A 71,362-nucleotide genomic window follows, 5' to 3' on the forward strand; every position below is an offset into this window, starting at 1 on the left:
AGAGTAACAGGGAAGTGGAGTGTGGCTGGAGCCTCGGTATTAGGACACACAGCCTGACCTGAAGCTGTCCGGTGCACAAGGAATGAAGGATGTTCTGAAAAGTCACAGAACGGTGGGCGGCCCACGGAGGCAAAGAGAAGCAGGATCCCCCAGAGATGTAATGCCTGCTGTTGTGGAAATCCTCTTGACGCCTGGACAGTTTTCATTCCCATGTCGGAAAACAAAACAGTTAACGGCACATAGAGTTAGAAGATGGGATGTCCGTCGTCCCTGCTTGAGAAGAGTGGTGAGTGTGGTGGTCCGAAGAATCCAGGAGTCGTTTCTGCATTCCTGCTCTGGAAACAGCCCGGAAGGTCCCCATCGACCCAAAGGGAGGGGCCCTGAACAGGGGTTCTTTCGAGGGTGACGAGGGCGACGCCGGGGGAGGATACTCTGAGTGGGGTCCCGCTGAGCTTGGAGGCCAAGGGGACCCTGAAAGTTGGATTTCCTGCTGCATGACGGGCGCTAAGCTGGAGAGGGAACCTTGGTTGTTGGTAGCATCTGGGGAGGGGCTGGGGTAACACGGTCAGGGTTTAGTCTACGTGGTCCCTTAGGCAGTCTGGGTGGGGTGGATGGGACGGGCCTGGAGTGGGAGCCTCAGTTTCTTATTAGGGTCATCTGGGCATCAGGAAAGGGTGACCTGGAATCTGTCAATGGAAATGAAGAGCCTGTGATGCTTTCAGGATTCCTCTTGAGCTAGAAAACCCTGAGCCTGAGCTGGCTTAAGAAGTTGCCCCTCCTTAGAAAGCCCCCTTCCCTACCTCCTCAGATGCCATCCTGAGTTCGATGCCAGAAATCTGAAGGACCAAGGACAACTGGGGTGGATGGTCTCCAAGACTCGACTTTTATTCCGAGTGGGGTCCAGAAACCTCCCAGGCAGCTGAGCTCCTGAAGTCAAAAGACAACCCCAGGATCATCATTCCTGGGTGTCCATGGGAGGATGGCTGGATTCTTTGTCTTTCATTTCATAAGCACTTATGCAGCCACTAAATTAGGAGCCCTGCATGTTTCTCTGAACGTTACAAATAGTAAACTCATGCAGTCCTCAAGGCGTGTGTTGTGGAAGATTTAACCACGCTCGTTGGGGAGAGTGAGGCGGTAGCTACTTCCTGGAGCTGGGACCAGACACCCACCACTGTGGCTCCGGAAGGCATGACGTTGTGGATACTGCTTCTGAAATACTTCCTGGGACAGTCCTTAAAAACTCCTGGGTTTTTTTTTGTTTTGTTTGGTTTGGTTTGGTTTTTCTTAGAGGGAGAGTGCGCATGGGCAGAGGGGGAGGGGCAGAGGAAGAGAATCTTAAGCAGGCTGTGCACTTGAGGGTAGAGCCCAATGCAGGGCTCAATCTCAGGACCCTAAAATCAAGACCTGAGCAGAAATCAAGAGTCGGTTGTTTAAACAACTAAGCCACCCAGGTGCCCCTCAAAGTTCCTGATTTTTTTTTAAACATGGATGAATTTTTTTTTTTTTTAAGAATTTTATTTACTTTTTTGACAGAGAGTGAGCACAAGTAGGGGGAGCAGCAAGCAGAGGGAGAGGGAGAAGCAGGCTCTCCATTGAGCAGGGAGCCCGATGTGGAACTCGATCCCAGGACCCTGGGATCATGACCTGAGCTGAAGGCAGATGCTTAACAACTAAGCCACCCAGGTGCCCCCAAATTCCTGATCTTAATGGGACTGTGTGTCTGTTTTGATTTTTTTGTCTGACCCACTCATTTTGCATCTTCAAAGTTCCATTTAGGTCCTATTGATGTTCTTGAGTTCCTTCCTGTGCTCGTGCTCTCCCACGTGCTGGACCACAGGTAGGCTATTCATAACAGCTTTTCGAAGCCCTTGTCTAGTAATTTCACCCTCTCTATAATTTCTGAGTGATTTTCCTGCTGGTAGTTAATATCATGCCTGGTGACTTTATTTTTTTTTCTTTTTTCTTCTTTAAACAGCATTTGGTAATTTTTTTTTAAGATTTTATTTATTTATTTGACAGAAGTAGGCAGAGAGGCAGGCAGAGACAGAGGGGGAAGCAGGCTCCCCGCTGAGCAGAGAGCCCGATGTGGGGCTTGATCCCAGGACCCTGGGATCATGAGCTGAGCCGAAGGCAGAGGCTCTAACCCACTGAGCCACCCAGGCGCCCCAGCATTTGGTAATTTTTTTATAATATCTTTTTTTTTATAAGACTTTGTTTATTTATTCGACAGAGAGAGAACAAGTGGGCAGAGTGCCAGGCAGAGGGAGAGGGAGAAGTAGGCTCCCTGCTGAGCAGAGAGCCTGACTACTTAGGGCTCTTTCCCAGGATCCCAGGATCATGATCTGAGCCGAAGGCAGACACCCCAACCTACTGAGCCACCCAGGCCCCCTCAGCATTTGGTAATTTTATACAGAGGTCAGCATTGGGTGTTTTACATTGTTAGGTATTGGATATTTTCTATTCCTTTAAATAATACTGGCTTTTTAATAATGCAGTTAAGTACCATGAATCAGACTGACTTGACAACTTTTGAAAAGGTTTGTATTTTTCTTTGCTTCAGAAGGTCCAAGCTCTGATTTCCAGCAAAGGGAAAGAGGAAGAGGAACTGCTGGAAAATCCACAGAAGGAAGGCCGTAAAGATGAGGATCAGATCCTGAGATTAAGAGGGAATTTAGGGGCACCTGAGTGGCTCAGCGGGTTAAGCCTCTGCCTTCGGCTCAGGTCATGATCTCAAGGTCCTGGGATCAAGCCCCCCGCATCAGGGGGGCTTCCCTCCCCCTCTTCTCTGCTTGCTGCTAGCCTACTTGTGATCTCTCTCTCTCTGTCAAATGAATAAATAAAGTCTTTAAAAAAAAAAAAAAAAGAGGGAATTTAAAACACTTCCGGAGAGGGGGGCGCCTGGGTGGCTCAGTTGGTTAAGCGTCTGCCTTCCACTCAGGTCATGATCCCAGGGTCCTAGAATCAAGCCCTGCATCAGGCTCCCTGCTCAGAGGGGAGCCTGCTTCTCCCTCTCCCACTTCCCCGCCCCCCTGCTTGTGCGTGCTCTCTCTCTCTCTCTCTGTCAAGTAAATAAATAAAATTTTAAAATATATAAATAAATAAAACACCTCTGGAGGCCAGTGTTTACCACACACTCTTGAGGAGTCACAAGATGGTCCCACCAGGCCACGTAGTCCACGGGATGGGCCCAAAGGAGGCCGTGCTCCCACGAGTATCCCTCCTGCCCCATCCACAGCAAGGTGCCTTGCCCTACCTCGGAAGCCCAGTCCACACTGACCAAGGCAACATGGTCATCAGCGAGCTCACCCAGATCCTTTCCTCCCCGAGGCAGTGTTCCCACCACCCAGACGGAGGGGCAAGAGCAGGCAGAAAAAAAGAAACCTCCAGGGGTGCCTGGTGGCTCAGTGGGTTAAAGCCTCTGCCTTCGGCTCGGGTCCTGATCCCAGGGTCTTGGGATCAAGCCCTGCATCTGGCTCTCTGCTCAGCAGGGAGCCTGCTTCCCCCTCTCTCTCTGCCTGCCTCTCTGCCTACTTGTGATCTCTGTCTGTCAAATAAATAAAGAAAGAAAGAAACCTCCAAAGTCGAACGTGAACATATTTGAAAAGAAATTGCAGCTTATGTACCCTCTGTGACCAGGACACCAGGACAAGGGACAGGACAGACCTCAGGACAGAGGGAGCTAGAGCCAGGCCAAGAGCGGGATGAAGAGGAAGAGGCAGCCCAGCTACTGGGAGAGGCCCAAAGTGGACAACGAGCCCACAGACAGACAGAGGACCTGGGTCCTGCCAGGGAGCTGATCAAGTCTGTCAAGGAGGAGTTTGCTGTGTTGCTGGCTGGAAACGCACTGGTTTCTCTGAAGAAGCTGGAGGACGAGAATAGCTGGGAGATTTCTTTTGCGTGTCCAACAGGGACTCAGCCCGTGAATCAGACAGGAAGGGTTCATGGCCATGGGCAGTGTTGAGGCAGTGGAGAATAGGAGCTGGACTGGGGCACCGGAAAGGCCCTGGAGGCTGCTGGGGCTTTGATGGGGGTGGGGGAGATCACGAGTGCATCAACACCCGTGAGGCTCTCTGCCCAAGGCTGCATTCCTGTCTGACGTCAAGATGTCTGGAGGGTGGAGAACCAGGAGCTTCAAAGAAACCGGAGGTTTCATTGCCAGTGGAGGAAGATGAAGACGGATATTGAGAGGAGGACTATAATGGAAGCCACTGGCATTGAAGTCAAAAGACCAAAATGCTCTCTCCAGTTCCAGCCCCAAGAAGAATCTCCCCAGGGATAGGTTCCTAAGGCTTTCTCTGCCATAGCCAGAATGCATACAACATTTCACTGTACAGTCATTCTGTTCCATTAAAGCTAGTTATCCTGCCCATGGAGCACTCGTCCTGAAGAACGTTTCCCCTGGGCTTTCTTAGAGTGGACATGGCCCCTGGGCGTGGCTAGGTCGTGGGCAAGGATTCAGGAGGGTGGGTGATGTCCTCATGAACTCTCTATGTGCCTTTCTCTCTCTCAAGTCTCCTAGTACAGATGCAGTTGACCTCCCAGCTCACCATTCCCTGATCCAGGCCTGGACCACCACCCACCTTCCATCTGGAGAGAGGCTTTGGGACCCCCACACATGTTAGCTATACAGAGAATCCTCAGAAACCATGACGGAAGGCCTCAAACACGAACCCTCCATGGTCAAGTCCATGCCCATTTCCTGCCTTTCATCCCTGCAGAGTCCCTAGCAGCGCAGATGGAACCCGTCTCTGATTATGACCCAGATCTGAACTTTAAGAAAATTTGAACCCAGACCCCAATTCCACTTGAGAGATAAGAGATATCCTGTGACTGGGGCTTGGGTGGGACCCTAAAACAGAGCAAGGGGCAGGGAGGGTGTTCAGCTTCCTCAGGAATCTGGGACCTGTCTTTCTACTCATCACCTCTCCCCTTTCCCTCCTGCAATGAGACTCCTTGACCACCCCGGGGCATCCTTCATGATCTGAACAAGATCCAGGTCTTACAAACAGTTTGAAGCTTGACCTTTGAGGGACAAAGGCATATCACAGTCCAATACTCATGACTCTTTCTCTTCCTCAAACTCGTCATGAAATTGAAAATTGAAACTGCGTAAGACAGACCTCCTCTCTTTCTACCTATGGGCCGGTATTGGAAGGATCCCAGAATAATGGAGACAACAGCCGAGGGACAATTTGGAACTCAGCTTCCTGGGTGACTTAGGATGTCACTCTCCTCACTCTCCTCTCCCCAACGTTCTTTCTGTACATAAGGGACACTTATAGATAAAGGAGTCTGTTGGTCACTTACAGGCATGCATGGGCTTGACACACCTTACTGAGATTGGAGTGGCCGGGTCTGGGCTCAGCTGCCCTTTTCCCTGGGAGTCATTCTCTGCGCTGACTGGGGGCTCTATGCAGTAAAGCAGATGCCCATGGGTTCCCAGGCCCTGAATATGCTCAGTCTTCTGGGTCTCTGCTCCATGAGGTGGACAGAAGAAACAGATGCCTCAGGCATTCCAAGGGATCTAGGCACTTTCCCCTTTTTGTTCCCATCTGTAGGCTGGGGGCATCCTGGGCTAGGGCCTCAAGACCCATACACTCAACCACCAGCTCCCTGTTCCCCATCTGTCCCAGGACTCCAGGGACAAGTCCATACCATATGACAGTATGGAGTATGCCAAGTGTGTCATGGGAACGTCATGGTACTATGTTCCCTTGAAGACCCAGAAGTCAAGGTTACCTCTCACTCCGTGATGCCCCAGAAACCAGTGTGAATGGCAAGGTATCCTGGGGTACAGACTTGGCCCAGGAACACCCATCGCCTGTGAGCGGCGGCATCTGGGGCTCTGCCTTCCAGAAAAAAGACTCCGAAGTTATATTATCCTTCTCTGGTGTTTGTGAACCACTATGAAGAGACCGATCATCAGATCGCTCATGATTTTGCATCATCTCAGAGCACAGGACAAAGAGCGATTTAAAACTGAGAGCAGAAACATCTCAACCTTGAATGGCCCTGACAAACAGCAGGGCCCATAGACTGCAGGCTGGTCAGGCTCACCTGGGATTGGATCAAGTCTGATGAGCGAGAGCTGACCAAATCTGTGTGGCAAGTCTGCAGGATTTTGAATAGGATTTTTTTTTAAGGTTTTATTTATTTATTTATTTGATAGAGAGTGAGAGAGAATGACAGGGGAGAAGGTCAGAGGGAGAAGCAGACTCCTCATGGAGCTGGGACTCCAATGTGGGACTCGATCCTGGGATTCCGGGATCGTGACCTGAGCCAAAGGCAGTTGCTTAATCAACTGAGCCACCCAGGCGACCCAAGTCTGCAGGATTTTGGCCCAGGTCGTGAGGTCATGAGGTCATTGGATCCTTGGATGAAGCCCAGTCGGGGTCCCCGCTCAGTGGGGATCTGCTTGAGGATTCACTCCCTCTGACCCTCCCTGCACTTGCTTGTGTGCAAACACTCCCTCTCTTTCTCAAAGTAAATAATTAAAATATTTTAAAAAAATTTTTTTAAAGTTTAGAGAGTCTCCAGGAAATTCTCCCGTATTACCACATTGTGTCGAGAAGCTAATAAAGTTTCTGTTTCACTGAATGCTGTAAGCTAATTTAGGCAGAGCCCACTGAAAATCTCTCGGTACCTCAGGGGCCATGGTTCTCAAAACTGTCTGTCTATTAGAAAGAAGCACAAAAACGTTTTTAACAAACAACCTAGATCCCACCATGTGCCAATTACTCCCAGGGCTGAAGAGTAGAATTCTAGTTTAGGCAATATTTTTTTTTTAAGGTTATTTATTTAAGAAAGAGAGAAAGCGAGCATGAGAGGGGGGAGGGTCAGAGGGAGAAGCAGACTCCCTGCAGAGCAGGGAGCCCGATGTAGGACTCAGCCTGCAACTCTGGGATCATAACCTGAGCCGAAGGCAGTTGCTTGACCAACTGTGCCACCCAGGCACCTGCTTAGGCATTTTGAAAAGCCCTCCAGGGGACTTCAGTGCACACAGCGAGAAGCAGCGTCGTTCTCACAGGGCATTTGGTTCATTCGCTGTGAGCACAAGACCCTTGGTGTCAGCAAGTTTGCAGAGGAATAGGAGAGGAGGCACCCTACACTTGTAAAGTTCTCGAAGGGGTAAAGGAGGGCAGAACACCTCGCGTGATCCGTGGGGAGTCTCAGAGTCAGCGAAGACCTCCCAGGGAGGCCGTGCATTGCTCATCAGACCTGAGAGCTGATACCAGTTAGGTGACTGGGAGCATGGGTGGAGGGGAGAGGGAAAGGCAAAGGGGGCAGAGCTATGGGCCATGAGCCAAGGTACTGCCCACCATATTGGAAATGAGCAAAGGTCAGCGTGGCTGCAGCATGTGTACTGGGCAGGATCCGGATGAGACGTGATGATGTCTAGGAAGGGGCCTGAGGAACTGGGATTGCAGGCAGCACCCAGGGTAGTCTGGATTTTATCCTTGGAGAAATGCAGGCAGAGTTATCAACTGCTGTCCTCCATCGAAGGGTCCCTGAATGCCTGGAATACGCCAATGCTGGGGAATGGAAGTAAGTCATAGGTTCCCCAGACATTGAGTAAGTGAGGTTTTAGGACTTTCTGTTTGAATGGAAGCTGCCGCTGGAGAGCCTTTGAACTTGGAATAGAACTAGTCATTGGCTCTCCCAGCTCCCCAGCTTCCTGACTGTCCCTGCATGCACATTTCAGGAGTTGCCACCCTCCACAATCACATGAGCCAGGTCTTTTTTCCTTTTTCTTTTTTTTAAAGATTTGACAGAGAGTGAGATAGAGAGCCCAAGAAGGGGGAGCTGCAGAAGGAGAAGGAGAAGCAGGCTCCCCACTGAACAGGGAGCTCAATGCAGGGCTTGATCGTACGACACTGGGATCATAACCTGAGCCAAAGGCAGGTGCTTAACTGACTGAGCCACCCACGCACCCACACGAACCAGTTCTTATAAAAATATGTTTTTATATAAATCACACACATATACACACACACTCAGAGATCTATTGGTTCTGTTTCTCTGAAGAACCCTAATAAAATCACGTTGTGCTCCTGACTTTTCCTTTACTGTCTTGAAAAAAGTGAGACTAGTATCTTTATAATTGCTGTTGAAGGCCCTCATCTACCAATTCTATCATCCATGTCTTTTCTAGAACTATTTTTACTAATTGATTAATCATAATCATATAATTGTAATTATTATTGATTAATTGATTAACATTATTTTTATTGGTTAATTTTAAACTCCTTGTGAGTTATATTTTCCTGCTTTTTTCCATCTTTTATATATATATATAAAAATATGTGTGTATATATGTATATATATATATTTTTAACTCTATGCCAGTGTCAGTTTTATGTTGTTTGTGCTGGAATTTGTTATATACCTTTAAAGATTTGAGCTCTTTTGGGTGCCTGGGTGGCTCAGTGGGTTAAAGACTCTGCCTTCAGCTCAGGTCATGATCCCAGGACCCTGGGATCGAGACCTGCATTGGGCTCTCCTCTCATCAGGGAGCCTGCTTCCTCCTCTCTCTCTGCCTGTCTCTCTGCCTACTTGTGATCTCTGTCAAATAAATAAATAAAATCTTAAAAAAAAAAGATTTGAGTTCTTTTTTGATGATGCTTGTGGGTGGCTTGGAAATCATTTGACCTTTCTAAGGCTGACTTTTCAGCTTCCGTGCTATTGTGATTTATAATAAGAAATAATACGATCTTCATCTCTATTTCTGGTGCAGAACTTCAAAAACCTAAGTGACAAGGTTTCCTAAGAGAGCCGGAAAGGTGTCTTTTGTTATGTTAATGAAGTGACTTTCTGATTCCCACCTAAGGGTGCCCCCTGGTTGCCAGGAAACCAAACCTGTGATTGGAGAGTTGGAACTCTTAGTCCCACCCCCTGATTCTGGGGGAGGGAAAAGGGGCTAGAGGTTGAATCAATCGCCAAAGGCCAACAATTTAATCAATCATGCCCATGCAACCACACGTCTATAAAAACTCAATCATTTCAGAGAGCTTCCGGTTGGTGAGCACGTGGAGATCTGGGGAGAGTGGGGCATCGAGAGAGGGCATGGAAGCTCTTTGCTCTTTCCACTGAACCTTGCTCTACACATCTCTTCCTTCTGGCTGTTCTGAGTCACATCCTTTTATAACACACTAGTGATCCAGGAAGTAAAATGTTCTGAGTTCTGTGCACCACTCTAACACCTTAATTGAACCCAAGCCAGGAGGTCACCTCTGATTTACAGCCAGCTGGTCAGAAATACAGGTTAGCAACCTGGCAGCTGAAGTCTACAGAGGGGTTGTGGGAACCTCCGATCTGCAGCTGGTCACTCAGAAGACTGTTGCTCAGAAGTAACATGGGCTTGCAACTGGCATCTGAAAGGGCAGGAAAGGCCAGTCCTATAGGACTTGGGGAATCTGATTCTATCGCCAGGTAGGTAAGTGTCCAAACTGAATTGAATTGTAGAACAACCAGGCAAACCAGTTGCAAGAACCTTTCAGTAGCCTCGGGGAAAGGTGATGGTGAGTTAGACCAGATGATCAGCCATGGAAAGACATCCAGGAAGTGTCCTGATGGCACAGGTGGGGGACATGAAAAGAAGAGGCTACCCCTTGAGCACCCAGGTGGACAGTTGAGCCCTTAGGGATACTGGGATACTGAGATTGAAGGATGGGAGCCCCCATTCTGACATCACTGTTTTGAAGCCCCAAAAGAAGGAGGACCAAAGGTTTGTGCAATGAGGTCTGGTCAGCAGTTGTTTGTGGCCAAGATCCAACATTTGCAGAAGAGGACTTCATCATTGGGGAGGTAGGGGGCTGAGGAGTTGTTTGAAGGGCCTTAGGCTGGCTCCATTCGTGGTTGCAGGGAGAGCTGGTCTTGGGCATGTGTGCCCTGGAATGACATCAGCTCAACAGGTCCAGCTTGGGCTAAGATATTAGAAATGTAGATATTAGAAATGTTTGGCGATTAGGAATTTGGAACCTGATTTAAAGGCGTACTTTTCATCCAAGTAGCAGTGTAAGTTCCAAATACACTGAAATTTGAGATAATCCAGATCTTCATCAATAGGAGTCTGGTTGAATTAACTATGGTACATCTATACAGAGCAATTCTATTCTCTGCAGCTTTATTTTTTTTTTTAAGATTTTTAAATTTATTTCAGAGAGAGAGAGAGAGAGAGCATGAGAGGGGGGAGGGTCAAAGGGAGAAGCAGAGTCCCTGCCCAGCAGGGAGCCCAGTGCGGGATTTGATCCCAGGACTCCATGACCTGAGCAGAAGGCAGTCGATTAACCAACTGAGCCACCCGGGTGCCCTCTATGCAGCTTTAAGAAAGCATAAGAAAATCTCCATAAATTCCACAATGGAGTGATGGATCCATGGAATATATTACTTTCTTGAAAAAAAGATGGAGAACAGAGTGTACTGCAATTTCATCAGAGAAAGGAGATAGAATTATATTTTATAATGTATATAAAACATATAAACATATATATCTAATTTTGCATATTTCATAAAAGAAAAGATAGACCCAACAAAAAGACAAAGTCCCAATAAAATAAAGCAGTTGTCTGGAAGACAATGGAAGAAAAATGATGGAGGGGACAGGCATACAATCTAGATATCTTCTAAGATACCTTGTCTCACAGTTTTGATGGTGGAATTATATAATTATAAAACTGGTAAGTAAAAATGAAAAAAAAAATCCCTAAAAACTGAGAGGATGATGACACAAGGGCACCTCCTCGTAGTTCTATGGGGTGGACAGCTCCTTGTGCACGCTCCCAAGTACAGCAGTGAGAACGAGTCTGGTAAACTGAGTGCTCTCAGAAAATAGGCCAGGGTCTTTCCCTCCTTCTGTGGTCAAGGGAGAAACCACAAACTTGAGTTTTGGCACCACTTTTTGGAAAATACAAGAGAGGGAGCCAGGTGAGAACCAGAGAAGACACAACAACTTAAGAATTAGGCCAGAGGGGGAGGAGTCAAGATGGCGGAGAAGTAGCAGGCTGAGACGACATCGGGTAGCAGGAGATCAGCTAGATAGCTTATCTAACCATTGTGAACACCTATAAATCCAACGGGAAATCGAAGAGAAGAAGAGCAACAATCCCAGAAACAGAAAATCGATCACTTTCTGAAAGGTAGGACCTGCGGAGAAGTGAATCCAAAGCAACGGGAAGATAGACCCCGGGGAGAGGGGCCGGCACCCGGCAAGCGGCGGAGCGACGGAGCACAAAATCGGGACTTTTAAAAGTCGGCTCCACTGGGAGACATCGCTCCAGAGGCTAAACTGGGGGGAAACCCAGGCGGGGTCAGCATAACCCCAGGACCCGCAGGGTCACAGAAGGACTGGGGATGTCTGAGTGCCGCAGAGCTCGCAGGTATTAGAGCGGGGAAGCCAGCTATAGCGACAAAGCCGAGGAGTGAGCTCTAAGCCCGGGGTTACCTTGTGCCGGTCGCAGGCTGGGTGGGCTCGGAGCGCGGCCGGAGGCCGCGGAGACAAAAGCGACCCGGCGCTTTTCTCCAGCTCCAACAATTGACTGCTTTCCTCGAGGCGCGACCGCAAGCCAGGGAGGCGGGGCTATTGGGCGCTTTGCTCTGAGAGTGCACTGAGGAGCGGAACCACAAGCTCTCGGCTCCTCCGGGCCGAGAGATTGGGAGGCCGCCATCTTCATTCCCGTCCTCCGGAACTCTACGGAAAGCGGTCAGGGAACAAAAGCTCCCGAAAGCGAACCCGAGCGGATTACTTAGCCCGGCCCCTGGCAAGGGCGGTGCAATTCCGCCTGCGGCAAAGACACTTGAGAATCACTACAACAGGCCCCTCCCCCAGAAGATCAACAAGAAACCATCCAAAACCAACTTCAGTCACCAAGAACAGCGGAACTCCACAGCAGGAGAAAGCAAATCCTACCTGGACAAAATGACAAGGCGGAAAAACTCACCTCAAAAAAAAGAACAAGAGGCCATACCGAAGGCTGGAGACCTAATCAATACAGACATAGGTAGCATGACAGATCTAGAGTTCAGAATGACAATTCTCAAGGTTCTAGCCGGGCTCGAAAAAGGCATAGAAGATATTAGAGAAACCCTCTCCGGAGAGATAAAAGCCCTTTCTGGAGAAATAAAAGAACTAAAATCTAACCAAGTTGAAATCAAAAAAGCTATTCATGAGGTGCAATCAAAAATGGAAGCTCTCACTGCCAGGATAAATGAGGCAGAAGAAAGAATTAGTGACATAGAAGACCAAATGACAGAGAATAAAGAAGCTGAGCAAAAGAGAGACAAACAACTACTGGAACACGAGGAGAGGATTCGAGAGATAAGTGACACCATAAGACGACACAACATTAGAATAATTGGGATTCCAGAAGAAGAAGAAAGAGAGAGGGGAGCAGAAGGTATATTGGAGACAATTATTGGAGAGAATTTCCCTAATATGGCAAAGGGAACAAACATCAAAATCCAGGAGATGCTAAGAACGCCCCTCAAAATCAATAAAAATAGGTCCACACCTCGTCACCTGATAGTAAAATTTACAAGTCTTAGCGACAAAGAGAAAATCCTGAAAGCAGCCCGGGAAAAGAAGTCTGTAACATACAAGGGTAAAAACATTAGATTGGCAGCGGACCTATCCACAGAGACCTGGCAGGCCAGAAAGAACTGGCATGATATATTCAGAGCACTAAACGAGAAAAACATGCAGCCAAGAATACTATATCCGGCTAGGCTATCATTGAAAATAGAAGGAGAGATAAAGAGCTTCCAGGACAAACAAAAGCTGAAAGAATTTGCAAACACCAAACCAGCTCTACAGGAAATATTGAAAGGGGTCCTCTAAGCAAAGAGAGACCCTAAAAGTAGTAGATCAGAAAGAAACAGAGACAATATATAGTAACAGTCACCTTACAGGCAATACAATGGCACTAAATTCATATCTCTCAATAGTTACCCTGAATGTTAATGGGCTAAATGCCCCAATCAAAAGACACAGGGTATCAGAATGGATAAAAAAACAAAACCCATCCATATGCTGCCTACAAGAAACTCATTTTAGACCCGAAGACACCTCCAGATTTAAAGTGAGGGGGTGGAAAACAATGTACCATGCTAATGGACATCAGAAGAAAGCTGGGGTGGCAATCCTTATATCAGATCAATTAGATTTTAAGCCAAAGACTATAATAAGAGATGAGGAAGGACACTATATCATACTCAAAGGGTCTGTCCAACAAGAAGATCTAACAATCTTAAATATCTATGCCCCTAACATGGGAGCAGCCAACTATATAAACCACTTAATAACAAAATCAAAGAAATACATCAACAGTAATACAATAATAGCAGGGGACTTTAACACTCCCCTCACTGAAATGGACAGATCATCTAAGCAAAAGATCAACAAGGAAATAAAGGCCTTAAATGACACACTGGACCAGATGGACATCACAGATCTATTCAGAACATTCCATCCCAAAGCAACAGAATATACATTCTTCTCTAGTGCACATGGAACATTCTCCAGAATAGACCACATCCTGGGTCATAAATCAGGTCTCAATCGGTACCAAAAGATCGAGATCATTCCCTGCATATTTTCAGACCACAATGCTCTGAAGCTCGAACTCAATCACAAGAGGAAATTTGGAAAGAACGCAAATACATGGAGACTAAACAGCATCCTTCTAAAAAATGAATGGGTCAACCAGGAAATTAAAGAAGAATTGAAAAAATTCATGGAAACAAATGATAATGAAAACACAACAGTTCAAAATCTGTGGGACACAACAAAGGCAGTCCTGAGAGGAAAATATATAGCAGTGCAAGCCTTTCTCAAGAAACAAGAAAGGTCTCAAATACACAACCTAACCCTACACCTAAAGGAGCTGGAGAGAGAACAACAAAGAAAGCCTAAACCCAGCAGGAGAAGAGAAATCATAAAGATCAGAGCAGAAATCAATGAAATAGAAACTAAAAAAACAATAGAACAAATCAACAAAACTAGGAGCTGGTTCTTTGAAAGAATTAATAAGATTGATAAGCCCCTGGCCAGACTTATCAAAAAGAAAAGAGAAAGGACGCAAATAAATAAAATCATGAATGAAAGAGGAGAGATCACAACCAACACCAAAGAAATACAAACAATTATAAGAACATACTACGAGCAACTCTATGGCAACAAATTTGACAACCTGGAAGAAATGGATACATTTCTAGAGATGTATAAACTACCACAACTGAACCAGGAAGAAATAGATAACCTGAACAGACCCATAACCAGTAAGGAGATTGAAACAGTCATCAAAAATCTCCAAACAAACAAAAGTCCAGGACCAGACGGCTTCCCAGGGGAATTCTACCAAACATTTAAAGAAGAATTAATTCCTATTCTCCTGAAACTGTTCCAAAAAATAGAAATGGAAGGAAAACTTCCAAACTCATTCTATGAGGCCAGCATCACCTTGATCCCAAAACCAGACAAGGATCCCACCAAAAAAGAGAATTACAGACCAATATCCTTGATGAACACAGATGCGAAAATTCTCACCAAAATACTGGCCAATAGGATCCAACAGTACATTAAAAGGATTATTCACCACGACCAAGTGGGATTTATTCCAGGGCTGCAAGGTTGGTTCAACATCCGCAAATCCATCAATGTGATACAATACATTAATAAAAGAAAGAGTAAGAACCATATGATACTCTCAATAGATGCTGAAAAAGCATTTGACAAAGTGCAGCATCCCTTCCTGATTAAAACTCTTCAAAGTGTAGGGATAGAAGGCACATACCTCAATATTATCAAAGCCATCTATGAAAAACCCACCGCAAATATCATTCTCAATGGAGAAAAACTGAAAGCTTTTCCGCTAAAGTCAGGAACACGGCAGGGATGTCCGTTATCACCACTGCTGTTCAACATAGTACTAGAAGTCCTAGCCTCAGCAATCAGACAACAAAAAGAAATTAAAGGCATCCAAATCGGCAAAGAAGAAGTCAAACTATCACTCTTTGCAGATGATATGATACTATATGTGGAAAACCCAAAAGGCTCCACTCCAAAACTGCTAGAACTTATACAGGAATTCAGTAAAGTGTCAGGATATAAAGTCAATGCACAGAAATCAGTCGCATTTCTTTACACTAACAACAAGACAGAAGAAAGAGAAATTGAGGAGTCAGTCCCATTTACAATCGTACCCAAAACCATAAGATACCTAGGAATAAATCTAACCAAAGAGGCAAAGAATCTATACTCAGAAAACTATAAAGTACTCATGAAAGAAATTGAGGAAGACACAAAGAAATGGAAAAATATTCCATGCTCATGGATTGGAAGAACAAATATTGTGAAAATGTCTATTTTACCTAAAGCAATCTACACATTTAATGCAATCCCTATCAAAATCCCATCCATTTTTTTTAAAGAAATAGAACAAATAATCCTAAAATTTATATGGAACCAGAAAAGACCTCGAATAGCCAAAGGAATATTGAAAAAGAAAGCCAAAGTCGGTGGTATCACAATTCCAGACTTCAAGCTCTATTACAAAGCTGTCATCATCAAAACAGTATGGTACTGGCACAAAAACAGACATATAGACCAATGGAACAGAATAGAGAGCCCAGAAATAGACCCTCAACTCTATGGTCAACTAATCTTCGACAAAGCAGGAAAGAATATCCAATGGAAAAAAGACAGCCTCTTCAACAAATGGTGCTGGGAAAATTGGACAGCCACATGCAGAAAAATGAAATTGGACTATTTCCTTACACCACACACGAAAATAGACTCAAAGTGGATGAAGGACCTCAATGTGCGAAAGGAATCTATCAAAATCCTTGAGGACAATGCAGGCAGCAACCTCTTTGACCTCCACCGCAGCAACTTCTTCCTAGGAACATCGCCAAAGGCAACAGAAGCAAGGGCAAAAATGAACTATTGGGATTTCATCAAGATCAAAAGCTTTTGCACAGCAAAGGAAACAGTTAACAAAACCAAAAGACAACTGACAGAATGGGAGAAGATATTTGCAAACAACATATCAGATAAAGGGCTCGTATCCAAAATCTATAAAGAGCTTATCAAACTCAATACCCAAAGAACAAATAATCCAGTCAAGAAATGGGCAGAGGACATGAACAGACATTTCTGCAAGGAAGACATCCAGATGGCCAACAGACACATGAAAAAATGCTCCACATCACTCAGCATCAGGGAAATACAAATCAAAACCACAATGAGATACCACCTCACACCAGTCAGAATGGCTAAAATTAACAAGTCAAGAAATGACAGATGCTGGCGAGGATGCGGAGAGAGGGGAACCCTCCTACACTGCTGGTGGGAATGCAAGCTGGTGCAACCACTCTGGAAAACAGTGTGGAGGTTCCTCAAAAAACTGAAAATAGAGCTACCCTACGACCCAGCAATTGCACTCCTGGGTATATATCCTAAAGATACAAACGTGGTGCTCCGAAGGGGCACGTGCACCCGAATGTTTATAGCAGCAATGTCCACAATAGCCAAACTGTGGAAAGCGCCTAGATGTCCATCAACAGATGAATGGATAAAGAAGATGTGGTATATATACACAATGGAATACTATGCAGCCATCAAAAGACATGAAATCTTGCCATTTGCGACGACGTGGATGGAACTAGAGGGTATCATGCTTAGCGAAATAAGTCAATCGGAGAAATATAACTATCATATGATCTCTTTGATATGAGGAAGTGGAGATGCAAGGTGGGGGGGTTTGGGGGGAGGTAGGAAAAGAAAAAATGAAAAGATGGGATTGGGAGGGAGACAAACCATAAAAGACTCAATCTCAAGAAACAGACTGAGGGTTGCGGGGGGGAAGGGGGACGGGAGAGGGTGGTGGGGAAATGGACATTGGGGAGGGTATGTGCTATGATGAGTGCTGTGAAATGTGTAAACCAGACGATTCACAGACCTGTACCCCTGGGGATAAAAATACATTATATGTTTATTAAAATAAAAAATTAAAAAAAAAAAAAAAAGAATTAGGCCAGAAGAAGGGGACGCCTACGTGGCTCAGTTGGTTAAGTGTCTGCCTTCGGCTCAGGTCATGATCCCAGGGTCCTGGGATTGAGTCCAACATTGGGTTACCCGCTCTGCAGGGAGCCTGATTCTCCCTCTGCTTGTGCTCACTTGCTCTTTCTCTCTCGCTCTCTGACAAGTAAATAAAAATCTTATTAGGGCCAAAAGAGGAAGCAGGAAGCCTGGAGCAAGTGTATACAAGCTAGGTTGGAGAAAACCCCACATATAACAGGATCAACAAACAGTATACCCCCATATCAAAGTCAATGGTAGAAATTTGAGAAAGCATATGCTACTTTATTTTTTTTTTTTAAAGATCTTATTTTTTCAGTTGAAAGAGAGAGACAGAGAGAGCACAAGCAGAGGCAGAGGGAGAGGGAGAACCAGTCCCCGCTGAGCTGGGAGCCCGATGCAAGGCTCCATCCCAGGACCCCAGGACCATGACGTGAGCCGAAAGCAGATGCTCAACTGACTGAGCCACCCAGGTGCCCCAAGTCTCTTATTTAAATATATATGTATCCTTGAAAACATGTAGCACAGTTGCATTTTTTTTTAAAACAGCAAAGTTGACATTGCATTACAAATCGCATTTTCTTTTTCACTCAGTGTTAAGCTCTCTGGTCTGAACTGTTATATGTAAATTTAGTTCATTGCCTTTAACTGATGTGTAGTGTATACTTGACCCTTGAACAACACAGATTTGAACTGTGTGGGTCTATTTATACATAGGCTTTTTTAAATAAAGTGCAGTACTGTAAATGTATTTTCCTTATGATTTCCTTAACATCTTTTTCTCTAGCTTACTTTACTGTAAGAATACAGTGTATAATACATGTAACATACAAAATGTGTTAATGGACTATTGACATTATCTGTAAGGCTTCCCATCCACCGTAGGCTCTGAGTAGTTAAGTTTTGTGGGAGTCAAAAGTTACACACAGATTTTCAAATGTGCAGCAGGGGTCTGCACCTCTAACCCCTGCACCATTCAAGGATCAACTGTGTACCATCTCATTTACCCACTCCCCTAGCGAGGAACATCTACATTTCCTCCCATCACTAAATGTCAAAGAGTATCCTCACACATGTTGCCTTATGGAATTAAATGGACTTCCGGTGGGCTTCTGTACTTCCGGTGGGCTTCTGTTCCACTGTTCCCATGACCACTTTCTTCTCTCCCTTTAGCCCCGCTTGTCCTATCTGCCAAGAGTCCTTCTCTTATCCTACCTAAAGATGACCCTCCTCAGTTATTCCCTCAGTCCCCAGTTGGTTTCCTTCATACATATATAAAATGTTGAAGTATTTGGGGGCACCAGGGTGGCTCTCAGTTTTGGCTCAGGTCATGATCTCAGGGTCGTGAGATCAAGCCCTGCATTGGGCTCCACACTCAGCAGGGGGTCCCCTTGAAGATTCTCTCTCCCTCTCCCTCTGCTCCTAACTCTGTTATCTCCTTCTCTCTAAAATAGTCTTTTTTAAAAAGACTTTATTTATTTGACAGACAGAGATCACAAGTAGGCAGAGAGGCAGGCAGAGAGAGAGAGGAGGAAGCAGGCTCCCTGTGGAGCAGAGAGCCTAACGTGGGGCTCGATCCCAGCACCCCGGGACCATGAACTGAGCCAAAAGGCAGGGGCATTAACCCACTGAGCCACCCAGGTGCCCTAAAATAATCTTTTTAAAAGGTTGAACTATTTTATTCTATTTTCTTTCTCTCTCCCCCACTGGAATCTAAGCTCTCCGAGGGCAAATACTTTGTCTGGTATACTTTTGTATTCTTGGCACCCAGATCAGTGTGTGGTATAAGCACATGGCATAAGAACTTGACAATTCTGAGCACCAGGGTGGTTCAGTTGTTAAATGTCTGCCTTGGGCTCAGGTCATGATCCCAGGGTCCTGAGATCCAGCCCCACATGGGGCTCCCTGTTCAGCGGGAAGCCTGCTTCTCCCTCTCCCACTCCCCCTGCTTGTGTTCCCCTCTCTCTCTGTCAAATAAATAAATATTTTTTAAAAAAAAGTAAAAAAAGAACATGACAATTCTACAGTAAAAGAAAGGGTCAACCCCAGAAGATTCGAAGACAAATATATATGACATGTTTTCATACTTTCATGTAGGCCTCTACAATGTTCAGAAGATACTCAGGAGTTAGGTAAATATATTTTCCCTGCCATGGTTTCACTGGATGGTGGGCAGCTGAGACTATTGGTAAGAGGGGGTTGAGAAAGTAACTTATTAACCTGCTCTGGAAGCCCTTTCTTTGGAGGCAGTGGAAATTCACAAGGAGATTACAGTCTATCCTTTTCCCTCCTGAACCCCTGAATTAAATCCCTTCCAGCACTCTTTGACTCCCCTCCTCACATACACGGAGCAAAGTGGTTTGTGTATCAGTGAACTCTTCTAGCACTGTCTGGTGGGACTGAATCCTGCTTATAAATCCTGTGCTGGGTGAATCCCATCACAACCAGTGTCAGGAAATGTGGGAGGAAAGGGGGATGTTATCCATCTTGGGCAGCATGGGATGCAGGTGTGTCCTTTGTAAATTGCAGTCAAACAGTTAATGAGGCCTGCTGAGGCCTTTGATGACCTGGGTGGGCTGGAGATAATGTGACCCATTGTTTCATCATAAGCAGTCCTCCATGATACATCACCATGGAGAGTAGTTTTTTTTTTTTCAAGACAGACTCCTTTGGTGTTACTGAAAGATGGGCTCGGCATATTTTCCATAAACACTAAGGAAAGTAAGTTGCTATATACTTTGTCTAGGAGTTGAAGCACGTAGCAGAATAGTTAAACACAAGTACTTTGGAGCAAGCAAGGCTAAGACTGAATCTTGGTTCTGGTATTTGTTAACTGGGACACCTAGAGCAAGTAACCAAAGTTCGATCACTTTACAGAGCTGTTTAGATTATTAAATGAGGCGACAGTGGTTAGCACATAATGGGTAGTTAATTGATAGGTAAACACAAATGAAAAATCTAATTGAACACAGATTGGTAATTATCAGGAATAGGCAACTTAAGACAGGTTATAACTCTGTAAAAGGATTGTTTATGCCTTTGTAAAGGTTTTGCTATAGAGATGATAAGGTTTGGTTAAAATTAATTTACTTGATCATTTAGACTTTTCCTCTGGAACTCTGCTCTCATAGATGACTGTTTTCTTTTTCTTTAAATTTTATTTATTTATTTGACAGAGATCACAAGCAGGCAGAGAGGCAGGCAGAGAGAGGGGGGGAAGCAGGCTCCCCCCTGAGCAGAGAGCCCACTGTGGGCTTTGATCCCAGGACGCTGGGATCATGACCTGAGCGGAAGGCAGAGGCTTAACCCTCTGAGCCACCCAGGTGCCCCAGATGACTGTTTTCTATGTCTGGAATTAAGCAAGTAGAATAACAGTGCTAGACTATACAAGAACATTCCTCTGCTTGCTCTTCAAAACTAAGATTTTCTTTTTTTAAAAAATTAATTAACTATTTTTGGGAGAGAGAGAGAGTGCCAGCATGAGTGGGGGTGGGGGGAGGAGCACAGGAAGAGCAAACTCTTCACTGAACAGGGAACCGGATGTGGGACTCCACCCGAGGACCCTCGGATCACAACCTGAGCTGAAGGCAGATGCTTAACACCCAGGTACCCGACACGTAAGATTAAATACTCCAAATGTGGGGCGCCTGGGTGGTTCAGTTGGTTAAGCAACTGCCTTCGGCTCAGGTTATGATCCTGGAGTCCTGGGATGAAGTCCCACGATGGGCTCCCTGCTTGGCAGGGAGTCTGCTTCCCCCTCTGACCTCTTTCCTCTCATGCTCTCTCTTTCTCAAATAAATAAATAAATAAATAAATAAAATCTTTTAAAAAATAAATAAATACTCCACATGACATTAAAACAAGACAGCAACAACAAAGCAGATTCTGCTATTGGGTAACACTTTTCTGTGATGTCCATAAATGCCTCTGCAGGTATCTTTCCATTTGGCTGCCTTTTTTTTTTCTTTTACGATTTAGAGAGAGAGAGAACACACAATCAGGGGGAGCGTGGAGCCCAATGTGGGGCTGGATCCCACTACCCTGAGATCATGACCGGAGCCGAAATCAAGACTTGGACCCCAAACTGTCCAAGCCTTTCACTGGGTTGCCTTGTAACGTTGTGTTGCTGTTTGAGCAGCACTGTGCATGGTCCTGACCACATTCTCTCTTTTTTTTTTTTTAAGATTTTATTTATTTGACAGAGAGAGAGAGAGATCACAATTAGAGAGGCATGCAGAGAGAGGGGGAAGCAGGCTCCCTGAGCGGAAAGCCTGAGGTGCGGCTTGATCCCAGGACCCTGAGATGGTGACCTGAGCCAAAGGCAGAGGCTTACCCCCACTGAGCCACCCAGGTGCTCCTGACCACATTGTCTTATATCCTCTTGAGACAAAAATTTCTCAGCAAAAAGAAAAAAAAAAAAGCAAGTTTTCTATGGTGCCATCTTTAATTTATGCCTCTATATAGGCAGCAAGCTGAACCCCACTTTACCTTGCAGGATGGCCCAGTCTACTCAGTTCGACACTCCATCTGATAGATGTCCCTGATGCAGTATGGGTAATTAGTTGGAGAACCAGTAAATTGCACGTTTTGGGCAAAATTGGTTGGCGAATCTTGGTGGCTCCAGGCATAAGAGTATGCTGTTTTGGGACCTCATCTCTAACTGGCGTGTAGTCAAGAGGAAGGGAATGGATCTCAGAGAGGGACTGGAAGGATGGGCAAGATTTAAAGTTTTATCTACAGAAATGTTGCCTATTCCAGACGAGAATAATATTGTCCATTTCATTCTATAGCACAAAGAATTTTCATTTTCAGTTTTCCAATTATCTTTTCAACAACACTTCTTGAAGTGTGTCATGATCTCCATGAGGACTTACATATTTTCTACTTCACGTTTTGAAGGCCTTTGGTTATCCTAAGTAGGTAGCGCAGGTTTCTAAGGATATCGGATCACGAAATTACAGGGACTTCCTTTCACCTAACAATATACAAGAGCTCAGGTCTTCAACATGCTATTGAGTTTATACCCAAACCCGTTCAACCGTGCCCTCCCAAACCTGATTTCTGGATTTCCCTTTTATTCAGTAAATCCTCATCAGAATGAATACAGAATCCCCTTGACGCTTTTCAGTACTAAGGATACCTGACCCCTTCCCAGCATTTGGCACTGCCAGCTTTTCCTTTGTTTAAGTTCTTCTCCCACCAGCTTTCTCTGACCATACTCTTGGTTCTCCTCTCCTTCTGATCATTCCTACCCAGGCTCTTTCCCTCCTTCCCTTGAAAGCGTTTCCTAGGGCTCAGACTGGTTCTCTCTTCCCTACACACAATGGAGAATCGCCTAGGGACTCTTAGAACTGCAAAATACTTTAGTTGAGCTAATAGATGCTAGCTAACTCTGCCTGGTTAAAAGAAACCCACCCAGGAGGGACGCAAAAATGGGAGCTTTGTTAGGGAAATTGTCCAGCTACCATCGGCCGGGGGAACCAGGGACCACAACGGGAAGAACCCTGTAAGGAGCCTCAGCGGAAACTTCCTCATTTTTTGTTGTGTCCTTCTGATGAGGAGCACGGGCCTCCAAAGGAGAAGCAACCTGAGCTTGTTTTCTGAGTCATCCTCTTTATTTATCTCACTCCATTTTAGACCAGAAGCTCCCAGGCGGGCCGGACTTCTCCTATCCTGTTCACTGAACTGCCCCCAGCACCAGCTCCGGGCCTGGCACAGGGCAGGTTTGGGGGCTTGGCTGTTGGCTTGTTGGGACTGAGGGAGACCGAGGGACGGCAGCCCAAAGGCCATAGTGCGGTCCACTTGAGCAGGACAGCAGGACACGCAGCCACCGCTGGCTCTGCCGAGGGGTGCCGCACTCGGCCCTACCTCAAGGAGCAGACTCATCCCACCACGTTAGGGCAGAGACCCACCTAGACGCCACCGCAGTGAAAACAACCTCAAAGGTCCCCTCCACCACCCCTCCTCCCAGGCCTCCGGGCGGGGTCGGCCCGGGCCGCGCAGCCGCAGTGTGGAGGGCGAGCCGGCCCAGCACGTCACAGAAGCCCCGCCCCTTACGCGAAGCGGCGGGAGCGCGCGAGCCTCTGTCACGCAGGCGCGTTCGCGCGGCGTAGGTGGCGCTAGAGGCCGCCGGGGGTTTGTGAGGAGACGGCGCTGCCGCCATTTTGTGGGGTGTTTGTCGCAGCGGCTGGAGAGAGACGACGGCGGTTTGGAGACGTTTCTCGGCCAGAGGGCCTTTTGCTTTTCTGGAGGTGAGGTCTTGGGTGGGTTGGGTGGGCCGTTTCCGTTCTTTTAAGTCTCGAAGCCAGGTGTCGGAGAAACGACCCAGTTCGGGGCCTTGGCGATCGGGGTTTCTTCGGAGCACAGCCCCGCTGGTGGCCTTTGAAACCTAGAGCTGCTCAGGTGCCCCGGTAGGTTTCAAGTCTTGGGGCGGCGGGGCGGCGGTTCTGTTCGCTGAGTCGTCTCTGGTGGCCCCGGCCGCTCGCACCGCGGCTCCAGGAGCCCTGGCTCGTGCCGCCGGCGAGAGCCAGGACCTGCCGGGAAGACCCTTTGAGAGCCGCCCTTGAGGGCTTGTGCAGTGGGAGATCGAGTTCTCCTCAGAGTGCCCGGTCTCTGCCCGTTGGTAGCGTTCCGGGGGTTTTCCAGAGTCAGAGCCTCTAGCCCCAGCTGCGAGTGCGCCAGAGGCCCTGGCCAGGTGCCTGGGGCGGGGTGGGGACCGACTGCGCGTCCGGGGAACTGCAAGTCTGCGAGTCCAGGTGGTGGAGCTGAGCTGTGGAGGGGTTCGTGCCTCGTGCAGCGCTGTTATCTCCCCCCACCACCCCCGCCGAAACGGAGCATAGCGTTGCTGCGCCGATCTGCATTTCCGAAACTTGGGGCTCAGGTTGTCCTTGATTACCTAAGCGCCCCCACCCCCACCCCCCAGCCTGGTCTTGCTTTATAGCCGTCCTGGTGTGACTGTGCTCCGGGCACACACTCCTCCCGGCGTCTCGTTAGCCGTTAAGTGCAGTCCTTCCGGAGCCATCTGATCGGAACTTTCCCCCATTTCCATTTTTTTTTAAGCCCTCCCTGTACATGGGGGCTTAAAAGGTTAAAGCCTCTGCTTTCGGCTCGGGTCATGATCCCAGGGTCCAGGGATCAGGTCCCGCATCGGGCTCTCTGCTCGGCAGGGAGCCTGCTTCCCCCTCTCTCTCTGCCTGCCTCTCTGCCTACTTGTGATCTCTGTCAAATAAAATAAAATAAAAAAAATAAAGCCATGTACACAGCATAAAATCGTGGGGTATGAAAGAGCAGTGAGAGAATCCATTGCTAAGTGGATCCGTTCAGTGAAGGGTGGTGATTCTCACGTCTAAGATTCTTTGCTAATTGAAGGTAGTGTAATAATTATCAATGGTGGGTTTTTTCCCCCCGTTTTGTGTGGATGTCAAGGAACTTTATCTGTAACATGTAGATCTGGGATTCTTCTCTTTGCCTCCTCAGACAGTATTTCTGAACATCAGTTAGGGGAAAACTTCATGACAGCTGGATTAAATTTAAAGTAGTGAACTTGACTAGAGAAATGGGAAAAAAAAAAAAAATCTCTGGCCCTCCCGGGGTGCTGGTTCTTATTTTAATGTTTGGGTATTGATAATTTTGGTGATTTGAGAATTCTGCATTGTTAGAGGTGAGGTGGTTTTGACAGACTGACAGAAGCGGGGGAAACACCCCACAAAGCTAAAGCAGAGATGTTTTCAAAAACAACAATCGTAATGGATAGTCATGGTAATAATCCTCGGTCATCGCATGTAATTTTGCTGGCTGTGATTTAAGAATGCCTAACCAAGCTATTCTGAAGAGTTACTAATGTGGTTAAATGACAGTTGGGGTGATGAAGGGAAGATTTGGAAGAATTCCACTAGAAATACACATTATTTTAGATGGCTTTTCTGTTGGCCTTTGCTTCAAGTGCATTTGTAGTGTCATTCACTTCAGTTTCTCATTTTGAGGGTGACTCTGTCAACTGGAATGCTCACTTAATCATACCCAGTGAGAATCCTAACACGTTTTAGAATTTTTTATTTACCTGACCAATGCCTTCTCTTTTTTTAAAGCAAAAGGTATGATACAAATATTTTCTTAGGGAATACCTCCCAAGAGAATTGCAGCTGCCTCATTTCAAGTCTGTTTTAAATGCATTTGAAATCATTTAAATTTTTACTTGAATGTGTTTGCTTGTTACTGAGTCATTTGGGCAAGCTAAAGGCAGTAAACTAAGCTGAATTTGCTCCATTTTACCTTTTTTTTTCAGCTTTTGAGTTGCAGAGCTCCCCCTTTGAGCAGTTTGGGTATCACTGTTAAAAACTTAACTGCTTTGTAAAAGAATTAAGATGGGGAGCAGCAGATAGTGATTACACTGTTAAAACACAGATCCTGAGCCTGGAAGGAACACACGCATTTGAGGTTGTAGATGGAGGCAGGAAATCAGGGACTGCTCACTATCCTCATCTGATTTCACTGACCATATGCATCCTTGTAGGTTGGTTGGTTTCTTCAGTCATCCCAGATCTACAACAGTTATGTTTTCATTTTAAGACTAATTGCAAGATGATCTGGAAAATAAACTTGTTGGATAGAGAAAATGCATTTATAAATAGATCTTTGTTTTCCTATTCAGTATCTGTGTTTGAATACTGTGTTCTACTCATGTCCTACCTTTTCCCCCAAAGCTTGGAGTCATTCTGAAATTAGAAAAAGGAACTCTAGTGCATTAAAAAAAAAAAAAAAAAGAAAGAAACTTCTGTACCTTTAAAACATCATCCCCTATATTTAGCATCCCTAAGTGTTTCTCTGATTTCAGTTGTCTGTATTACAGAATTTTGCCAAAGCCGTATGACACTTAGGATATTTCTCTTTAAAATAGTCCATAGGGGCACCTGGGTGGCTCAGTGAGTTAAAGCCTCTGCCATCGGCTCAGGTCATGATCCCAGGATCCTGGGATCAATCCCTACATCGGGCTCTCTGCTTGGTGAGGAGCCTGCTTCCTCCTCCTCTCTCTCTCTCTCTCTTTCTGCCTGTCTCTATGCCTGCTTGTGATCTCTGTCAAAGAAATAAATAAAATCTTTAATAAAATAAAATAAAATAGTCCATAAAAGTTAACGTTTTGTTTTAAAGAATTCATCTTAATAACTTGATCAGGAGATCATTTGCTATAAAAAGAAGGTAAGGGGCGCCTGGCTGGCTCAGTCAGTGGAGCGTGCGACTTCTGATTTCCGAGTTGTGAGTTCAAGCCCAACGTTGGGTATGAAGATTACTTAAAAATAGGGGCACCTGGGTGACTCAGTGGGTTAAGACTCTGCCTTCAGCTCAGGTCATGATCTCAGGGTCCTGAGATCGAGCCCCGCATCGGGCTCTCTGCTTGACAGGGAGCCTTCTTCCCCCCTCTCTCTGCCTGCCTCTCTGCCTATTTGTGATCTCTCTCTCTGTCAAATAAATAAATAAAATCTTTAAAAAAAACCTTAAAAATACAATAAAAGTGAATTAAAACACCTCCAGTTATTAATTTCTAGCTAGATATGGTCTGAATCTGAATCGTGGCTCTTTTACTATGTTTACAATAGCAGTTGGCAAAGGGTAGTTGGAGATAAACACCAAACTGAGCATTTATTGAGAAAAATTGAAAGAAAATGTATTATTTATTTATTTTAAAGATTTTATTTATTTGAGAGAGAGAAGAAAGAGAGACAGAGTGAGAGAGCATGGGAGGGAAGGTCAGAGGGAGAAGCAGACTCCCCATGGAGCCGGGAGCCTGATGTGGGACTTGATCCCTGGACTCCGGGATCATGACCCGAGCCGAAGGCAGTCGCTTAACCAACTGAGCCACCCAGGCACCCCAAGAAAATGTATTATTAAGGTCTCACAGTGTCCTGCATCATGTGGTACTAGATTTGTATGCCATTTACAGTCATCTGACATACAATGGAAATGGTGCCCCATGCCTTGGGAAATATCACCCACAAATATTTTAGAACCAGTATGAGCTCATGTGCTGAGTGTTTATATTTAAATACTGTCTAATATTTTATTTACTGAACATATCATCTATACCACTTTTCCTTTCCATTAACAGATGCGGCATTCCAAAAGAACTCACTGCCCTGATTGGGATAGCAGAGAAAGCTGGGGACATGAAAGCTACAGTGGAAGTCACAAACGGAAGAGGAGGTCCCACAGTAGTACGCAAGAAAACAGGCATTGTAAACCACATCACCAGTTTAAAGAATCTGATTGGTAAATTACTTTTGAATTAGTAGGATTTTAACACTAGTAGTTTTAATGATTTCTCATTAGCTTATGTAGCTTTATTTTGTCAGATTTATAATTCATTGAGTCAACAAATACTCAGAAAATGTTTATTGAGTTCCTGTTATAGGCTAGACACTGAACAGGTGCTGAGGCTACAGCTATGAATAAAACAATTCATACTCTTATTTATTGATGTCTGTCTGGGACTGGTGGGAAACAGTTGAGTCCCAGGTGCCAGCAGTGTAGTCAGGGCGGTGAGCCATGAACAATTTAGTCATAGTGATGATAGGATGTCCAGTGAGTGCCTTTAACTGGTATGTAGGAGGAGATATGTATTTTAGGGTGCTCATTTAGGGTTGCACAAATGAGAGATGATGAGGGGGTAGAGAGAGTTAATCCAGATGAGAAAACCAGCATGTGCTGCTTGGGAATGGTAAAGTGCGTGGGGGTTTAGTCACTTAAACTGTATTCTATAGGTCATATTTGTAGATAAGGCAGGTGGAGGTGTGTAGGATTTTTAGAAGCTTGGTTATTGTAAGGACCAGTAATTTAAGAAAGGGCCTCAGTAAAATTTTTCAATAGCATGTGTCCTGTTTAAGTATATGCTTACTGTGTAAAATTTGGAGGTGATACATTTATATAGAATTAAAGAAATTTTAAAGTTCCTAAAGGATTAAAGAAAGGCTAGGTGAGTAGCATTTCTTTCAGTCTGTCTTCCATTAACTTCCCTTTCTCATTTGTTTTGTTGGTTCTATGTTTTCTCCTTGTTTTGTACAGATGTTCCATTGAGACTGTTTGCCAGATTGCTTTCTAAATTAGCCAGCTGGGGTTACTTTAAAAAACAGTATGTAATTTTTTTCCTTCTCCATGCTAAAACAGACTTGTTCTGTGGAACAGTGAGCTTGTTGGTAGTCACTGTAGACTAATCTTTCTTCATCACATACTGTCATATGGGGAAGAGGGAGGGTTTTCACCAGGATGACAATGACCTGAGCTAATTAGTGCACTGCAGAAAAACGTCTGTACCCTTTTATTAACAAATACAAAATGCCCTGTGAAGCTTAACATCATAGTACTAATAATTGATAAGTTTGTTATTGTATATGTAGGAAGGAAGATTTGAGTGATGAACAGTTTTCATGTTCACAGTTAACTACGTAAACATGATAACTACATCAGTCCAATTAACCAGTAAGCCAAGCTGCTGCTTTGACATCGGCACTAGAGGTGTCTCTTGGTAATTGCGCTCCGTAATCTGGAATATTCTTTTTATTTATTTATTTGACAGAGAGATCACAAGTAGGCAGAGAGGCAGACAAAGGGGAGGGAAGCAGGTTCCCTGTTGAGCAGAGAGCCTGATGCGGGGCTCCATCCCAGGACCCCGAGATCATGACCTGAGCTGAAGGCAGAGGCTTATTAACCCACTGAGCCACCCAGGCGCCCCAATAATCTGGAATATTCTAATAGTCTTTTTTTGAAGATTAAGAAACTTTACAGTGATATTTTTTATAAAATAATTGCAGTTACTACAATTCTCTAACTGCAGTAAACTATAAAGAAGGTAACCTTGGCAGGTTGCTAGGCCCCCATTATTTCTAACTATTTGTTCTTAAAAAAAAATTCATTCTTTACAAGTCCTTGCCTCTGATTATTTCCTGCAAATAGGTTCTAAGAAGGGACATTTTTAAGTTAAAGGGTGTGAACTCTTATAAAGCTCTTGCTACATATTCATGTTTTATTTTTCCTAGAAAGTTTGTACCAGATTCTACAACATGTTTTCATGCTCCTACCAGTCTTGGCATTTTGAAAGGCCAAGAATAGTGGTTTTAATTTGAATTTTTAAGGTTTTAGTGAGTTTGTCCAATACATTTTTTTTCTCTTTCAGAGTATTGCACTGATTAGAAGAGCTTTTACTGTGTATCTTTTTTTTTTTTTTTAACCTTTTTTTTTTTTTCATACATATTGCAGAGTGTCTTTTCTTTCTGATTTGTCTTTTGGCGGTAGCCTCTGAATTGGTCTCCGTTGGTACAGGCTTAATTAGTTCTGTACTATATCACTAAGACTCATGTGGCTGTAAACAATGCCTTTGTATATTGTGGTAAAAGTTCTTAAGTGTCTTCTTATGTAACCTAGAGTGTCAAGTCTTAAACCAGTGATTCTCAAATTTGAGAATGAACAGAATCGCCTCAGAGGTATGTTTTAAATGCATATTACCAGATGTAGATTTAGTCATTCTGACCTGGGGCCCAGAGATCTTCATTTTTAATAATTCCATATTTAGATAATATTGAAGAAAGACCACCCTTTGAAAAGGCCATTTTAAACTCTTTAGCCTGGCATGCAAGATTCGCATGATCTGTTCCCTGCTTATTTATTTGCCTCTGTTTGTTCCCCTATGTGGAATATTGTCTTGCTGTAATTGTCTACATACTGTTTTCTGGGCAATACATAGACAACCCATCTCCTAGAACACTGTTGTGATCTGTTAATGTGAGATGGTACTAATGCCATTCTTCTCCCCTGGCATTTCTTCTACTTTCTCCTTTGTCCAGATCTTGACTTCCCTTTAAGATGCAACTCTGCTTTTTTTTATGAAGTCTTCTCTCACTATTTTAAGCGTTTTAAGTCCCATTCCCCACCCCACCCCCATGATCCTAAGCACTCATGCAGCCTTTCAGCATTTCCTGCATTGTCGAGTTTTGTTTTTATGTTAGTAATCTCAAATTGTTCATTTGTTGGCAAGGATTTTGCCTTATATATATTTTTTTATCTTCCACAGGACCTGTGTGGAAATAAAAACGAATGCCCGTAGCCTCATTAGTCTTGGCTATTTTGAAGGACCACAGTGAAATATTCACTGGACGTTCAGTGAATATTTTTAGAATTTAAATCAGTCTGTTCATCTTGTCCACTCTGTCCATACATAGCCTTTATAATTCTGTAGACTTTGTTTACATGATCTCTAAAGCGTGGTTGTTACGGATTGAAGAGGTCCCTCATCTTTCTAGTTTATCCTCATGGCTTTATTTCACCTCATGTTTGTCAATCTGTAGTTTGTTTATGGATTATCTGCAGCTTTAGTTTTATGTACTATTTCAGCTAAAGATTATTAGCATTAGTTTTTTCTGATAGGCTTTGGACTTATATGGAAGGGATGCCTTACAGAATTAAAAAGGATGCCCTTAATAGTGAGGTAATTTCTAGCCTGATGTATTGTAGATTTCTCGCTGACAGTTTGAGGCCAAGTGATCAGATCCCTGACCTAGACCCACATTCTTATTGTAATATCCTGAGTTGTTTCTCCAGTGGTTAGAACCTAAGACTAAAACTGGCAAAAGGGAGAAAAGGGGGTTCTGCATTTCCCTAGCCTGGATTTGATGCCAACCCTGTTGAGTAGGAGTTTAGAGATGCTTTCCTTTTATTTCTGCCTACACCAGCCCCCCTGGGAAAAAGAACAACAGCATATTCTGGGGAAAGAATGAGGTTGGTGAGGGCAACTAGTCAACATCTGTCACTCCATTGCTTGTCAGGATTCTTTTAGCTGATTTGTCTGACTGGGCAGGTGTCCCCTCTCTCCCTCAGTGCTCCATGTGCATCCCTCTTGAAGCTTCGCACTCTGTTGAAGAGGACACCATCCCAGGTAGAGAGGGGGACGGGAAACTGGGCCAATTGAATCTATGTCCTTTTCTTTCCATCAGATCAAGGCTACTTAAGTGGGATCTGTTGACTTCCTGGGGTCTGTGACCTCCATGAAATTCCTTGCAGAGTTTTGTTTACTCATTTGTGCATTTCTTAGGGGAGAGGGTCCGTAGCTTTCTTCAGATTTTTAAAGGGATCTGTAGATTCAGAAGTTAAGCACCATGGCACTAGATGATAAGGTTTCCCATGTAGAATTTTTGAGTATTTTGTAAGCAGGAATGACAGGAAATGAGAAACACAAAGGGAAATAGGGGTGGTGCGGGTGGGTGTTTTGTAATCCTAGGCAAGCAATTACAAGATCCTTTTCTCATTTGTGGGGAATATATTTTAATGTCTTTGGCACATGAGGCAACCTTCAAAAGCTGTGTTGTCTATTTCTCCAAAAGGAAAAACAGAAAGCTAGGAATACAGAGAGGAGAGGAGATGGGATGGGTGATAAGTGTAGTAAAATTGGCCTTTGTAATGGTTAGAATGTGCTCTACAACCACGGCAAGTCCTTTTCCTTCTAGGGATCTTAATTCAGTGATCTGTGAAATGAAAGGACTGGAATACATGTAAGATTCGTGCTAGCTCTAGTACACCTTTCATGAAAGAATTCTGTATGTGCCAGAGATAACTAAAATTCACTTAATATTAAAAGAGAAAGGAATCCTGTTTTTGCCTGCCTCTGATTGTATGTGGCTCTGTGAGGAAAGCAAGTGAGCTTAGTTACAGATGCATATATCATAAGACTGATAAATTGCAGAAGAGCAGTTTTGTGAAGTTTTCCGTTTTAACTGTCTCCAAAAGGTAAAGGGACACGTAGTAAACCCTGAGCATAATAATTTACTCAAGCTTTGTTCCTTGATATGAGGTGTTTGATAGCAGTGCATCTGATGGAGAATGTGAACCCACTTGTTGGCTAAAGCAAAATTATGTCTTAAGTTTGTGAGATAAGTATAAACTAATCCATCAATTTGAGGTTTTTTTCTTTTATTGAGTTAGCTGTTTAACCAGGAATTATTGAATGTTCTGTTTGAACTACACTGCTGCAGAATGAAGAGAATGATTTGAAATCCTTTACTGTGTTCACAGTCATTATTTAGAAGCGAGGTCCTTGAATGAGAGAGATTATCGGGACCGGAGATACGTTGATGAATACAGAAATGACTACTGCGAAGGCTATGTTCCTAGACATTATCATAGAGATGTTGAAAGCAGTTATCGAGTCCACTGCAGTAAATCTTCGGTTCGAAGCAGGAGAAGCAGTCCTAAAAGGAAGCGTAATAGACACTGTTCAAGTCATCAGTCACGTTCGGTATGATTGATTTTGTTTTTATTTGGGTGGATGTTTATTTGTGTGTAAAAGCTCTTAAGAAGCCAGTAAGTTTGAAAAAGTTTATATATACATATAATATTATTTGGATATATTATAATTGTGTTTATATTATTTGAGTCCTTAAAACATCCAGATTCTCATAGCTAATCTGTATTTATTAGGTAGCCTTCATTTTCCCACATTTACTCATTTTCTGCAGTCCAGATCATGAGTTCTTGATTTTAATATTAAAAATATTTTTAAGTTTTGTAATAAAATCTTATGAAAAGATGAAGCACCCATCTTTTCTTTCATTTTGAGCTATTTATTTATTTATTTATATTTTTTACTTTAAAAGAAGCCCTTTTCCTGAGAGTTGGAAACAAACCTAGAACATTGCACTGGCGGATACTTAACTGTTGTTACTCTCTAGGTAGGGAAGTCCCAGAGTACAGTGCATCATTGTCCGTAGCTAGTTCCATTGAAATTCTGAAATGGGTGCTGAATGGGAAATGAATTAGCCAAAAGCATGCCTCTTTTTACACTCAGACATCTTCACCTGTTTAATCAGTAAACTTTGAATAAATTATTTTCTTCCCCAAGTTTTCTTCAGTAGTGCTAGCTTTGATTATTAGATTGAATGCTGAAATTAACTAGCTTTAATTTCCCCTTTTACTTTATGTATATTTTAAAATATTGCTAAATAAACATTCCAACTAATCTTGACATTTTAAAACCTTTTCCTGACAAACTAGACCTCTCAGTTCACAGCATATGCTATTGTAGAGCAAGAGATTAGTAGATCATGACATTGCATTCTTTAAATTTCAGACTTCAATTAAATCAGTATTTTAAAGAGACAATTGTGTTGTTTTTTTCTATTGCCACTTTAAGTATCTTATCTGAAAATCTGTTCCTTGCCATGTTTTTCTTCTGTAACATAAACTGTGCCCTGTGAATTTCTGGGGACTGAATTTGAAATTGCTCCTGCCAACTGTTCGTGGCCTGGTGCTTATCTGAATGCCTGAATATCTCCCCGCTGAATGAATTGCGTATTCTGCCCTGAATTCACTCTGATATATTGATTGGCTGGACGATCTTGGTGCTGCCCACTTGCCGTTCCAGAAGAGCCACCGAAGGAAAAGATCCAGGAGTATAGAGGATGATGAGGAGGGTCACCTGATCTGTCAAAGTGGAGACGTTCTAAGAGCAAGATGTATAGAATATTTTTCAACACTTTTTTAACTTTGCAGACAGAATAATCTTTTTAAGAATAGTTTGTCAGCGGGGGGCTAAAGAACTCTTCATTGCTTTTTTGTTTTGTTTTTTGTGGGTTTGTTTGTTGTTTTGTATTTCTTCTTTTCTGTAGAATTTAAAATATTTCTACTCTAAAGTTCCAAAATAATCAATGGAATTTGAGATTAGAGCAAGAAAGATAGCTCTATCTAATTGTTTTTGTAGCAGCTGAAAATAAAATAATTTGAGTGCTGGAACCTTAGTTATGCTTTGATAGAGATCATTTGAAAATATTCCACACTTAAGTATTCATTGTTTGAATAACTAGATAATTTGATATCAGGTACTTACTCGTCTTTCTCCTCCCTTACTTTAGATGAAATCGTGGACACTTTGGGTGAAGGGGCCTTTGGCAAAGTCGTAGAGTGCATTGATCATGGCATGTAAGTTGTTTTTTCTTTTTTGCACATTCTGCTATTTCTTGGGAAGGATCCATCATTTAGATGAAATGGTATTTTAGGTATTAGCCATGGCTTTTCCTGGGTGGTGTAAATACCCAGAATTTCTTGAACTGTGTCTGTATCAAGAATGCTGACAAATTCAGGGGCGCCTAGCTGGCTTATTTGGTGGAGTGTGCGACTCTTGATCCCCAGGTTGTGAGTTTGAGCCCCAGGGCAGGTGTAAAGATTACTTAAAAATAAAATCTTGTAAACAAAAACCTGACAAATTCTATGGATGGTGTTTGTTGAAATTAAAGTTGGGTCTTCAAGTGAAGGGGTTTCCTAGAACTTGGGCCTTGACCCTTATGTGAGATTTAGAGTGCTTTGCTTTAGTTTTGAATAGCAGAGACAATAAAGCTTTTCTAATCTCAGTGGGAAACATGTATTCCCCATCTGAAAATCACGCAGTGGAAGAAATGGCCTAGCGAAAAGCAGTCTACCCTGGAGTGTCATTAAAGAGTGGAAGGGAACATCTTCTGTTGAAAAGGTTTTGGAATGGGGTGCCTGGGTGGCTCAGTGGGTTAAAGCCTCTGCCTTCGGCTCAGGTCATAATCTCAGGGTCCTGGGATTGAGCCTCGCATCAGGGAGCCTGCTTCCTTTTCTCTCTCTCTCTCTCTGTCTGCCTCTCTGCCTACTTGAGATCTCTGTCAGATAAGTAAATAAATGAATCTTTAAAAAAATAAAATAAAATTTCTTGAGATTCCAAATTGTATTTGAGATACTCCAATTAATGATACTCAGTTGAGTAAGTAGAAATCTTTGCAAATTTTGATACTTATTTGACCTAAATACAAAAGTTAATTGGAAATGTGTCTTGTATTGGGTTGGTTTGGACTTAAAAAAAAAAAAGGAGTACATGGGGGCGCCTGGGTGGCTCAGTGGTTGAGCGGCTGCCTTTGGCTAAGGTCACAGGGATCGAGCCCTGCATTGGGCTCCCTGCTGAGCGTGAAACCTGCTTCTCCCTCTTCTGCTTCCCCTGCTAGTGTTCCCTCTCTCACTGTGTCTCTCTCTATCAAATAAGTGAATAAAATCTTAAAAAAAAAAAAAAAAAGAATACGTGTATTCATAAACATACTTCAAGTGCTTAACCTAAGATGTTTCCTTTTTTGGGACTCCTAGGTGGCTCAGTGGGTTAAAGCTTAATCTGACTTCAGCTCAGGTCATGATCCCAGGGTCCTAGGATTGAGCCCCACATCAGGCTCCCTGCTCAGCAGGGAGTCTGCTTCCCCCTCTCTCTCTGCCTGCCTCTCTGCCTACTTGTGATTTCTTTCTATCAAATAAATAAATAAATAAATAATAGCTTTAAAAAAAAAAGGTGTTTCCTTTTTTTTAAAGATGACATGTAATCTGTAAGTTGAAAGTATACAAGTGTTCATTGTAATTACTGAAGTAGTGTTAGCTAACAGCTTTATTAATTTTTCATTCCTAGAGCTAAAAAGCACTGAGAACTTGGGTCATCACATAGTATCACATAGATGATACTAGGAGTTTTGTCATAGAAGTTTCATAGCAACTCTTTGAGGTCTTGAGATAAATGCGAAGTGTCATAGGGAGATTATCATGAAAATAAGTTTTTAATGATTTATCAGGGCACAGCTTCACTGGGGCTTTTTGAAAACAGTGAATTGGAAACCACCAGACTTAGTAAAAAAGTTTGCTCTCCAGCCACTAGAAAACTCAAGGTTGGTTTGTTCAGTTTACAGTCTGGGGCACATGTCTTTTTTTTTTTTTTTTTTTAAGGTTAATTTATTTATTTTGATGGAGACTGAGGGAAGGGACAGAGGGAAAGCAAGAATCTCAAGCAGACTCTGCGGTGCTCACCTAGCAAGACGTGAGGCTGGATCTCATGACCCTGAGATCATGACCTGAGCCGAAATCGAGTTGGCTGCTGAATGGGCTGTACTACCTAGGTGCCCCCTATGGCACATATCTTAATATACTAAGGGAGGTGTGAAGTTTTCTTTTCTTGTATAAAGTGGAAGGACCAGAGTTGTTTTTTTTTTTAAAAAAAAGGCTTGAGTGCTGGTTCATCTTCAGGAAGATCAGATTTAGAAAAGAAGACGAAAGCAATTTGAAGAAATCCATTTCCTCAAGAGCATGCGTGACTTGATATGTTTTAGAAAGTATTACAGATACCCTGATCTAAAGCTTGTGCCCCACACTAGCTGTTTCTCTTCACTTGAGTCAGTGAATATAGTAAACATTTTCCTGGCTTCATGACTTACTGATGGTCTCTCCTTTGTTTAAACATGTTCACTTTTCCTCCCAAATCTTACAGACTGGTAGCTGTTTTTCAGGGCTCAGTCATGTGTCAGCTTCTTCTCTGAATAAGTTTGAGCCTCTTCTAGCCCCCTAATTGTTAGGCTCACCCATCTCTTCGCTGTGTAGTAGCTCATACGAAGCACTTCTGACCTCGTAAGTTGTTCATGTGTCTGTTTTTTCCGTTAGACTGAGGAGCATAGGGACAAGCCTTATCTTCATCACTAACACCTGTGCGCCTTCCAGCACAGGGTGGGTCTGAGCATATGCTTTTAGCAGTAGCATGTTCTATTTGAGGTTTTATTTTTATCTTTTTTTTTTTAACTTTTGTATGAAGTCTAGGTAAATGTAGAATTCTGAAAACGTTAAAATTTGAGAGTATTAAGGAATTAATTGCTTTATAGAAAGTGTGTTTTGTCAGGTTGTTTTGAAAGGATGTTATATGGGATTGGATATAAGATGTCTTGAAAGACTTTAAGAACGATAACAGAGGGGCGCCTGGGTGGCTCAGTGGGTTAAAGCCTCTGCCTTCGACTCAGGTCATGATCTCAGGGTCCTGGGATCGAGCCCCGCATCAGGCTCCCGCCTGCTTCCTCCTCTCTGCCTGCCTCTCTGCCTAGTTGTGATTTCTCTCTGTCAAATAAATTAAAAAAAAAAAAAAAAAAAGGAACGATAACAGAGTAATTGATACTCAGTAAGATTATGCCTTAGAGGACGCATGTCTTCATCCTGCTCCTGTACATAAATGATTTTCATCTTAATTTTGTTTTTAAGGGATGGCATGCATGTAGCGGTGAAAATTGTAAAAAATGTAGGTCGATACCGTGAAGCAGCTCGTTCAGAAATCCAAGTATTGGAGCATTTAAATAGTACTGATCCCAATAGTGTCTTGTAAGTATAAACTTGAACTGTGATCTGTCCTATTGCTTAAAATAACCAGAATTCTGTGAACTGACTTGTTTTTATTTTGATCTGTTTTAGCCGATGTGTCCAGATGCTAGAATGGTTTGATCATCATGGTCATGTTTGTATTGTGTTTGAACTACTGGGACTTAGTACATATGATTTCATTAAAGAAAATAGCTTTCTACCATTTCAAATTGACCACATCAGGCAGATGGCATATCAGATCTGCCAGTCTATAAATTGTAAGTATACTTGATAAATTTTAAACACCAGAAAATTAACAGTTTTCATTGTATAAGCAACATGTCAAAACATTGTTACTAAAAATACACATTACAGGTAAAGATGAAACTCCTATACCCACTATTAATCTTCAGTGTCCCCCAATACAGATGAAATATGTAAGTGAAACTAATAATGTCTTTTTGTTCTCTTGTAGTTTTGCATCATAATAAGTTAACTCATACAGATCTGAAGCCTGAAAATATTTTATTTGTGAAGTCTGACTATGTAGTCAAATATAATTCTAAAATGGTAAGTTACAGATTTAATTTTGGTGGTGGTTTTAAAAATTAATTTGTTTTGGTGATCTTGGATGAGGAATTTTATTTTCACTTCTGAGGCTGGTTATATCCTGATATTTAACCAAAAAAGGATAATCCTTCTTTACCTTTCTCATGGAGTTATGTTGAAAATCAAAAAGATAATTCATGTGCATGCCTTTTGAAGTGCTGTAAAGTGCAGTGTCTTTACTGATCGATCTTCATGTTGACTCAACTGTATTTTTCTAGAAACGTGATGAACGCACATTGAAAAACACAGATATCAAAGTTGTTGACTTTGGAAGTGCAACATATGATGATGAACATCATAGTACTTTGGTATCTACACGGCATTACAGAGCTCCAGAGGTCATTCTGGGTCAGTGGACACCACCCTTCCTGATACTATAATTAAGAGATTTTTTTTTTCCTCCACATCTTTTATTAGGGGACAGGTAGGGGGATGGGTGTGATTTTCTTAGTATACAGAAAACAGATTATCTGTTCTAAGAAAAATTGTCTGGACATGGCTACAAATACTTTTGCTGAATGGGAAAAATGTGATACCATCTGTAAAGACATTCCAGGTGGTTGGTTTTTGTTGTTGCTTTTAATTTTTACTTTTTTAATTTATGTATGTGTGCATGCTCGCTCCATGCCCAGCATGGAGCCCAGTGTAGGGCTTGAACTCACATCCCTCAGATCAAGCAAGACCTGAGCTGAAATCAAGAGTTGGACGCTTAACTGAGCCACTCAGGTGCCCCCAAGTGATTTTTTTTTTTTTAAAGATTTATTTATTTATTTGACAGAGATCACAAGTAGGCAGAAAGGCAGGCAGAGAGAGAGGGAGAAGCAGGCTTCCCGCCGAGCAGAGGGCCCGATGCGGGGCTCGATGCCAGGACCTTGAGATCATGACATGAGCCAAAGGCAGAGGCTTTAACCCACTGAGCCACCCAGGTGCCCCCCAAGTGATTATTTTTTAAGCAAGTTAACCACACAAGATCATAAAAGGGCAAGTTCTAGTGACAAAGTATGTCACGGCAGTGTGAAGTGATGGGGGTACCAATTTTCACGTTACAAAAGCATGGTGCTGTAGAAATGCTAAAGGTCTGGTTGGCAGACATGTAGGTAAAGGGCAGATGGAGTTCAAGAAGAAAGAGGGGCCAATCTAAGAGGAGCAGTTTGATAATCCTTGACTTGAGAAAGATTAAAGAAGAAAATTACTTTAAGGTACCGAGTTTTTAAAAAAGAGGGAGTTCTATAAGGGAGTGCATATCTTACATATCAAAATGTCAGAGACCAGGTCTTGTTAATAGAGTAGGGAAGTGTCAGAGAGGAGATTGGGGGTTCAGAGACCATGGGAGGAAGTTCAGATCAGGTGCTCTTGAGACATGGTTACATGGAATATAGGCTTGTTAGCAAAAAGGTCCAACTGAGGTTGAATAGAACATTTTTGCAGAGTCCGTTTGTACTTTTCACCTTTTTGTGTGCAACGAGAGTTGGTAGTTCAGAATAAGAGTAGGAAAACAAACTAACAATTTTTACTTAGAGTGGAGGATTGCTAAAGGCATAAGGAAATTGAGAATATTAGGCAGTGCTGGCCAGTAGAACTTCCCATGTTTCTGTGGAAATGTTCTATATCTGCGGTGTCCAGTATGGTAGCTGTTCACCACATGTGGACTACTGCGTACTTGGAATGTAGGTAGTGTGACTGAGATACTGTATTTTAAATTTTATGTTAGTTTAAATGTTAGCTGTAAATAGCCTCATGTAGCTGGTGGCTTCCGTGTTGGACAGCACAGGTCTTGAACTTGTCTTTGAAATGTATGATAATAGGATTTCTGCTTAGTATGGTCTGCAAGGACCTATTGTGTTGCAATAGTTTAGAAAGTGTATTCATGGTTGAGGACTAAAGGCTTTAATGAGGGCAAAAGAAGTTTGGGAAGAGTCTATGGACAGAGAGCTATTTTCAGATCTTGAAAGGATACAGCTTCCTATGTTGTCAATTTTAAGATGCAGATTACCCCCCACACACACAATACAAAGTAACTGGCATTTTTTTTTGTTATTAGTACATTAAATAGTTGTGTGTCTTTCTGTTAACGGCCTCCTAGATTGGGTAAAATACAGTAATTCTTAAGAATGACCATAACACAGTTCCAAGTATGGCCATAACTAAATAGCTGCTATAAATCTGGAATTGGGGTTCTTGCCCTTGAGGAAAAGAAGTCAGCAGATTGGGCAACTAGAAGGGCCCTTTGTGTTTCTGGATTACTGATCCTGAGGATTGAGGCAGAATTAGATTGAAGAGGAAGATGAAATCAGGGGCTGCCATTGAGGAGGGCAGTTGGTCACCTGCCTTGCGCGTTGGTAGTAAATGGATGAAGCTGAAGAGAGGTAGGTAGACATGAATGGTGGGAAATCCCAAAGAGTCCGAGCGCTGACTTCCCAGAGAATGGGATGGTTTAGAACGGTGTGTGGCAGAAGGTTATGGTCATCTGGGAACAAAGCTGCTTTGGAAGATAGGAGTGGCTGGAGAAGAAAACCTTCATTTTTGGTCTAAGATCTATCATTTGCAGATTTCTTTATGTGTCACTGTATGTAGAACCCATTTGTTACCCATTTGTTCAGATGGTAGTCATTGTGAGCATTAACGAAAATGACTAAATCAAGAAATTAAGTAAATAAGATGACTAAGTCATAGTCAAGTTTTTGAATGTGTTTTTCATTACTGAAAGTAATTAGGGTGTCTTTTACAGTAGGTTTTATTTATACATTATTTTGTTAAATACTTGATCTTTAAAAGATGAAAACATCTGTACGGTTTACTTTTTTTCTCCTTTCCAATTAAGTACAGGCTTAAGAAGACTAGGTATTTTATTCTTTCCTGAATGGTACTGCCATTGAGAATCGTGAAGGAGAAGGTATACGTGAACTCACGTACCGACAGCCTGAAAAGTACATACATAAGTAGAATAAGTAGATCCTTGTGAACTGTAAATGGCTGTATAATTCTGCTTATACTAAAGCTGCTTACAATACCATTACAATCTTTATATAATTTATGTAAAATTGTATTTTTTTAATGCAAGAAATAAACTCTGCCTTTAAGCTGATAATAATAAATGGTTAGTAATTACATTTTGAGGATGATTGTCAACCTATATTTGCTATAAAAATGTGAATTTTCCTGGAGCAACCGTGAACTGGGTATAACCGTGCTCCCCATTGCATGTGGTTCAGAGATGATGGAGTATTTGTACAAATCGGTAGTTACACATGGAAAATAGTTGCTAGCCCTTTTCTTATTTTACATAAAATGCCCCCACCCCCAGATTAAAGCACTGACTTGTAAGTATGTGGAGAATTATGAGAACATACTGAGTAACATTTTATATAAAACTGGAAATATAAACCCTAAGTTTATGTCCTATTCTCCCAAATGGACTAGGTGAAAAGGGCCCCCATACAGGGAAGGCTGTAGGGTATTGGCAATTAAAAATTGTTGCATATAAAAGTGTTGCGTTTGGGGGGCACCTGGGTGCTCCGTTGGTTGAGCGTCTGCCTTCAGCTCAGGTCGTGGTCCTGGGGTCCTGGGATCCAGCTCTGCGTCAGGCTCCCTGCTCAGCAGGGAGTCTGCTGCTTCGTCTACTTGTGTGTGTGCGCTCACGCGCTCTCTCTCTCTCTCTCTCTCAGATTAATTAAAAACAAAATAAGTATGTGTTTTTGTTTTTACAGCTTTAGGTTGGTCCCAGCCTTGTGATGTTTGGAGCATAGGTTGCATTCTTATTGAATATTACCTTGGTTTCACAGTCTTTCAGGTATGTATTTAATAAATAGCATTTCATAATTCTCAGTGTTAAAGGCATATGAAAATTTAGGCCTCCATATTGACAAGTTGCTGTAGTGTTCTTCTTAAGGTTAAAATTTACATATGGAAAATGGTCATTCTTCTCTAAAACCAGAATTGGGGGAACTACTCTTGGTGAATGGTCATAGTGCATTTTGCATGTGATTGGAGTTGATATTGTCTTGTGTTCCCATTTTTTTATTGAGTTCCTGCATAAGTTTGTATTAGTGTTATTGTAGTCGGCTTTAATTCCATTCTGGTTATGTTGACTGTCAGCACGGCCATGACCAAGTCACTTAGTCCTTTTTATAAAGCGATTCAGGAAGAATAAGTTGTATTTGAGATGTTTGTATTAAGCATCTGTGACCCCCTCAGCACATTTCAAGGCACTTGGGTGTATAAAGATGAAAAGACAACATCTCTGTCCTCAAGGAAGTCGTGCAAAAGATAGACATGGGAGAGCTTACAATACAGTGTGGTGTATCTGCTCTCATGGGACAATGTGGAAAGTGTAGTGGGAACCCAGGAAAGATGGACAGTTCGATTCCTCTGAAAAGGCGTCACTGAGGAGGTATGGGGAGTTTAAGCCAGCGCTAGAAGGAAGATGAAAACCAGAGAATGTGGAGGTCGGCTCAGGAAGAGGAAGCTGGACCCATAAATGTGTGGAGGCAAAAAAGAACGTACTCTGGTTGGGGAACTGTAAACAGTGCTGTCAGAATCTTGCATAAGTGGGAAAGTGGGAAAATGATGCAGCGAATGACTAATGGACCTGTTTGGATAGAAAGGTACTTACTTCCTAGAAGTTAGTGTTATCCAGAGTGTAGACCAATCCAAAGTGAAAATGATTTTGTGAGTTTGTCATTCTGGCATTTATTTGGAGATTATTCCTCCAGGTTTTTTGTTTGTTTTTGGTACTAAAATGTCCCTTTTAAGGAATGATGATAATGGTTGTTGGCAGTTGGTTTTTTTTTTTTTTTTTTTTAATTAAAATCCTTACTTGGCAAAACAAAGCAGGAAACCTTGTTTAAGTCCCTGCTTTCTTCTGTCATAATTCTTCTTAAATCTGAAATTTAACCGTCTTCTAGAAGCTTTAAGTTGTGTAAGCATTGACAAAGTTTCAGTAGGGTTGTAATGTGGTCGAAGTGTTGTGATCTGTTTTGGGAGTGATGGGGGTGCCAGTTGGGCACATTCTGCTTCCTGTTTAGGATGACTTGAAGTCAGGGGTGATGCAGGGTGAAGGGGAAGTGTGAGGAGTTCAGAGTCACTTGGGTGGTGGCTGTGGTAGAATGTGTGTCTCTGCTTGTGGGGCCTGTCACCAGCCTTCTCCTGTTGCTAATCCCTAGCAATCCTGTTAAAAGTACCCTGAGTTTATAGACAAGTTTGAGATCTAGAACCATGGTGACAAGTGAGTTCTTGGAGGTGGTGTATCTGGTTTGTGGCAGTAAGCTGAGGATCAGAAAAAGTTGAGCAGACAGTTTGCCACCTTCATTCTGATACCTATAAAAGTTGCTTCCCATGATTTGTGAGTGTAATCACTCTGAGGTCTTAAGTGCAGATCATTAACACTTGAGGAGACATGTTTTCTGTTTTAAGTTCCACACTCCAAAATAGTCTTAAACTAAGGAATTCTTTTTTAAATGTGGAACTAGCTTTTTGCCACATCTGTTGCAAGAATGAAGACTGTTCTGAGCAATCACTCTGAAGGGATGCACTATTACTGCAAAGAGCCCCAGAGGAACCCGGCAAAGGGACTTCAGTTACATCAATGTAGAACTTGGTCTCCTTGGAAAGAAGGAGACGGCGCCAGGTTGACAAATGGTGGGGAAATGCCCTTAACTGTAGCCAGTTCTTTCTTGTCTGTAGTTCTTTGTAGAACATGAGCAAGGGTGTTACACTGGGCTAATGGAAGATGAGGTCTGTGTGTGCTCATTTCCCCATCAGTGTTGTTCAGGAGCATGGTTTTCTTGTTGAATATGACATTTCTTGGGTGAAAATACACCAGAAGGGTTTGGATGAGGCTAGGTGTTGAGGGTTCAGTATCTCTCAAGCCCAGAAAGATGAGTTAATTGTAGAAGGAAATGACCCTGAACTTGTATCAAATGAGCTGCTTTGATTCAGCAAGCCACAACAGTTAAAGACAAGGTATCAGAAAATACGGACTGGTGTCTATGATTCTGAAAAAGGAACAGTTCACTGCAGGCTGGTGATTAAGATCTAAGTTGTCCAGCCAGCTACAGAAACAGCAAGATGCCAGATGACCTTTTAGAGTCTCTTGTGGTATTCTTTTTTTCTCCCCCCCCCCCCCCAGTTTTTTTTCCCCCGTGCTTGTGGTGTTCTAGAAACATAAAGATAAAAGTGTGGAGCTAGTATTACCTGCTCCTGTCATGGATTTGGGACTCCACGTGGTGGAGGTGGGGTGCTAGGAACAGTAGTTGATAGATTTTAAAAAGCATTACCCACAGCCTCCGCTCTTCAGACTGAGAGTTGGCAAATGATACCCGCCTGATGCCTGCTTTAAAAAAAAGGATGTGACAGAGACCATTTGTGGCCAGGTAGGCCTAAAATAGTTACGTTTGCACCTTCACAAAAGTTTGCTGGCCTCTGATCGGAGAGCTCACCATCTCAGCTGTAAGTGTGCGGGGTCTCTCCAGCCAGAGCTCTGCTCCTGTGTGACTTAATAATATGAGTTTTGACTTAGGCCCATAATTCACCTTTCCTCATTTACGAGCTAGTATCTCAGCTTCTTGGACACGCACATTCCCATATACGGAGCTCAGGATTGTTGTGAGAATTACTGGCCCTGGATTTTTATTGCCTGAAGAGAGTAGATGTTAACATGTTGCTTTTCACTGGTGAGTGGAGGCCAGTTTGGGGCCAGCAGCTGAGTAAGTGAGGAGACCAGTTTTCTGGTACTCTGTCCTAGTCGTTTTTCAGCAAACAGTGCATGAATTGAAAATAAGTAAGGAAAACGTTCAGTTTCACATTATATTCCATGTCTTCTGCTATACAGAACCTTACTGTTGGGTATCAGAAAGACTTCGGTTTTACTGGTTTGCACAGAGAATATGGCTCATTCAGTATTGTTCCATCTTTGAAGTAGAGTGTAATATCAGCCGTGCAGCTGTCTAATCTAGCCGTTTGTGTCAATGCTGTTTTCTTGTATTTTCCTTTATTGTGCGTGTAGCATAAGAGAAAGTGCTAAATTCGTTTTTCTTACATGTTTTAGACTCATGATAGTAAAGAGCACCTCGCAATGATGGAACGAATACTAGGACCCATACCAACACACATGATTCAGAAAACAAGGTACGTGTAGTGCCCTGTATTCAACTACAGAGAACCCAACTTTGGTGTCAGTGCTTATCCCAAGGACTTCAGATTTGGATTCTTTTCCCCCAGACAGTCAAATTTTTAAAAAGTAATGCAGTATTTACCTCGTGATCTAGTAAACAAAGGTGGTGTTTTTTACGTTCAGGTTAACCTTTGCATAAATGTTTTCCTAACTTGATAAAACATAATACAGAGAGTAGTAAAAAGAGCTTGATCTTGGAGTCCTCTTGATCTGTTTGTATTCCGGACTACTGCTAGCTAGATGTCTGCCTTTGGACAAGATGCTAGAGTGGTTTGCAAACAGAACTTCGCCACCGCTTCCCAGATCTAGTGAAATCTGAATTCAGAGGACTGGATCCGGAGGCCAACGCTGGTCTGTGTATGGTACTCATGAGCCACTTAGGTGGGTCGCTGAAACCCCCGAGGGCGTGAGAATGAGGAGGATGCACCGTGAAGTATCTGATCTGTAACTGCTGAGATTTGAAAAAATTGTATGCGTCTGTATGTGTGTCTGCAGAGCCGTCCATGCTCCCATCTGTTCCAGTGGGGGCAGGGTAAACATGTGGCTGCTCTTCTGTTGTTTTTACTGACCCAACTTTTTCTCATAGAAAACGCAAGTATTTCCACCATAACCAGCTAGACTGGGATGAACACAGTTCCGCTGGCCGATATGTTAGGAGACGCTGCAAACCATTAAAGGTAAAAAGAAAAGATACAAGGTGGTTTAAAAAAATGTTTTTAAAAATTATTTTTAAATCTCTTTCTTAAACAGACATTTTTTCCCCCAGGAATTTATGCTTTGTCATGATGAAGAACATGAGAAACTATTTGACCTAGTACGAAGAATGTTAGAATACGACCCAGTGAAAAGAATCACCTTGGACGAAGCCTTGCAGCATCCTTTCTTTGACTTATTAAACAAGAAATGAAATGGAAATCAGTGGTCTTACTATATACTTCTCTAGAAGAGATTACTTAAGACTGTGTCAGTCAACTCTAAACATTCTAATATTTTTGTAAACATTAAATTATTTTGTACAGTTAAGTGTAAATACTGTATGTTTTGTATCAATAGTATAATTACCTTGTTAAGCAAGTATGGTCTTGATAATGAATGAACTATAAAAGTTAAAATTAATTTTCCTTTTTGAAATTAATTACCATTTTTAAAAATCTTTGGAATATTCTTTGTGTCCAGTGATAAATGTGATTGATCTTGTCTTTTGTACATGGAGGTCAACTCTTTGAAGTGATTTTTTTGAGTAAAAGGCAATCTTGACTACTTTATTCTTAATGAATATTCTTTATATACCTCAAATTCAAAACTTTTCATAACTTTTAAGTTTTTTCTGTAATTGTTGAACAAGTAATAAGTATTAACTCCCAATAGGCAGGTATTGGAAACCAAAACCCATAGGAAAATGTTTACTCTTGGAATTTCATTAAATTTTAAGAATTGTGTTCTGTCTTCAGTGGGTGATGTCAGTGATGATAAGTAGCGCTCGTGGAAAGGCCTCCAGTTTGTCCATCGTGACAGGTTGTTTGATAAAACCACATACACTCTTCATTTAACATTCAAGTCTAACTGGCAGGTCACAAACAAATAGGAATTCTGATGCCTGAGGATTTAATTTTTAATTCCACATGGAGGAGTTTTTGAAATCATGGAACATCAGTTTCCACATCACATGAAGTAGTAAGTAAATACTTGAGCCTCAGCCTATGAGGATTAAGGTCATGAAGCAGTTTAGATTTCTGTTACATCTCTAGTGGAGCAGAAGAACGATTTGCTTGGAAAACACCTGGGAAGAAACCTCTGCTGAATATTCCAGACCATAATTGGCTAACCCGAGAAACTTTTTGTCTGCCTATAGGAGTTTTTTCTTAGTTACCTGTCTTCACAGTAGAAACTATATGGTAAGTGTTACTTAATTTAGTAAGAAGAACTGCTGGGTAGAAATACTTTTTGGTATAAAAACCATAACTGATTATTCAGATACAGGTTTTTTTTTTTTTTTGTCAAAAATACTGCCATTTTTGTAAGTGCATTATACAAAGATTTGAGTTGCTTGGCTTACGTTTTAAACATAGAACACATGGGATTTTCTTGTATGACAAACAGTGAAACCAGGCTGGGTTCCCCTCCGTTATTCACGGGAGGCATTTGCCAATATAACAAGGCTCCTGTTCTTCTTTTTCTTTTTTTTTTTTAATCAGACAGAGAGCACAAGCTGGCAGAGTAGCAGGCAGAGGGAGAGGGAGAAGCAGGCTCCCTGCTAAGTAAAGACCCCGATATGGGGCTCAATCCCAAGACCCTGGGATCATGACCCGAGTCGAAGGCAGTTGGTTAACCAACTGAGCCAGCCAGGTGCCCCAAGGCTCTTGTTCTTGCAGTTGACTGGGAAATTAAGAAAGCTGAAATTCTGCCTCAGAAGCACAGCATAAATTAATTGCAGGCGTCTGATGCAGTCCACATACAGTAGCTGCCCTCATAATAGTTGAACTGTATGTTGTGACAAGGTGTTTTTTTTTTTGTTCCAAGCTTTTATATGAATTCCAGTTAAGATACAGTATAGTACTAGTTTCAAGTGTAGAATTCTGCAATTCCATGCTTCCATACAACACCGATGCTCAGGTCCTCATCACAGTCAGTGGCCTCCTTAGTCCCTGTCACCTGTTTGTCACCTAATCACCCCACCCCCGCCCCGGTCACCAGCAGTGTGTTCCCTGTCCTCTAGTCTGTTTCTTGGTTTGCCTCTGGTTTCTTGGTTGTCCTCCTATTTTTGTTTAGCTTCTTAAATCCCTTGTATGAATGAAACCATATATTTGTCTTCCTCTGACTTGCTTAGCATTGTACTTGAGCTCCATCCATGTTGCTGCAAATGACAAGATTTTATTGTTTTGGTGGCTGAGTAATACTCTGTCGGATCCATATACCACATCTGCTTTATGCGTTCATCCATTGGTGGGCATTAGCGCGCTCTTCCGTGGTTTGGCTCCTGTTGATAATGCTGCTAGAAACATAGGGATGCATGTATCCCTTCAAGTCAGTTTTTTGTATCCTTTGGGTAAAGGCCTAGCGGTGCAGTTGCTGGGTTGTAGGGTAACTCTGTTTTTTAACTTTTTGAGGAACCTCTGGTTACCAGGCCGTTTTGCTGATGATGTCCTTTGCTCCGCAGAGGCTTTTTAGTTTGATGAAGTCCTACTTGTTCATGATTTTTTTTGTTGCCTTCGCTTTTGGTGTCAGGTCCAAAAAATCATCACCAAGACACATAATCCAAGCCTGCCTATGTCTGCTGCTAGGAAATTTATGGGCTCAGTTAGTACATTTCAGTCTGGTCCATTTTGAAAGCTTGGTTTTTATGAGGCTTTTTTTTTTTTAAGACTTTATTTATTTGACAGATCACAAGTAGGCAGAGAAGCAGGCAGAGAGAGAGGGGGAAGCAGACTCCCCGCTGAGCAGAGAGCCCGATGAGGGGCTCAATCCCAGGACCCTGGCATCATGACCTGAGCCGAAGGCAGAGGCTTAACCCATTGAGCCACCCAGGCGCCCCTATGAGGCATTTTTTTAAGTGCAGCTGGGTAGGTGGTTTGCAGTATTTTCAGCTCCTGCTTCTCTCTCAGGTGTTCTCATTCATCAATGTTCAGAGCTGGTAAATAAAATTGACACCGGCTATTACTCACCTGGCAGCAAATTATCCTGTGAAGTTTTATAGTTCATAAAATTGAAAACTGTTCCTCCAAGTAATGTTGAAGAGCTAGATGCTGTAGGAATTGGAAATGATTTGGCCAAGTCTCTCGGTCATGGCTGAGTTGAGACTTCTCTCAAGTTTCCCTGATTCCACTTTTCTGTGAAAGCACACGTCATTGGTCCAAAAATCCCATCAGTTCGAATCTTATTCATAGCTATACTGCAAAATGAGCTGTGATGAAATGGAAAGTGGTTAATAGAGAGTTTTACTACTTGGAGTCCACCTTCACATGTTTCTTTGCTAGTCGATAGGTAGCTTTGGCCGTCAAAGTGGTTAAAATGGTATGGTCATTTGAATTTAAAATTATGTTAGCTTTGGCCGTCAAAGTGGTTAAAATGGTACTGTCATTTGAATTTAAAATTACATTTTAAGTAGGTAGGCACATACCAGTACCTAAAGCTCATCTTGACATGAGGAAATGAATGAAGACAAAACTTCGTTAGGAAGGTGCACTGACTTTTTAAATCCTTCCCAATTTGAAGTTTGTGATTCCCACAAAACTTTATGGAGATAAAGTATTTTAAATGGAAACATCCAGTACTTCTTAACAAGCTACCTTTTCAAATATTATGGTCAGAAGGATTCATTTCAAATAACAGCACCAAGAGCAGTGTCAGTAATTGGCTTAGTAGATCGAATGTTCGTAAATAAATAAGTCAAAACAATTTTTAATTCTTAAGAATTGGGTGTGGTTTTTTTTGTTTTTTTTTTTTTTTTCTGTCTCCAGGTAAATCCTTAAGCTAAAGTTTTGTTTGGTTGGTTAATTGGTTTTGTTTTATTTTTTTAGATAGAGGGAATGTAAAGTCAGGGACAGGTTCATTTTACAATTTAGTCAATCCAGACTTGGATATAGGTGATGTGAATACACTTAATTTGAGTCATGTGGGGAAGCTGACTAGTTCTATATTGGTAATTAATTTTTAAAAATAGAATGCAGTGGGGCACCTGGGTGGCTCAGTCAGTTAAATATCTTCCTTTGGCTCAGGTCATGATCTCAGGATCTTGGGATCAAGTCTTATTGGGATCCTTGCTCAAGAGGGTATCTGCTTCTCCCTCCCCGTCTGCCACTCCCCCTGCTTGTGCTCGCCCTCCTTTCTCTCAATCTGTCAAAACCTTAAAAAAAAAAACAACTATATATATATATATATATATATATATATATATATATATATGGTGTGTGTATATATATGTGTGTGTGTATATATATGTGTGTGTGTGTATGTGTGTGTATATATATATATATATATATATATATGGTATATATATATATGGTGCAACAGAATGATGAACCTCTAAATACTTAAACAGCCCAGGTTCAAAACACTTGGCAAATTTTGTTTTGTCTCTTCCTCAACCTATTTTCCTACCATATTTGTGTACAAATGCCAGATACCATATCATTTCACCCATAATATTTCTGTTTACCTACTAACAGATGGAGTTTTAAAAAATACCCTGCCATTATACCTAACAAAATAATTACTTATCTGATGCTGAGTCTGTTTTTAAAGTTTGTCCTAAGAAAGTATCACTTTATAGTTGTGTGCTTTGAATCAAGGCTCAGTCAGCGTCCACACATTGCTAATATGTCTTAGGACCTTTAGAATCATGGTGTGTACCTTTTGCCTCCTGCCATTCTGTTTCTTTGCTAATGAAATGCTCATTTGTCTGTAGAGCATTTCCCATATTCAGTATTACACCAGAGCGGTGTCCATTTCTATAGTCCCCACTGATTCTGTAAACTAATAGTTGATGAAGTTGATGATTAAAAAATTTTTTTTAATTTTAAATTCATTTTTAATTTAATTAATTAGAGCATGAGAGAGGGTAGGGCCAGGGCGGGAGAGGGAGAAGCAGACTCCCTGCGGAGCAGGGAGATTGATATGGGGTTTGATCCCAGGACCCTGGGATCATGACCTGAGGCAAAGGGAGACACTTAAATCAACTGAGCCAACCAGGCACACCAGATGGAATTTTTAAAAACTAGAATTCCTTCCTTTTCTTATTATTTTTATTAACATATAATGTATTATTTGTCCCAGGGGTACAGGTCTGTGAATCGTCAGGCTTACACATTTCACAGCACTCACCATAGCACATACCCTCCCCAGTCTCCATAACCCAACCACCCTCTCCCTACTCCCCCCCACCTCCCAGCAACCTTCAGTTTGTTTTGTGAGATAGAGTCTCTCTTGATTTTTCTCGCTCCCAATCCCTCTTGTTTCATTTTTTCCTTCCTTAACCTAACCCCCCCCGCCCTGCCTCTCAAATTCCTCATATCAGAGAGATCATATGATAATTGTCTTTCTCTGATTGAGTTATTTTGCTCAGCATAATACCCTCTAGTTCTACCCATACCGTTGCAAATGGCAAGATTTCATTTCTTTTGGTGGCTGCATAGTATTCCTTTGTATATATATACCACATCTCCTTTATCCATTCATCTGTTGATGGACATCTAGGTTCTTTCCATAGTTTGACTATTGTGGACATTGCTGCTGTAAACATTCAGGTGCATGTGCCCCTTCGGATCCCTACATTTGTATCTTTAGGGTAAATACCCAGTAGTGCGATTGCTGGGTCATAGGGTAGCTCTATTTTAAATTTTTTGAGGAAGCTCCATGCTGTTTTCCAGTGGCTGCACCAGCTTGCATTCCCACCAACAGTGTAGAAGGGTTTCCCTTTCTCTGCATCCTCGCCAGCATCTGTCATTTCCTGACTTGTTCATTTTAGCCATTTTGACTGGTGTGAGGTGGTATCTCACTGTGGTTTTGATTTGTATTTCCCTGATGCTGAGTGATGTGGAACACTTTTTCATGTGTCTGTTGGCCATTTGGATGTCTTCTTTGCAGAAATGTCTGTTCATGTCTTCTGCCCATTCCTTTTTTTTTTTTTTTTTAAGATTTTATTTATCTATTTGGCAGAGAGAGATCACAAGTAGGCAGAGAGGCAGGCAGAGAGAGAGAAGGAAGCAGGCTCCCTGCTGAGCAGAGAGCCCGATGTGGGACTCGATCTCAGGACCCCAAGATCATGACCTGAGCCGAAGGCAGAGGCTTAACCCACTGAGCCACCCAGGCACCCTGATCTCTGCCCAGTTCTTGATTGGATTGTTCTTTGGGTGTTGAGTTTGGTAATTTCTTCACAGATTTTGGATACTAGCCCTTTATCTGATATGTCGTTTGCAAATATCTTCTCCCATTCTGTCAGTTGTCTTTTGGTTTTGTTGACTGTTTCCTTTGCTGTGCAAAAGCTTTTGATCTTGATGGAGTCCCAATAGTTCATTTTTGCCCTTGCTTCCCTTGCCTTTGGCGATGTTTTTAGGAAGAAGTTGCTGCAGCCAAGGTCGAAGAGGTTGCTGCCTGTGTTCTCAAGGATTTTGATGGATTTCTGTCTCACATTGAGGTCTTTCATCCATTTTGAGTCTAAAAAATAGAATTCCTTCTAATAAACAGAGAAGGGATGTTAGAAAGGCATTATGTTACAACTGTTAATGAAATAATGGATCCAGGCAGCAATCCTCAGTGGAGGTTAAAACCATTGGGTAGACCTAGCTCTAATCAAGCCTCCAGGTTGAAATACCATAATGTAAAGAAGCTTCCAGCCCTTTGTGTCCATTTCTCACCTATCAGCTAATTCCTTGGGGTAAGAGTTCAGTGAACTGAAAGAGCTCAGACTTCTTAACAGCATGGTTCCAAGGTCAGTCCCTGTCTTCTCTGTGTTTGGGGAGCACATGATTTAAAGTAACTTTACTTTGTTACTTGGAATTTCTTAGGGGTAATATCTATAATATCAGGTGATTACAAGCGTCTGGCAGATTACCTGGCATTTAGTGTCCCAGTAATAAAAAAGTTACTTTGTTTTCTGTAAACATTTTAACCCAGATGACTTTTACTTTTTTTTCTAGCCAATTGTTCTTTATGGCACCAGAAATTACTAAACCATCAAGGATTCTATTTTGAGGGGTGTCTGGGTGGTTCAGTGAGTTAAGTGCCTGACTCTTGGTTTTGGCTCTGAGATCGAGACTCGTGTTGGACTCTGTTCTCTGTGGGGAGTCTGCTTGGATTCTCTCTCTCTCCTTCTCCCTCTGCCCCTCCCCATCTACTCTCTCTCAGATTTTTTTAAAAAAGAATTCTATTTTGATCCCCTTAAATTGTAGTTTTTGTTGTGACATTTCACTGAAATGTCATGGAGAATAGGATTTTCAAAGAAATTTGTTTTGTTTGTTTTTACCAATCAAGAATGTCTACTATTCAGGTGCATTTTCTTACATTCACTCCTTTCCTGGTTTTAGTTTGGTTTAAACATAGCAATTTGGGGGGTGAGGGAAAGTCATATATAATCACAAGACAGACATAGATTTAATTAGGAAGACTTGAAACCTGAAAATATCCTTTGAGATGGGCACCTCACAGACCTCATTCTTTTAGATACTATTAACAGTAGTTATATATAATGAGATGAATTAAAGATTAATTGTAGATTTGGGGGTGTTCCCATGCCCTTCTCCTCACCCCATGACTTAAAATGTTTCCAATGAGAAATACAAATCAAATTTATGTTTTGTTTTTTTAATTTACAAAAATCCAGTGCTTTTAAAAACTGCTGGATTTACTTTTAACTGAAGACAACATGGGCAGGTACGATTTTGAATGGATGACAATAACAGCCCTGTGTCATTGGTAGAATAATTTAATTTTTAAAAGATTGTACTATTTCTTTTTTATGTTTTTAAAATTGCTTCAGAAACATTGACCTTATTTTGTGTGTCTCACAATCTGGTCGGCATGGCAATGCTTGCCTGCAGAGTGAGACTGGGTTCACACCCTGGGATTACCCAGGTAGGTGGTCAGGGTACAGATCTTCTGTAGTCTCATCTGTGAGCTGGCATGCTAATACCTGACTTCCCAAGGGTAATCGTGAATATTAAACGAAATAATTTACATAAAGTGCTAGTGAATGGTAGCTATTATTTCATAATTTCTTAATTTCTTCCCTATATCCTTTTTTTTTTTTTTTTAAGATTTTATTTGAGAGATCATTTACATGAGCAGAGGGAGAGAGGAACCTCAAGCCGACTCCATGCCCACTGCAGAGTCAGACATGGGACTGGATCTCACCACCCTGAGATCATGACCTGAGCCAAAATCAAGTCAGCAGTTTAACAGACTCAGCCACTCGGGCGCCCCCTGTTGGTGGCTTATTACCTAAAATTCTTCCTGTGTGTCACACCCACACACATCCACACTTTCCTTCCTCCTTTTCCTTTCACCTGAATTACTTCCTTTAACATTTATTTTTATTGTGGGCTAACTGGTAATACATCCTTTTAGCTTTTGTATCCAAGTAGTTGTTTAGACTTTGGTTTTTGAAAGCTACTTGCACTGGGTATAGAATTCTGGCCTGACAAAAGATACTGTTTCCCTCTACTCTGGGTTGCATTGTTTCCAGTGGAAAGGCTACCTGTCTTTTTCTCTTTTTCTCTAGTTGCTTATAAGGTTGTTTCTTTACCATTACTTTTAAGCAATTTGATTATGACGTGCTTGGTGGTGCGGTTGTCTTTATGTTCTTTATGCTTGGGTTCCTTAAAATTCTTGGATCTGTGAGTTCATAGTTTTTATCATATTTGGAATTGTTTTTCAGCCTTTGGTTATTCAAAAAAATTTTTCGGTCCTCTCCCCTAGGAACTCCAGCTTAGCCCATTAAGCCTTATAGCATAATTTAAACCATATTTAGTAGTAATTAAACAAAAATGAGTAAGTACTCTTGCTTTCTTTTATTTTTTTTAATTTTTAAAGATTTTTATTTATTTATTTGATAGACAGAGATCACAAGTAGGCAGAGAGGCAGGCAGAGAGAGAAGGAGGGGAAGTAGGCTCCTTGCTGAGCAGAGAGCCTGATGCAAGGCTCGATCCCAGGACCCTTGGATCATGACCTGAGCCAAAGGCAGAGGCTTTAACCCACTGAGCCACCCAGGTGCCCCCCCTTGCTTTCTTAAACAGCATTTCGAACATATTTGAACTTTTTCTTTTTTAAGATTTCATATGTTTATTTGAGAGAGAGAGTACAAGCTGGGGAAGAGGCAGAGGGAGAGTGAGAAGCAGACTCCCCGCTGAGCAGGGAGCCTGACATGGGACTCGATCCCAGGACCCTGGAATCATGACCCGAGCCAAAGGCAGCCACTTAACTGACCGAGGCCCCCAAGGTGCCCCATATTTGGAACTTTTTCTTTTTTCTTTTTTTTTTTAAGATTTCATTTATTTGACAGAGATCACAAGTAGGCAGAAAGGCGGGCAGAGAGAGAGGGGGGAAAGCAGGCTCCCTGCTGAGCAGAGAACCTGATACGGGGCTTGATCCCAGGACCCTGAGATCATGACCCGAGCCGAAGGCAGAGGTTTAACCCACTGAGCCACCCAGGTGCCCCTGGAACTTTTTCATGATCAACATTACTTATGATCTTCTGCAGGGGTTAGTAACCCTATGTGCCCCCAAACAATCTCTTTTTTTAAAATAAAATATTTTATAATGCCCCTTTTGTTCTGGAAAATCTGTACCCTTGTCAATCATGAGACTGTGTGGCTGCCCACTGCTGTTCACAGTTAGACAGGGGCAAAGAGGCATCCCCAGGTATCTGGCCTCTTCCTCCCTGCCCCCACTGTTTAAAAGCAGCCCTACCTACTCCTGCTGATCAGGGCCAGTCACCGCCACCAAAATGATGACTCATGGACTTTAGGTTCCCAGACACAGAGCTCAGTGTGCCCTGGGTGGCATGTAGCTTGTGGTTGAATGGAACCCTGCTGTATCCCCTGGCAAGAGTGGAACCCTTTTGAGGACTAGCATCTGCAACCTTGCAGGACCCACAGTGGTGAGGACAGCCAGTACAAACCACCCCCCCCGGGAGTCCTGGGGGTGTTGCATGGGACTACTCTTGTTTCTGCTCCTTGGTTCCTACCACCGTATTTTATCAGGAACATGACCGGAAAGGCCGCTCTGCAGACTTTTAGAACAGGAGTCCTCCCTTATCTGCAGTTTCCTGCTCTGGGGTTTCAGTGATCCACGGTCAACTATGGTCTGGAAGAAGAAAATCCTCCTCAGGTATCATCGGAAGGTCAAAAGTAATGCTACGTCACCACGCCAGCGTCATTCGCCTCACTTCCTCTCAGCACAAAAGCATTTTATCATCTCACACTATCACCCAAAAAGAAAAAAAAAAAAAAGGTGAGTATGTATAATAAGATATTTTGAGAGTGACCACCTTCACATAACTTTTATTGCAGGATATTGTTATAATTGTTCTATTTTTATTGTTAATCTCTTATGGTCCCTAATTTATAAATTAAACCTTATTACAGGAATGTCTGTATGGGAGAAAATATAGTTTACCTAGGTTTCGGTTCAATCTGCAGCATCGGGCATCCCCTAGGGGTCTTGGAATGTATCCCCAGTGGATAAAGGGGCACTTTTATTGCACCTGTATTTTGCCTCTGAATACTAGGAGTTGGTTCCTGTGCCTTTGGAAGGTGGTTCCAGTGTCCTGTGAGCCTGACTGTTTCTGCTGGTGCAAGATGTAATCCAACCCATGGATTCCATGGTCATGGACTCCCTCCCACTCTCAAGTGGATCCCTCATTCTGATGCTATGTTGTATGGGATTCCATACCTATGGACTGGGCCGTCTGTCAGGACAGCAGTCATGGCTTGAAGTTCTACAGAGAGGAAAGACTAGCCGACTAGCTGGCTATCCCCATGAGGAGCAAACCACTGGCCCTTCCAGGATGGAGGGAGTCCAAAATAGTTGTTTTGCCACCAGTTGGGCTCCCCGAGGATTGGCACCTGGTGTTGACAGGTTAGCCATTCAGACGCAGCCATAGCCATATGGAGCTCGCTAAGTGCTATATTCGTGTTAAGTTAATGTGGTGAAGATTCTCTTTTTTTCTCCCCGCCCTTTACAGAGCTGCTCCCATCTCTCTAGCAGGGTCCCCTCTTGCCCTCCAACACCAGGGCTCCCTGCCCTGTGGGTTTGACAGGAGACCCAGCAGACCACAGAGCAGGAGGAGAGAAAGACTGTCCATCCACCCCCCCCAGCCCCGACTTTCCAACTCAGAATGTCCCTTAACCGAAGTCCACAGCTCCGCCCCTACAGACCTTTTTATAGCTCCAAGCATTCACAGGGTCCCCCCAACAGCTCCTCCTCATCCCTTCAGCAAGAATGGGAATGCTCCCCACTGTTGCTACCCCAGGGGGCTTCTTCAAGCCTCCCAGTCAGCTTCCCTTCAACTGCCCCACTTTGTGAAGGGTCTTTACAGTCAGGCTGTCTGTGGTCCAAGGAGGCCGTCTGTTCTTCTAAGACCCCAACTAACAAAAACAACATAGAGTATTTTCTTCTGGCTTTTAAAGTGAGCTGCAGGCAGCAAGCCTATTTTCGCCTTGCCTTAATTCATTTGACAAATATTTACCGAGCATCAGCCATGTGTCAGATCCTGTTCTGTTTTTTGAGAAAACAGTGGTCAGCGAGACAAAGGTCTTGCTAACGGAAAGGTAACTTCAAACAGTGGTAAGTGGCCTGATCCCTCCAGTAATCCTTTGGAGGGGGGCTGTGGGTGCAGCTACCTTAGGGTGGGGGTCCTGCACATGTCCTTCAGAGCCAGGGAGATCTGAGAACGACCTGAAGGAAGAACTTGCTGTTCAAAGATCTGAGAGCAGAGCATTTCAGATAGTGAGGTAGTAGGTGAGGGCAAAGGCCTAGCAGATCAATGAGCTTGGCTCTTTTTTTTAGGTTTTCATTTAAATTACAGTTACTAATATACATTTTTATATTAGTTTCAGGTGTACCATATAGAGAGTCAACATTCCCCTACATCACCCGTGTTCATCATGACAACTTCCCCCTTTACTCCCCATCCCCTATTTCCTCTGTCCTCCCACCCACTCCCCTCTGGCAACCACCAGTTTGCTCTCTATAGTTAAGAGTCTGTTTCTGAGTTACCCTCTCTCTCTCTTTCTCCCCTGTCACCATTTGTATTATTTCTTAAATTCCACATGTGAGTGAAATCATAAGGTCTTTGTCTTTCTCTGACTTATTTCGCTCAGCATAATACTCTCTAGCTTCCTCCAAATCATTGCAAATGGCAAGATTTCATTCTTTTTGGTGGCTGAGTAATAGTCCATTGTATAGATATACTACCTCTTCCTTATCCGTTCAACAGTTGGGGGACACTGGGGCTGCCTCTGTCATTTGGCTATTGTAGATAACGCTGCTACAAACATGAGGACAGACAGTAATGTTAACACAGGTGATGGGCAACTAGCCTATGTGTGGGTAGACTTATAATCTGGTGTTGGCCTCTTTCTGAGTAGACAATCTAGTTTGCTTAGCAAGTGCTTTTCAGCCTATTTATTGGGCACACACGGGATTTTAGCATAGCCCCCAGATCTACATGAGCCTCATTTACCTAAGGAAGGGCACGGCTATGAAGTTGCAGAGGTAGTAAGACGCCAATCGCTTCTGTTTTATCCCAGTCTCAGAGGTGGTTTTCCCCTCTGAATTAAGGGAGTAAGGAGGGGCATAACAGCTGGAGGTCCTCAACAGTTTTCAGAGATGACTAATCTAGCCACTGAAATGAATAATCCACAGACACCCAGAGAGCAAGGGGAAGATACAACAGGTCTTTTTCTTAAATGAATGAATGAATGAATGAATGGTTGTGGAATTGCCCAAATCACAAAGTTCCAAGCCAGCAGTGTGTGATTTTCTTTGAGTATTACCAACAATATTGGAAGCATAATAGTGAGACCCATTTTCGGATATGAATACACTTGATAAGAATGTGTGACCAGGCAGAGACCCCGCCTGACTTTCAGCCTTTCTTCCCTTTCTTGGAAAGACTAAGGGCTTCTTCGTTCTCATTCAGACTTTCCTACCTAGTCTGCAGCAGGACCGCGGGGTAGCTCAGTGTGGTGCTACTGGATTATTACTTTGGGCCAAACTGTGCTGCCACAACGGAATGAAGCCATCACCTGAACAAAAGTTGGAGCTCTTCCCCCCCATCTTTTCCATGCGTGATAGTCTCGATTTTCTCAAACGAAAACCCTCTCTAGGTCAGCGGCGAGGTCTTAACAATTTCTGCTCCCAGCACCCTATGTCTGGCACCTAATAAACGGTGAGAGCGCTAAGATTCTGCTTGGTGAGATCGCAACCCGGACCGCGTCTCCAGGCGCGAATGCGCAGAGATCGCTTCTGGCCACCGAGCGGCGCCAAGGCACCATCCAGGCCGGACCCACTAAGTTTTCCACGGGGTTCGAAGTTCTCAACTTAAAAAAAAAAAAAAAGTGTCAAAAGGTTAATTCACAAGTTTAGGGGCATTTCCCCCAGGCACGGATGATGCTCCAGCCAGAGGTGGGCTGCAGAAGGCGTCGAGTGTCCGGGCGCACGGCAGTCCTCTCGGGATCGCGGAGCTCCCGGGCCTGGGGAGCCGCGGAGGTGCGCGCGCGGCAGCGGGGTGCAGCCCGGCCCCCGGGACAGGTGAGGTGGAGGTCCGCGCCGGGCCAGGGGTCCGCCGGGAGCGCGCGGTGGGTGGGGGCTCGGAGGAGCCGGCTCGCGTCCCTCCCCCGCCCCTCGCCGCACGGGGCCGGCCGGGCCGCTCCTCCCCTGGGTGGGTCCCGGCTCCTTTTCTGGCAGGGTCTATTTGCATAGAGGAAACTGCCCAAAGTGGCCGCTGTGGAGGAGCTGGCGGCGGAGAGGGGGGCGTGCGCCGTGCTCCGCTGCTGCCCCGAGGCCAAGCCCCGCGCCCGGCCGACCTCGTGCCTCGGGCTTTCCCGCCTGCGCCCGTCGCTCCCTCGCACCGCCCCCTCGGAGACCCACGCGCGACCCGCGCGCCATGAGCTCGGGCCAGCGCGCCGGCGGCGACGCGCGGAAGGACGGCCCGGCGGGCGGCGGCGGGGGGCGTCCCGCGACGGCAGCCGGGGCCTGGGCGGTGAGCGCCGTGTGCCTGCTGCTCTCCGTGGGCTCGGCGGCCGCCTGCCTGCTGCTGGGCGCCCAGGCGGCCGCTCTGCAGGGCCGGGTGGCGGCGCTCGAGGAGGAGCGGGAGCTGCTGAGGCGCGCGGGGCCGCCGAGCGCCCTGGCCGCCTGGGCCGAGCCGCACCTGGAGCGCCTGCTGCGCGAGGTGAGGGGCGCGGGGCGCGGGGGCGGCAGGGGACAGCGGCTGGGCGCGGGCTGGGCGGCCGTCTCCCTGAGGAGGGGTCGCCCGTCCGCCCGGGGCCTGCGCGGCGGCGGGAGGCTGCGGGTGCCGGTGCCCGAGGGGGTCCTGGCGTCTCCGCTCCAGCCGCGGGGTCGCGAGCGGTCCCGGGCGCAGCGGCCGCGGGAAACGCGAGCTGGACGGGCGGCTTCGCCGCGGGGAGGAAGAGGGAGGAGTGCCTGCGGGCTTAGAAATTGTGCCAGACCTGGGGTCGAGTCTCCACGGGGATGCGCGCTCGGACCGGTCGCCTCCCGCCGGCGCTGAGCGTCTGGCCCCTCGGTGCCGGACTAATGTGCCTGGCTCGTGTGGGAAGTGTCGGGTGAGTGACTCGTCACCGGGAGCCTGGCAGCCACTGTTCCCCGTGCTGGTGTACCTGGAGAAGAGCGGGCTCCCCAGCAGGCCGGCGGCCACGGCGGAGGGAAGCCTCGGCGGGGCCCTTAGAGGGTTCTAGCCAGCCCCACCTTCCCTGCCCACCTCCCCCCGGAAAGGGTTCCGAGCCCCTCCATCCTAGAGATGCTGTGTTCTGAAGCTCTTAGAGCTGAGTGCCCACCCTCTGCCAACGTAACTTGGTAGAATGAGGGGAAGGGGAAAAAAAAAAAAACGATTCTGGCTTCCAAGCGATGCAGATACATCTGAATTTTCTTGCGCTTGTTGGAAGTGTCATAGGGGACGCTGTGACATGAGTCCTAAGGTCGCTTGCCGTGTGTCTTCAAGGCAGACGGCACACTTAGAACCTCAAACCCTCATCCATCCATCATGTTCGTGAAAAACTCCACATTTTGTGCGGCAGTGCCCCTCCCCAGAGAACCAAGACAGGCGGGTGGACTGGCCAGGGGGTCTCCTGGTTGTGCTCACCTCCCTTGCCTGAGCCACCCCCTTCCTCCTGGGAAAAGCAGATCCCCAGTATACTGCCTAGGGGCGCACCCTCAGTTGTAGTGGGGGAAAGCCCTAGGGTTTCAAGGTAGAGGAGAGGAAGGTAGGCCTGGCCTGTGACTGCCCATTCCCCTCAGCTGTGCGAGCTGTGATCTTTACTCATGTATCCCACGGTGTATCCATGGTTGAGTGCATTTGGGATTTGGGGGGAAATGGGAGAAGATTGTACCACACCTTCTAGCCCCGGGTACTTGTTTCTTATGACTTTAATTGAAGCCAGTGTTACCTCTCTTCCAGCAGCACGCTCTGGGGGCAGAATTGCTGGTTCTTGGGTTGATTTCCTTCTTTTTGTCTTGAAAGTGCCCCCAGACTTCGGAAGTCTCCCCGGAGTCCCACTGGCGACTGGTGCTGAGGCTTCCATAATTGCAGGCCATTATCTTTTTGGCAAGTCCCTAGAGACCAGGGTGTTGAGTTGATTTATGAAGGCCCGGGAACATTTCTATCTGTTAGTGCAATAACCAGAGCCGTTCTTTCCAAGAGGAGACCCCTCTTAGTAAAAATAAACCACAAGCCCGTACTGAGTCCATCAGAAATCCCGGTAAAACCTTTTTACAAGGAACCTGCAAATTGTGTCCAGGTTAATGGTGGTGGGAACGGGGCTGATGTCCTGGCAAAGCAGCCACTGCTGAAAAGGGTGGCTTCCCCAAGTCCTGGATCTTGAGGATTAAGGATCGGAGGGGAGAGACTGCAGGGGCTTCATTCTTCCCCCCTCCGGCGGCACTGATATCACCTGGGTGAGACTTCATGTCTCTCCGTCTCTGTCCCAGTCTCTCTGCTCTCGGTCAGAAAGGCAAAGGGCAAATTTCACATCCGGGGATTTCCACTTGAAATTCATCAGGGCATCCCGCAGGCTAGCGTGAGCTCAGGACTTTCCGTGGGCAGGCTGTATTCCTCACTAACTAAACTTGGCTTAGTTGGGTTTAGTTAGTTGAAGAGTGGATGCGCTTGGAGCACAGATTGGAGGATGGAGATTCAGAGATGCCTCGGTTCAATGCACTTGGAGTTGAGCTTCTGGCTGTTTGGGGTCCCCCGTGAGAAGGCATCTCTCTCCCAGGGCACCAGTCTGTTCCTGCAACAAGCTGTTCTACTCACCAATGTCACTGGATGGGACATGTAAGCCCCTGGCACAGATGAGGCCAGAGGGAGAGGGAGTGTGTAGGAGGCGTGGGACTTGAACCCAGGACCCTGAGATCATGACCTGAGCCAAAGACAGGACTTAACCGACTGAGCCACCCAGGTGCCCCGGTAATTGGCTTTAAATAGATGTAAAGACACTTTTCTTGAACCGTTATAAAGGAAGAACAAATTAATACTGAGCTGAAAATCTCTGAAGGGAAGAACATTTGAACTTGAACATGGCTTTCAGTTCCGATCTGTTTCCAGCGAAGCCTCTTTGGAGTCTGTTGCTGAAGTAGTTATGCCTGCAGCTTGTCCTTTATCAACAAGCTTGTTTTCAGAGTTTCAGAGGCAGAAACCACATCCAAATTGAGGAAGAGAAATCCTTGCCAACCACACACAACTTTAATGTCAGGAAAAAAAAATTACAAAAATAAGCCAACAAAAGCCACTGTTAATAGGGGACCCGATGTCTTTGTTCCCTTGGGAACAGAACTATGACATAACTTTTTGGGGGGACTGGCTGATGTGCCCGATAATGTAGATAGACAAGCTACAAAAAAGGAATATTTATGCTAACTGGGGACTATTAAAGACCCTTCCCATGATCCAAAAATGAAAGAAACGGTTTGCAGAATATAAAAAAAATCATTAACGATAAAATCTTCCTTATGACCCGAAAATATAAATGCACAACAAGCATCTGATATTATGTTTTTAAAGTGCCTTAAATAGGTTCCCGGAGTAATCACCCCCCCCCGACTCGTTACACCTATAATTACAGTATTACACCAGCTTAAATTTTAGAGTAAATAAAATAGCTTTCATACTCCAGTAACAAATTTAATGCAAGGATTAAAGAAATATTTAGCTGTATTCAGAGGAGAGCATTTCCAGCTTACAATGGATTTATTGTTGGCTCTTGGTCTTCCATTGTCCAGACCAATCAGTTTGAAAACAAGAATTTCCGCCCCTACCATCAACTACTATATGTATTGGTTAAATTACCGTAAAACCCAGAATCACATGCAGCTTTTTCGGCCTCTGCGGCGGCCTGCCACTTGTCAGGACCACTCTACGGTGAACGCGTTAATAAAGAACCAGTTTTTGAATCCCACTGGCACAGCAGGAGACGGGAGGGTCAGTTGCCACATTTGTTTCCTTGACATTTCCTGGCTCCCAGACCAAAAAGTTCTTTTCCGGTGACTTCCTGGCATGCTCATTTTCTCCCTTTATTCTTTCCTTCTCCTTGTTGTGTGTGTGTGTTTTTTGGAGGGGAGGAGCCATTTGGGAGAGTTTATAAAGTAGCAACATGTTTAGGAAAAGGTGAAAGATTTATGCTCTCTGAAGAGAAACCAGCGTACTAAAACATAGCGGTGTCTGGGTGGCTCAGTCCACCCAGGCTCAGTCCTCCTGGTTTCGGCTCAGTTCATGATCTTGGGGTCGTGAGATCGGGCCCCACGTTGGGCTCCATGCTGAGCACAGAGTCTGCTCGCATCCCTCTCCCACTGCGCCCTCCCATGCCCACTCATCTTCTCTTTTCTCTCTCAAATAAATGAATCTTAAAAAATAGCATGTTTAGAACGAGCCAACGCCAGCAGTCAGGGCATTTCTTTCACAAATGTATTTTGGAAATGTTTGGATCAGATCTTTACATACCGGTTTCAGAGTTTTGAGGCATGACTCCAGAGCTTGGATAGTCCAAAAACTGAATGAATTTATCCCAGCGGGTGGAGGGCTCCGGTCCTACCATTTACGAGGTGGGTCACCTGACCTCTTCAACTTCCTGAGCCGCAGTTTCCTCTTTCCTAATGGGCATCTCAGAACTACCTATGCGGGGACAAACAAATACAATAATATAGAGGAAGGTGTTGGTCACTAAGTGTGCTTTTGATGGTGAGTGGCGGAGTGGCTGAGCACGGTGCCTCCCATAATACAGTCATTGCATCATCTTGCATGACCGCTGGAGCCTGGAAGTTAGTCCACGGTTCTGAGTTAGTTCAGTGATTCTGCCACCAGTGGGGGCCCGATCTGTGTCTGCCATTCCCTTGGCTTTTCCTCATGGTTCCAAGATGGCTGCTGCAGCTCCAAGCTCACATCTTCTCACAAGAGTAACCGAGGTAGAAGGGAGAGGGGCAGGAAAAAAAGTCCTCTTGTCAACAGGCTTTCTCTTTTGTTTGAGTTGGGGGAGGGGGCAGTTTCCCAGCACCTCTCAAAAGACTCCCCGTATGGCCACCGACCAGAGCCAGTGCCCATGTTTGCCATCATCCTGTCACTGGCAAGGGTAATGGGGTTGCCACAGGAGGCTTGGACCGATCTTGATTCCTCCCCCAAGGCTGGGCATGTTGCCACTGGAAGAGAATGGGGGCTTTCTTAGGAAGGAGGACTGGGAATGTTTTGGGGAGCAACCAACCCAGTCAGGTGGGTGCTGTACAAGGTGACCCCAGAAGAGGATGGGGGTGTGCAGGGGTGGGGGGAGGTGGTCATCCACTGGTCTACCACCATTTTCATACCGACAGCCCCTTTGGGAACACTCCTCAGCCACAAGATTTCTGTTTCCTGTGGGGTCCTGTCTCCAGCTCTGCCCCCAGCCAGAGTCAAAGGCAAGGTTGGTGTGTTCGGGGATTCTCTCTGGCACAGCCCCATTCTTGGCAGTTCATGGTCTGTAACCCTCCAGTGGGTGCTGTTCTAACCCCACAGTGACTGGGTTCGTGGGAATACCTATATCGCCCAGCAGCCGGTGGAGGAGGCTGGCGAGACTGGAGGAGCTGGCTAGGCCACAAGGACAAGAAGATCGCTGCACCCAGACTCGTACCTGTACCTGTTAGGTGTGTGCCCAGACAGCCCTCCTCTTCGTCTTCCCTGACCCCCAGCCGTGGGTGTGCATGGCATTTCTCAGGAGCCCGATGTCACTGTGGCCCCCAGATTCCCTTCCAGAATTTGCTCAGTTATAACCATGGTCCCCGGAGCTCAATGTCCCCTTTCCCCTCAGGAACCTAATCTCCATTAGATTCAGCCTTTCTATACATCCCTGGACTCTTGGACCTTCAAACAGCAATGTGACCAGACCCTGCTCAGACTGGCTTAAATTAGAAAGGGAATTTGTCGGGGCCCCTGGGTGGCTCAGTCGACAAAACGTCCGACTCTGGATCTCAGCTCAGATCTTGATCTCAGGGTTGTGAGTTTGAGCCCCACAGAGGGCTCCCTGTTGGGTGTGGAGCCTACTTCTTTAAAAAAAAAAAAAAAAGAAAGAAAGAAAAGAAAAGAAAATATAAATGAAAAGGGACTTTATCTGCTAGGAGGTTGCCACAGCCTTGCCTGGTACCATGTGCCTTGGCGATTTTGTGGGATTGCTTGGAAGAGGAAGTGCTCCGGACAGGGGGGTCAGAGGTCGCCATCTCAGACTATTTGAGCTACTCTGACAAAATGGATAGCCATTTGTTTTGAAAACAAATGTTTATTTCTCATAGTTCTGGAGGCTGGAAGTACAAGATCAAGGTGCTGGCAGATTCAGGGGCTGGTGCACGAGTGCCCCTCCCCTGCCACGCCCGCTGCCTCGTTCACAGATGGCTGTCTTCACTGTGTCCTCATGTGTCCCCACACGGTGGAAGATGCAGGGGGACTCCCTGAAGTCTTTTTAATAAGGCCACTAATCCCATCATGAGGCTTCTCCCTCGTGTCCTCATCGCCTCCCAAAGGTCCCACCTGCTAGTACCATCACACTAGGCATTAGGTTTCAACACAGGGCGGAGCTCTGGGCACCGGAACCCCTGCCCTTCACCTTCAGGGCCCTACAGGGTTTTGATGCAATCCTACACCTTCAGAGAAGCCGTCTTCTCTTCCAGATTTCTCCCCGTTTCTCCCTTCCCACTAATTAATTCTCTCCCCCCACCATGAGGCTTTGGGAAGTGTTGCTAGAAAATGGTGTCCTTCCAAACCTGCTCTTGGCAAGGCAGGTGTAGACCCTTCCGTCTTTGCCCCTCACCATGCCCACTGACTCTCCAGCTGCCCCTACTGCTGAACTATGGCCACCTCCATATCCAGGATGTTAGACCCAGTGTTGGCCAACAGCCTGCCATTTTGGCTACCCTTCCCTTTCCGCCTTTCCTTTAAAACAACAACCTACCCAACCTTTATGGTCATGTTTCACAAATGCATCTGATCCTACCAATGGAATCTCCGTCTTTTGGTCCATCCAGAATCTAGGCCTCCTCATTGTTGTCGGCACAGAAAATGGCCAGTAGTTTCCCCGGGCAAGTGTCTTCCTCCTGTTATTTTCTAGGATGTAAGTTAACAGCCTAAAAAGGAATATCTTTGGGGCTTCATTTTTTGTTTCGATTTTAAAATATCCTGGTTTGCCTGGTTTGCCCTGGCCAGGCTCGCTTATCCGCCTGTGGTATTCCCAGACTCTACCCTCGTGAGGTCAGGTTTTATGATGGGGAGCGTGGATCCTGTCTGTCTTTTGGTTGGATTTTGAATTTCCTTCGGATTTTTTGTTGTTGTCGAAAGCGAAGGGCAATTAATAAGAAAGCCTTAAAACGAGATCTAGAAAAACCGACCACCCAGGTCTGAATCAGGCCGCCGTTTTGGTTTGGGGGCAACCCCTTTCCGGAGTAGCTTTTTGGGAAGTGCCGGGCCTCGCCACCCACTGTGCGCCCCGTGACTTGTTCCAGACTCTGTGAGCAAGTGTAATTTGCTTCTGGGAGTGCCCTCTGGAGGCCACACACGACCTCCGACTCCTTCCCCATTCTATCATCCCCACGTGTAGGGTCAGGATTCATCTTTAATTGTTGACACAGGTCCTCAGAAAACATCCCGGAAACAGATTTCAGGACGGAGCACGAATCCTTGGGAGGAAAAAAAACCACATTGGCAGATGTAGTTTTCAAGGAAGGCCTGTCCCTATGCGCCAGGTGTTCAAGGACGGCTGCGGGCAGAGACTGAGGGCCTCTCTCATACACATCTGGGCAGAAGGGTTTGCGTGGACTTTGCGGCCTCACCCCAGCCTCCCACCCCACCCCCCAATCTCCCAGCAGGTGGACTTCACCCTTGCTGAGGGGACAGTGACTGGCCCCAGGTGGCAGCGATTGTCTGAACCTGTGACCTGACTCCTGGTCCTGAGCCCTTTCCCTCAGCCTCAGGGTAGACTCTCGTGGGAAGCCGTCATCATGGGTGGTGCAGTAGCAGCCTTTTCTGCCAGTGTGGACATCCTCTGCAGGGGGCAGACGTGTAGGGGGCGGGGAGCGCTTTCCCTTTAAGCCGACCTGGGTTCATAACCCAGCTCTGCCATTTCCCAGCCATGTCACTTGGGGTCAATGACTGCTTTTCCAAACCTCTGTTTTGCCCATCTGTTTGTTTGTTTGGTTTTTTAAATATTTTATTTATTTCTTTGAGAGAGGGAGGGGGCCAAGCAGATTCTGCACTGAGCACAGAGCTTGACACGGGGCTCGATCATAGGACCCCGAGATCAGGACCTGAGCCAAAACCAAGAATCAGACGCTCCCCCGACTGAGCACCAGCTCCCTACCCTACCAGGTGCCCTTGCCCGGCTGTTAAATGGGGTTTATAATACTTGCCTCATGAGGTTTCTGTGGGGATTAAACAAGCTGATATGCCCAAAGTGCCCCAGACGTCACACATGGCCCGTGCATGGCTGTTCCTAGCGGAAGGCTCCTTTTGCCTGGATCCAGAAGGCTCATGCATGTCTGTCTGCCAGTTGGAGAGGAGGCCCTATGGTCCCTTTAACACTGGGATTCTGCCAGCCTCCGGAGGCCACACAGAAATGGAAAAGGTATTAACCCAGGTCTGGTGTCTGCGTCAGTGACGGGAAGCCGACTGCTTGGTCACCGAGGAAAACCAGACACCGAATTGGGTTCCTAAGTCCATTTTTTTCCTCCCCCGTTTCTTGTTTAAGTGGAATGAGATTTTTCGTTTACACACACACACACACACACACACACACACACACACACACACAAATTCATGTTTATGACCAAAATAAAAACCCAATTATTCATGAAAATTATTAGATGGATTTTTCATTGCAAAAGGGCATCCAAACACCTAATAAATTCACTTTAAATAATAAGTCTGTTCCTGCGGTTACGCAACATGGCACGAACACCCCCCAAATGCTCATGATTAACCTGATGGATTAGAGGCCTCACACACATCTGCTTCAAGTCACATCGGTAAATGAGAAAATCTTTATTTTTTTGATGTAGCCGCAAAATCCGGGTGGGGGGGTAAGTGCTTTCAAAATGGGTAGTTTCAGCTTCTAAAATGGACTTTGCCTCCAACTTTGCGTTGTGAAACAAGTCATAAAGCAATTACGATGATTTCTGGGGTTTTGAGGAGACAGTTTAAATGAAACCTATCCAGCTTTGGCCTCCCAGGAGGATCTTCACACACGCAAAAACGCAGTCTGTCCATTGATGTAACGGTGCCCTTTCTGTTGCTGTTCGTGGCATCTTTTCAGCCCTATGGTGTCCTGCAGTCAAATGAAGGGCAAGTTCATGTGGCCGTTGGACTGGGATGTGTGGCCTGTGTGTGAGGGTGAGCCGCTGTGAGGTCTGGAGGGCACAAGAGTGTGTGTAGCTGGTGCGTATGCACGTGAGAGCAAGTGTGCATGTGTGTGAGTGTGTGTGCACGCATGTGAGTGTGCACATAGATATGCATGAATGTGCTTGTGTGTGCACGCTTGTGAGTGCGCAGAGATGCATAAGTGCATATGTGTGCATGCACGTGAGCGTGCGCATAGAGATGCATGAGTGAGTGTGCACATGTGTGAGCATGTGCATATAGATGCGTGTGAGTGTGCACACACGTAAGTGTGCACAGATGCACGAATGAGTGTGCGTGCGAGTGTGCACGCACGTGAGTGTGTGCATATAGATATGTGTGAGTGTGCGCGCACATGTGAGTGTGTGCATAGAGACTCATGAATGAGTGTGTATGCATGTGAGTGGTGTGTGCAGAGATGTATGCATGAGTGTGTGTTTGTGCATATAGGTGCATGTGTGTGTGGAATATGCACACACGTGTGTGCATACAGACGCACGTGAGTGTGCACACATGTGGATGCGCACATAGATGCATACATGTGAGTGCATGTGCTTGCATGCACGTGGGCGTGCACATGGGCGTGTGCATGCAGGTATGCACCACAGAGCTTGTTTCACCTGGGTCCTCCTGAAAGCCCGTTCCACTGGGCCCTCCCAGCTCCTATCTTGGGTGGCAGAGCAGCGACATGTGGGTCTGGGTCTGGAGCTGCCTCCAGCCGGCTGCAGTGGCTGGGGACCCAAGCCCCTACTTCCTCCTCTGCAAAGAAGGTGACTGTGTCTGCTTTGCTCTGTTTCCCTGAGGGTGAAGTGACACTCACTTCCCAGGACAATGGGTGAGCCCTCAAGTTGCCCCTTACCCCGCCCTGGCCAATCTTGCCTGTGGGCAACTGCCAGGAGTGTTCACTAAGCTCTGGAACCAGGGCCCCTCCTGGGGACGATTCCTTCTCCCGTCCCCCTCTCCCTGCCCCCCGCCATAGCAGGGCTCACACCCAGGGCTTCTAATGGGGTGAGCTGGAGAGAGAAAGATGCCTCATCCCAGGCAGGTGGTCCTGGGACGATTCCTTCCTGGGCTTTCTCCTGGCCCCTTTTTAGCACCTGGCCCTTCTGGAAATGCTGGGTCTGCCCTGCATCCTTCTTGTTCATCTTCCCAAATAGCCTCAGTGTCCCCTCACCCCCCATCCACCCTCCGTGCCTCCCGTGGCCTCTGGGCCCTCGCTTGGCTCCCAGACCAGGCGTCCGTGTCCTTTTAGCCTCCCCACCGCAACCCCAGCCATCTGTCCCCACAGCAGGTGGGTAGGATATTGGGGAGACCCCATCTGTCTTCATCAGCTCAGACAGCCTTAATGGAATACAGCCAGGGGGCCGTAAACAACAGAAGTAGAGTCTGGAAGCTGGAGGTCGGGGTGTTGGCTGGGTGGACTTCCATGGAGGCCTCTCCTTGGCTTGCAGCTGAGCTTGCCCTCCCCGCGCCCTCTCTCCTGGTCTTCCCTCTGTGTGTCTGTGCCCTAATCTCCTCTTCTAGAAGGACATCAGTCACACCTCAGTTGACCTCCTTTTCATGTAATCACCTCTTTAAAAGGCCAGTTCTCCAAATACAGTCACTCTCTGAGGTACGGGGCTTAGCACCTCAACATACGGACTCTGGGGGACCACGAGGCGGCCTGAGATGCTGTTGAATCAGACAACAGGCCGGGAGAAACCGCAGGCATTCCCCATGGACGCGACCAAGAGGCCGGAGTCAGGGGAAGCAGGCCACCTCGGTGTGGGCATTGAGACAGGCCTGGCTTGGTGACTGGGGTGGCAGGAGAAGCCGGGCTGGGGTGTGAGATGGCTTTGGAGGCCCTGCCCCGGGGGTGGGGGGCAGCCCAAGAGAGCTCCCTCTGCCTCTAGAAAGCTGTGGTGGAGACTGTCCACTCCCCACCCAGGGCCGCGGATAGTATGTCATTCCATCAGCCTGATGCGGTGAATCTTTGAAAGTGGATTCTGACAGGAAGGGATGTGTGTCTTGGAAAAATCATAACTGGGAACACGAGGGGCGCCTGGGTGGCTCAGTCAGTTGGGCATCTGCCTTGGCTCAGGTCAGGATCCCAGGGTCCTGGGATCGAGTCCTTCATCGGGCTCCCCGCTCAGTGGGGAGTCTGCTTCTTCTGCCTGCCACTCCCCCTGCTGGTGCTCAGGCTCTCGATCTCTCTGACAGATAAATAAAATCTTCAATAAATAAATGGGAACACGAATTAAGGATTGCTGAGGAATTGCATCTTGTTTGCCCACTGAACGTTTCAAAGCATGCCGCCATGTTTCAGGACTGAGCAGGGATGTCTAAGGAAATGGGTGCCGTGTGGTTGGGAAGTCGCTCAGCTTGCCAGTGGGACTCACTGATGAAACCCCACGTTCCTTAAAGAAGCGTCTCTAAGCTTCTGCCAAACGCCGGGGTTGGGCTAGGTGCTCTTGCCAACAGTCTTCCCTTGACTCTGCTGGAGTTTACCTTGCACCGAGGTGGAACCCCCAAGCCCAGTGGGGTGAAGTGATGCCTTCTGACCCCAGGACACCTGCTCCTCTACCCCGGGGCAGGGGGATGGTGGTGGTGGCCAAGCCTGTGGGAGCCAGAGCCAAAGTGTTTCGTTTTTATCATTTATCATTTTTTTAAGGTATATTTGACACATAATGAACTCCAGGTATCTTCAAATTACATTCGAGACCTTGTGACCATATGTGTGCAGATGTGAACCCATCTCTGCAGTCAAGGTAGAGAACATATGCACCACCCTCAAAAGCATTGCCTGCCCCCCTTGAACTC

General features: G+C 44.7%; 2 protein-coding genes across 3 annotated transcripts in view; both read left to right on the forward strand.

The window, feature by feature from the left end:
- Window positions 1-23,136: 23,136 nt before the first annotated feature.
- Window positions 23,137-46,432, forward strand: CLK4 (CDC like kinase 4). 2 transcript variants are annotated; one of them, XM_080804509.1, is made up of 14 exons: window positions 23,211-23,325; window positions 27,177-27,337; window positions 28,130-28,196; window positions 32,126-32,348; window positions 33,474-33,564; window positions 33,961-34,027; window positions 37,118-37,234; window positions 37,325-37,491; window positions 37,689-37,783; window positions 38,041-38,170; window positions 41,530-41,612; window positions 44,868-44,947; window positions 45,580-45,670; window positions 45,760-46,432. In XM_080804509.1, the coding sequence occupies exons 2-14, from the start codon at window positions 27,235-27,237 to the stop codon at window positions 45,898-45,900; spliced, it is 1,455 nt and encodes a 484-aa protein (XP_080660635.1). In that variant the 5' UTR covers window positions 23,211-23,325; window positions 27,177-27,234; the 3' UTR covers window positions 45,901-46,432. The 2 variants fall into 2 exon arrangements, with proteins under 2 accessions (XP_080660634.1, XP_080660635.1); XM_080804508.1 differs by lacking the exon at window positions 28,130-28,196 and having other exon boundaries at window positions 23,137-23,325.
- Window positions 46,433-59,596: 13,164 nt separating this feature from the next.
- COL23A1 (collagen type XXIII alpha 1 chain) overlaps window positions 59,597-71,362 on the forward strand; it is a gene marked incomplete at its 5' end in the record, with an annotated part of 301,516 nt that continues 289,750 nt past the window's right edge. The window contains one exon of the mRNA XM_080804434.1: window positions 59,597-59,881. Within this exon, the coding sequence (XP_080660560.1) occupies window positions 59,597-59,881 (285 nt within the window). The remainder of the gene's footprint in view (window positions 59,882-71,362) is intronic.

Source organism: Martes martes (assembly GCF_963455335.1).
Source record: "Martes martes genome assembly, chromosome: 5".
Lineage (NCBI taxonomy): Eukaryota > Metazoa > Chordata > Mammalia > Carnivora > Mustelidae > Martes > Martes martes.

Bases quoted from the DNA above. Each gene is read 5' to 3' on its own strand.
- CLK4 (XM_080804509.1), top strand. From the start codon at position 27,235: ATGAAAGCTACAGTGGAAGTCACAAACGGAAGAGGAGGTCCCACAGTA. The intron at 27,338-28,129 runs GTAAATTACTTT...TGTTTTGTACAG, and splicing joins CAGTTTAAAGAATCTGATTG to ATGTTCCATTGAGACTGTTT. The intron at 41,613-44,867 runs GTATGTATTTAA...TACATGTTTTAG, and splicing joins TTGGTTTCACAGTCTTTCAG to ACTCATGATAGTAAAGAGCA.